The following is a 71,382-nucleotide window of genomic DNA, read 5'->3' as shown; positions in this document are numbered from 1 at the left end:
CCAACTGGATATCACCAATTATCATTTACATTATATCCCAAAGACACTATCATTTCATAATGCTCTACTATATATATGTAAGCTAAGTCGCGTAACGAGAGAGACACATCATATATTTTCTAATCAAAACATATAGAGCATCGAAGGTTCATGAGTTTTCCAATGGGATTTCTTCATCGTGCATATAATTAAGTTAACGTTAGAAATTTGGTTGAAGACTAATGTGGTTTGATCAATGGCCGTGGAATAAATCGAAACCCTAACATATAATACTAACACCAAAGACGTGTCTGTTAACTAACATAATCTTTTGGTTAATAATTTTATTTCTTAATTTATTTTATTAATTCGTTTAATTTTTAGTTAAATGCTAGATGACATGGCACAATCATTGGCTAAAATCAAAGGAGGTGAATACTTGGGTTCACCCTAGGGGTGAATCCTTTTATTCACTCCTTTTATTTTAACTAATCAGAATTCGCTAAATAAGAATTAAACTCATTTAATTATTAAATCTAATCCCTAACCACTTTTTTATAAACTCAAACCGATATATAATCTTGCTTAATTACAAAATCTAAACCCTAATTCTCCATTGTAAACCCAAACCGCCATTTAAACTCATTTAATAGTAAAAAATTATAAATCCTAATCGTACATTTTAAACCCAAACCAATATTTAACCTCGTTTAGTTGTAAAATCTAAATCCGTTTATAAGTCCAAACCGATATTGAACCTCGTTTAATCATGAAATCTAAACCCTAATCGTACTTTCTAAATTCAAACCGACATTTAACCTCGTTTAATTGTAAAATCGAAATCTGTTTATAAATCCAAACCATCTAAACTTTAACCCTTTCTAATATATCCAAACCGATACTTAATTTCGTTTTAGTGACAAATTAGATTTTATAATTAAATAAAATTTTTATTATTATTATTAGATAGAAGATTCTGATTGGCTGAAATAAAGAGGGTGAATATAAGGGTTCACCCCTATTTTTCTTTTATAAATGCACGATACAAAGACAATAATCGGGGAACTATTTTCTTTTCAAATACATTGAAATTGTGATACTTAGGGCTTTAATGTTTGTGCCTTATGATGGAGCACCACCAATCAGTGTGACAAAGAGTAATGAGGAAGTGATAACCGAAGTGACGCTTCGCGCCATTGCGGAATAAAACCAAGAGAATGTCATTGTATTTTATGAATGCTCTACACTTCGAAATTTAGTATTGTGTGTTTGTTGTGCACGTGTAACGCCCCGACCTTCCCTACCAGTAGCTCGAGAGAGGACGTAGGACCCACTGGTAGGGACGGTCGTGGCGTTACAAGTGATATCAGAGCCGAACCCAGTCGAGTGTGGAGCCAAGAGGGCTCACACCGTTGGGGGTTACGGTTTTGGTACGCAACGAGGACGTTGCGATCTGTTAGTGGGGGTGAATTGTAACACCCTGGTTTCAGAAATATGGTGGTACATGAGGAGACGTTTATAAGAAATGATTTGGCCACCTATATCACCAAAGTGCATTTATCTTTTCGGTCAAACGTCCTGGGAGAACTCCACAGTTAAGCGTGCTTGAGCTGGAGCAATTTCAGGATGGGTGACCTTCCGGGAAGTGATTGCCGGAATTGTGTGAGTGAGGACAAAACACAGGGAAAGATTATGTGGTGATTTGTAGGGTCGGTAAACAAGATTTTATGCCGGATCATCGCCCGGACGTAGCGGACCGGCCGTCGGAAGATAGTAGGCCCACGGGCCGAGAGAAGACGTGGAGCCCATTAAGAGAGATGGCGGTCGGGGCGTTACAGCACGTCTCGACGAAATCCGGTTTACTGGTTATTTGACACACTGGCTCAAATTCTGGGCCAGAGATCTGTCTTCCCCGTCTCCAAAGTCGAAACTCTATCTAGTTGAAACATTACAGCGCGCACACTTGTTTCAGATTCCTATTTAGGGTCAAATAGACAATGGAAAGTGCACTTCATTCCTAGTTTCTTTTGACCTTTGTATGCTTTATTTATCCGAGCTTGCTTCTCCACTTAGCAGTCACCAAGATATGTGATTTCCGTTTTCATATTACATTTCCGCTTTATCTACATTTGTACCGGTGTTATATTTTTGTTACATAGAGAAATTTAATAGAATAGTTTAGGTTTGTAATCAAAATAGTGGTTTGAAAACTGTAAACTAGGGATGAACAATTGACATAGAATAAGTAAACATTAAGAGTAAACTTATGATGATGGGTTTCCAGGCTAAATATCAAGAGTTTTATCATAATCAAGTTACTTGTTTCACATGCTTTTCTATCGTGTACGTGTTGGTATGGTATGCAGATATAAAACTGAGTTAATTCGAAGATAGGATTCTTTCAACAGAACCTAGATAAGATTATTCATTTTATTTAAGTACTAGTTAGTAAACGAAGAATAAAAGCATGTTTTTTAGGAAACCAATGGTGATTTATAAAACCAATGATGATTTATAATTTTTTTTTAAAAAAATCTAAATATAATTAGTTTCGTTTATTAATAGAGAGTATAATATATATTTCGACCTATTTTATAAATGTACCATCCATATATCTATATTAATAATTTTGAGTATATTAATTGTGTTTTAGGTTTAAATAGTATATCTATATATACACTTAAACGACATTTGGCTTTCTTCTTCTTCTTGCCTCAGTTTAGGAGAAAGATTTTTCTTGCGGTACACCGCAAAGCTATTATTTTTTTTTAAAAAAATTTCTCCTTAAACTTCCAAATCTAGATTTTACCCCGCGGTACACCGCGGGTCGATTTTTTTATAAATAAAAAATTATTTTGCAAAATTTTAAGTTGTATTTGTTTTGTTAATATTGTTTATTTTGTTTAGTGTTTCTGATTTTATAATTAAATTTTGATTTTTAATTCTAGGATTTCATCCATAGTATATTGTTTAATATTAATATTGATCTAAACCCGTTGCACCATATAACCCCGTCCCGTAAAATTAAACATCATTTGTTATTTTTTTTGAATAATAGTTTTATCCACTACGGGTTGCAGGTTCATGCGGATAAGCCCGTAGAGAGTTGCGGGTTTGCGGGTCGACCCGCCAAAAGAGAAGCTATCTTTTGAAACCCTTTGTTTTGTTTAGAGGTTTTAAGAAAATATTCCTAAAAAATAATTTTCATTATATGAAAAAAAAGAAGTAGAAGAAATTGTAGTATCAACATTCCCGATTTTTACATCACTCGTTACAATTAATTTTTTTTTTGCAGATAAAAACCAGAAGTTAACTAAGTCGAGATTTTTAAAAAGATTGTGTAGAGATTTTTGGTAAATTGTTGAGAACTTATTTGATTTCAAAATCTTTACTTAAATAGATAAGGAAAGATTTTGTAGAGAGTTTTGCTAAATATATGAGAAATGAATTTCAATTAAAAATATTTACTTAAATAAAACATATCTAAATAATTAAAGCTAGTGACATGTCATTGTAAATACTTCTCAACTTCAGGATTTATTTGCTAATTGTGATCCAAAAATGTATATATAGATTACAAAAATAACGTGTTGTTATATTTTAAACATACTTTCTAACAAGGCTAAACAAACAGTATTGATTAAACGGCATATACTGTATTTAGATGTTTGACGGAGTTATAGACGGAATAATTTTTTCAATCACAATATTATATTTATGAGTTATATTTAAGAGAAAATTATTACAGATTTATGGTAACATTATAAAAATCTGTCATAACATATAACAAATCTGCTACCATTAGAGGTCAATCTAGTTATTAATTTTTAGTCAGCAAATTTGTTACAACATGACAGTTTTCTTTCCGAAAATAATAAATCTGCCGCTTCTTACAAATTAAATCAGCCAGACATTACAATAAGTCTGTCACAAATTGTTAAAGTCTGTGATTGAATGAAAAATAATCTGTCAAGAAAAAAAAATCTGCTAAAATTCTGTAAGTCTCTCCTTAGCAGATTTTTCTAAAATTGCTGGAATTTTTTTATGAAGGATATTTTTGGATTTTTTTTTTTTTACACATGAGACAAGGGTATTTTAGGCATGAAAATAACTCATTTAACCCAAATTATTTGTGAGTCAATCTAGTAATTAAACTCAAAATTTGGGTTTATCTAGTAACTCTCCTTTTATTAATAATTTAGTTGATGTGTTAAAAACAGATACTTGAAGGTTTCTTAGATTAATATATTTTAGTTAAGAAAAATATTTGGTTAATAATTTAGTGAAATATTTAAGTTAAACCTCACATCGAGTTTGCGTACAACATAAGATAAGACAAATGAAGTCTTTTATTAATAACCGAAACAGAGAACATAATCACACCATAAAATTATATAGAAATACAAACAAATAGAGGATTGATATATGAATTTGAAACGAACATCATGCATTTTGGAGATCAGCCATATTAACTCGTGAAAGAGTTAAAAATCAAGCTTAACCGGGTACTTGGCAACACAATGTTCCCAAGGACTGTTAACCGAGGGCTTGACATTGCGTAGAGCCACCCAAACGGCACTGTTACACTTAAACCCTGAACCTAAAGCAATCTGCCAAGCTTTGTTCCCTTTCTTCATCCTACCTTTGGCCTCTGTATAAGCTAACTCATACCAAATAGAGCTCGAAGAAGTGTTACCAAACCTATGCAAAGTTGATCTTGACGGCTCCACATCTATCGGCAATAGCCCCAAGTTCTTCTCTAGCTCATCGATCAGAGCTCTCCCACCCGCGTGGATACAGAAATGATCAATGGCTTGCTTGAAGTCAGGGACATAATGCTTTATCTTGTTGTTAAAGAACTTCTTGTGGATATAAGTCATTAGAAAGAGAATCTTTTCGCTTACCGGAAGAACCAAAGGACCCAAAGTGGCGATGTTTTTGGTAATGGTTCTGGAAGCCACAGAGGTTATATCTTTGGTCAGCGAGACTCCGGTTTTGCCCGTCTCATCATCTTCTTGCTGCACACATCTAAAAGATTTGTCATCAGCTCCAGTATGTGTCCTGACCGTGTGAAGTAGCTTGTACTTGGAACGTCTTCGGTCTCCTGACTTGTTAGAGAGCAAGATCGCGGCTCCACCAACACGGAACAAGCAGTTGGAGACAACCATAGATCTGTTATTACCAATGTACATGCTGCGGCTGAGATTCTCTGTGCTCACCACAAGAGCATAAGTGTTCTTATGAACTTGCAACAAGTCCTTAGCAAGATCGATGGCTATGACACCAGCGCTGCAACCCATACCGCCAAGATTGAAGCTTTTGATGTTGCTCCTAAGCTTGTACTTGTTCACTACCATCGCTGAGAGCGAAGGAGTCGGATTAAACATGCTCGAGTTCACGATGATTATACCGATATCGCGTGTGTTGACTTTGGTGTTGGCTAAGAGGTTGTCAATGGCATCGAAGATGACTTGTTCTGTCTCCTCACGTGCAGCCGCCATGGTCTGAAGAGGTGGGATATTTAAAAGTGCATCTGGTACGTAAGTCTCTTCCCCGAGACCGGAACGTTCTAGAATCCTAAAAAAGAAGTCCAAAGAGTGCTCCTCAGCCACTATTAATCTCTTAGACAGTTCTCGAATCTTGTTGATATTATCTACGATCTTTTGGACAGTGACCTTTTGATGTGGAGGCGGGAGATGGCACGAGTAGTCGACGAGGTAAACGGGTCTAGGTCGGGTCACGAAGTAGATGGCTGACCCGAAAGTGAGAACCGCAGAGAGAATGGTTAGGGTTACGATGTTGTGTTGGAGATAGAACCAAATATTTTGGATATCTTCATGGTTTAGGCTTGACGCTTTAATGGCTACAAGTGCTAGTAACGGGACTAACCAGAGCTTGAAAAAGTGGGTAATGAGGTAATGATAAAGAAGCTTTACGTTAGCCATTAGAGAGTAGTGAGGAAAACAGGATAGATATATAGATACTCTCTGCTCTTCGCTCTTCCACATGCACATATTTATAGAGATGTTTATCCCCATGCAAATAGTTTTTTTTTTTTTTTTGAAATCTTGGAATACTATTTACTCTTTCATAAACGTAATTAAGGATGCACACATGACTTCTTAAAAACATATCAATATATTATCATTTTTTAAAGCCAGTGATTAATCACGTACGTGGTTTTATTCTTTGTAAAACTCTACAATATTAATAATAAAATGTAAGAAACGAAAAACCATAAAAGAAGCATACTCTGTTGAGAGTTTTACACTCCATTTCACATGTTTCTACGCTGTTTATTCTTGCATGGAAAGTTCCCAATAACACTCTAACGTCATAAAATTGATCTTTAACAACATATATTTCTTATCTTATTTGTCAAGAATTTGGGTTTAGACTCAACCAATTTTGTTTTACTACTTCCTAGAAGTTATGTCTTCGATTTTCTAAATCTAATTTTATTTCCTTTGTTTTCGGTTAAACAAATTTCGTTTGATGTCCTCAAGTTGTGTCCTCATCACTAAACTTCCGTCATTCGCAACCCATAACAATATCTATACTAGCTATGAAAACAGGTCATGATCTAGTTTTAATTAATATCCATGTATAAAACAATTTTATAATTAATTCTCTACTATCTATATAACCAAACACAATTAAAAATTTTACATTAATCATAAAATTTACATAAAATCTTCCACAATTAATAATATAGATACTTTGATGATTTCAGGGCCGGCCCGCAGGACAGGCCACCCAAGCGGTGGCTTGGGGCACCACAAATTTTTTTTTTTTTTAAGGTTTTTTTTTTTTGGTAAAAAGGCCCATAAAATGAAAATATTTAGTAAAAACTAAAGTTTTTTTCAAAAAAAATAAATAAAATAGGGCCCAAACAATTAAATTTGAATGTAATAATATTCAAAATATCATTATTTTTGTATAATTTACTAAAAATAGGTCAAAAAAAAAAATTTAGCCCTAAAACTTATAAATATATTGGGCATTATTTTATTTTTCGTGTAGGGCCTCACAAATGCTCGGACCAGCACTGGATGATTTTGTTAAGATGTAAAATTATTTTTCTCCTATCATTTTTGGTTGATTTTGTTTTCTAAATATTTTGAATAATCATATAATACATAAAATTAATAAAATCTATTTTTTTCCTTCGTATACTATGATTCGCATTTTAGAAAACGGACATATACTACTCAATTAATGAAAAATTAAACAATTCAATGTCTCACACCAGCTAAAATATTTACACATATAAAAAGTTTGAAATAACATGTCCCTTGTTATATATGGCAGAATGGATATGAATCAACATTAATTAAAAATTTAAAATATCATTAACCAGACGCTTCAATGTAGGTTAAATCCTCATTTTATTATTTTATTAACAGCACCAATATTATTAGACATTTAGACATGTAGAATTAGATTACTTCAATTAAATTTATATGAAACAAAAGTTGTTCCGCCGTATACCGCAGATTAAATCCTATTAAGATGATTAAATGATTAGTACAATGATTGACATTTTAAACGAACCCAAACTGATCAAATCCATGCACAAACTATTCCATTAAAAAATTGCCCATCCCGTACGGTCTGGTCCAGTTTTACACTACGTTGCATGGAAACGGGAGCGGATACGCGGAAGCGGAAGCGGATTTTTTATAAAATATGGGAAGCGGGTACGTGTTGGAAGCGTATATACATACATATATGTATACATACATATATGTATGTATACATACATATATGTATGTATACATACATATATGTATGTATATTTTTGTTAAATGTTTAATTTACACTACTCTATAAATAATAGAAAAAAAAAATCAGAAGATTTTTAAACAAACGAAAACGTAACACACACATATGATTAATGATATAGTATACAAATAATTAAAGAGTTGATTTAGTCGGCAAAAGTCAAAGAGATTGGGCAAAGAGGTTCAAAGCCCAAATTGAAAGACAGATTAAAAGCCCAGTTAAGCTTCCTCTCCCGATGAAATCACCGATTAGATCTGAAAGCAAATCCACCGGAACTTGAATAGTTGAAACGAGATGATTCATGGCCATTTGATATTTTACTCTGAAGCTTGAGAGAATTTCGAACAGATGATCCAAAAGAGACAAGAAACCATATCCACACACCAATAGAAAACCAGGAGGCAATATAAGCATCAAAAGAAAATTATTGCGCTTCCGTTTTTACATCACTACGCTTCCAAATACGAATCGATCGCTCCCTAGCCGCTTCCAATAACTGATTTTTCGGAACCGCGATTCCATCACGCTTCCAGGTGCTTCCGGACGCTTCCGCTCCCGTTTCCGATTCCGGAGCGGGAATCGGACGTTGAGTGACGCTTCCGTGCTTCCTAGGTTTTACACCTTAACCAAACTAGTAATCTAGTATGTTTTATTTTAGGAAATATGCATTAACTAACCATAAAACTAAAAAGAATGAAGAAACTAACCATTGATGAATAGTAAGGATATGTAAATTATATGTACAATCTTTACCAATTCTTTTTCCATTCCTCTCTCCTCATTCTCACTTTACTCCTAGTCCCTCTTCTGACGCCACTCTCTTCACCTCCAACTTCTTCGCCTCGACAATGCTGGTATCCATAATCAAATATTTCTCAACGAAATTAAAAGCTCTCTCGCTCTTTTTTGCTCAATTAAAAGTTTCACTACCACCAACAACGTCATTTCAGCCGAATCACATCACGTTCATCTGTTTCACAATGCCACTGTTGAATCATAATTTCTAAATCTTATCCATTGTTTCGAAATCCCAGATTTTTTGTGTCTTTATAGACCTCTGATATTTCTTAATTACCTCCTCATGCTATTTTTTATGAACACGTTATATTTTCTGAAATGTTTATTTTTTAAATGACATGACGTATTTTTCAACAAAAGATAATATCACATAGTATTTCTATTTACTTCAAGCAATCATACTATGAACGTTATGTTTTCATAATAAAAAACCAAATGAGTAATACCAAATGAAATAAAACATATTTCTGTTATAAATAATTACTTTATTTTATGGTGTATATAAATATAAATAATGGAGAAAGAATTTATACCCGCAGAAGGATCGGGATACTGAAAATAAAGAGATGAGAGGGAGAGATATTATTACTTCTCTTGTATTGAAGTAATGAATTGTGATTTTACATCGAACGAATTTGTTCTTTTATATAGGCATAAAAAAGTAAATTACTATGCATGCATAGTGACGGTGGGCTCCACATAAATTAATAAACAACGAAACGGTTAACCCATGTGCGCATCTTTTTGCGACTTTACGATTCCTCCTTTTCACGACTTTTATAACACTCCCCCTTGGAGACCAGTGTCACTATGTCTCTTGCGTAATGTCTTTTGTTGCCTCGTTAAAAACCTTTCTAGGAAAACCCGGTGGGAAAAACCATAGTAGGTAAAAAGAGTGCAACCGCGCAAGCTCCCCCTCGAATGATCAGGATCATAATTTACAAGTCTTGTTGACGACGCATTCCAATGTTATGAACATGTTTCCTGAACATAGAGGTGGGCAATGATTTTGTGAAGAGATCCGCAGAATTCTCGGATGATCGGACATATCTTACTTCAATGTCTTTATTCTTCACGAGCTCTTGGGTGTATGAAAAGAACTTTGGAGGGATATGTTTGGTTCTATCGCTTTTGATATATCCTTCCTTTGTCTGAGCAACACATGCAGCATTGTCTTCATACAAGATAGTTGGCTCCGTATTCAGACGAATTCCACTACTCGTTTGAATGTGTCGACTTATTGATCGTAGCCACACGCATTCTCTACTCGCTTCATGGAGTGCGATGATTTCAGCATGATTTGAAGAAGTAGCTACAATCGTCTGCTTCTGAGAACGCCATGATATAGTAGTACCTCCAATTGTGAATACGTATCCTGTTTGGGATCGAGCTTTGTGTGGATCTGATAAATATCCTGCATCTGCAAAACCAATCATTTGACCATTTATATTTTTAGGATAAAATAGCCCTAAATCAATAGTCCCTTGAAGATAACGAAAGACATGTTTAATCCCATTCCAATGTCTTCGTGTAGGAGATGAACTAAATCTAGCCAGAAGATTGACTGAAAATGATATATCAGGTCGGGTGCAATTTGCAAGATACATAAGGGCTCCAATTGCACTTAGATACGGTACTGCAGGGCCGAGTATCTCTTCATTCTCTTCAGGTGGTCTGAATGGATCACTCTCAACATTAAGTGATCTAATGACCATTGGAGTACTGAGAGGAGTTGCCTTATCCATATTAAAGCGTTTTAACACTCTTTTGGTGTATGTGGATTGATGTACAAATATACCCTTTTGAGTATGTTCAATTTGTACGCCAAGACAAAATTTTGTTTGTCCGAGATCTTTCATCTCAAATTCCCCTTTTAAATAGTTTGTTGTTTTCTGTATTTCTGCTTGAGTCCCGATTATGTTTAGATCATCAACATATACCGCGATTATCACAAATCCAGAATTTTCTTTATGAAAACACATGGACATATAGGATCGTTCACATATCCTTCTTTCGTTAAGTGCTCACTGAGACGATTATACCACATTCGTCCAGATTGCTTTAACCCATATAATGATCTCTGCAATTTTAATGCACACAACTCTTTGGGTTTAGATTTTAATGCTTTTGGCATATTAAACCCATCGGGAACTCTCATATAGATATCTGTATCTAATGATCCATATAAATATGCTGTAACGACATCCATGAGACGCATCTCTAGATTTTCGCCAGCTGCTAGACTCATCAGAAATTTAAACGTTATAGCATTCATAACAGGGGAATATGTTTCCTCATAATCAACCCCGGGTCTTTGAGAAAATCCTTGAGCTATGAGACGAGCCTTGTATCTCGTAATTTCATTTTTCTCATTTCGTTTTCTAACAAAAACCCATTTGTATCCAACCGGTCTCACATCTTCAGGTGTGAGTACAATAGATCCGAATACATTTCGCTTATTGAGCGAATCAAGTTCGACTTGTATTGCATCTTTCCATTTTATCCAGTCATGTCTCTTTTGACATTCATATACAGACTTTGGTTCTGGATCCTCGTTTTCCTCATCAATTTCCTTTGACAAAAGGTATGAGAAAACGTCATTAACATCATCCATTTTATTTCGATCCCAGATCGTCCATTATGTATATAGTTGACAGAAATCTCATGATTTCCTTCAGGCTCATGATGCTCATCATTGTCATTAGACTCATGATTCGTTTCTTCCAAAATGCTTTCTGCTATTTTGAGAATATCATGCTTTTCAACTTCCTTTCGTTTTCTAGGATTTTTATCATTAGCACCAACTGGTCTACCACGTTTCAAACGTGTTTTAGACTCACGTGTATCATCTGCTCCTCCACGTTCTTGTGGTATTTCAATTCGAGCAGGAACATTTGCAGCTGGTATATATGATTTAGTTACCGTTTTGATTATCTGAGTTATAAATCTCGCAAATGCCAAATTTCGAGATGACAATAGACAAACATGTGACCATCTGCTAGATGCGTCAATCATTACCATAAAATAGTGGAATGGTCCACATGGTGGATATATCGGTCCACAAATATCGCCTTGAATTCGTTCAAGGAACTTTGGTGATTCTTTATCAATTTTGGTTGGCGATGGCCTTATGATCAACTTTCCAAGAGAACACGCTGCACATGTCATTTTATTTCCATGTTTCAACTCATAATTTTTCAATGAGTGACCATGTGAGCTCTCTATGATTTTTCGCATCATTGTGGTGCCTGGGTGACCAAGGCGATCATGCCATAGTACGAAATCTTCTGGATTTCTTTTGATCACAAGGTTTGACTCTATGGCATCTATATAGGTATGATGCAAACCAGAAGGAAGTTCTGGAAATCTTTCCAAGACATGTCTTTTTCCAGATTTATTAGAAGTTATATACATATACTTCTTTCCATCCTCAGTTACAGACTGAGTTTCATATCCTTGAAGGTATATGTCTTTGAAACTCAACAAATTCCTCTTAGAATTCGGAGAATATAAGGCATTATTTATGGAAAACTTTGTTGCATTAGGCAATTTAAAATTTGCTTTGCCACTTCCTTCAATCAAATCCGTAGGACCCGATATTGTATTGACAATAATTTTGTCGGTTTTAATTCAGAGAAAAATCTTTGATGTCTCAGAATAGTGTGTGTTTTTCCACTATCTGGTATACAAATTTCTTTGATATTTTCCCTTGCTATCGCTTTGTTTGAATCTTGATCCATTTTTTACAAGCATTTCAGTTATCCGCATGAGCGGTCTCGTCGACATCGTTTATAAAGTCGGAAGCTTCGAGGTACGATGTACCCTCAAAGTGCTCAGTAAGATTTACTTCCTTCCCTTTTCCCTTTTGGGACTCTTTGTACAACTTACAAAGATGTTCAGGGGTTCGACATACATGAGCCCAATGCCCTTTTGATCCACATCTGTAACAGATGCTTTCACGCTTTTGAGCGTTACGTCCTTGGAATTCTTTTCCTTTTGAACTTTGATCAGGTCGAACCCATGTATAAGACTTTCTGCTTTGTGGGTTAAAGGATCTTCCACGTCCACGATTGAATCGACGGCTACGACCTCGATAGGTTTGACTTCCTCTCTCCGGATTTTTTACATCCGTTGCATTGACCTCAGGAAATGCTTTGGCCCCCGTAGGCCTAGAGTTGTGGTTCTTAAGAAGAAGTTCATTATTCTTCTCCGCCAGTATGAGAGTCACAATTAACTCAGAGAACCTTTTGTATCCGCAATTTCTATACATCTCTTGCAGGACACGGTGTTCTTTATGAAAAGTAAGGTAAGTCTTCTCGAGCATTTCAGCTTCAGTAATAGGCTTACCACAATACTTTAATTGTGATACTATCCTCAGCATAGCGGAATTATATTCCTCCACTTTCTCAAAGTCCTGGAACCTCAAGTTTTTCCAGTCCTCTAACGCATGAGGGAGAGTTATTTCTCTCTGGTTGTCAAACCGTGCTTTTAAAGCTTGCCACAGCTCTGCTGGGTCTTTTATGTGAGCATAGTCATGCGTCACATTTTCATCGAGATGCTTTCTCAAAAATATTATCGCTTTTGCCTTATCTTTTGGAGGCGATAAATTTTCCGATTTTAAGGTCTCGGATAATTCTTGCGACCCAAAATATAGTTCCACATCAGTGGTCCATGCTATGTAGTTTGCGCCAGTAATTTTGAGAGCCGGAAATTTAAGCTTCTCAATGTTTGCCATTTGTTATCCAAAATAAAATCACAAAGAACTTTATTAGAAATTTAATTTATTTCATTTTAGAGCATGGGATGTGCTTATATAAGTAATGCGATTACAAGAAATACAATTACATAAAAAAGTAAAATAATAACCATCAAAATTTCTTCGGGAGAAAATTCTTCAAAGAGTAAACCGTAAATTGCAATAATTATAAAGCCTATTACAAAAACTAAAAACGGATGAGTCATTTTCCAAAATGAAAACTTAAACAAATTTCTTAGAAAAATATATGAGGAGAGATATGATTTTTGAGTGAATGAATGAGTGAAAATGAGTGTATTTATAGATTCAAAATTACTGTTCATAGCCGTTTGAAAAGTGATAAAATTTTTTAAAATTTTTCTTCATGACCGTTGGTGAAAAGAATTAAACAGAAAATCAATGTGTAAATTTTAATAGCTAATCAGTTAAATTTACCAAATTCAGATAATAGGTTTTTATACAGGTGGCCGAGCCTCCTTATATATTAACCAAAATATAAGTATAACAGAAATAAATTTTAACGGAAATATTGTGGTGACAGAGTCATCCACGTTATAGGCGGCTTAGCCGTCCATTGCTATGGTTTATAAAACATCCATTATAACGATTACTTATAGGGGCGACATTCTTCCCACTATAGTAACGAGTAAATAACGGTGTCCGAACAGCCACTAGAAAATAATATACATATACATATATCTATATAAATATTTTTATTCTTTTTTTTTTCTTTTCTTTTTCTTTTCTTTGCTTTTCTTTTTCTTTTACTCATATTTTTTTCTTTTTAACGAGGCGACATACCGCCCGGTATAATACCGTATTTTTTTTCAGCGAACATAGAGTGATCGTGCTGATAACGTGTTATAAATAATTACTTTATTTTATGGTGTATATAAATATAAATAATGGAAAAAGAATTTATACCCGCAGAAGGATCGGGATACTGAAAATAAAAAGATGAGAGGGAGAGAGATTATTACTTCTCTTGTAATTGAAGTAATGAATTGTGATTTTACATCGAACGAATTTGTTTGTTTATATAGACGTAAAAATGTAAATTACTATGCATGTATAGTGACAGTGGGCTCCACATAAATTAATAAACAACGAAACGTTTAACCCATGTGCACTATCTTTTTGCGACTTTACGATTCCTTCTTTTCACGACTTTTATAACAATTTCTTCATTATCCTTAACTTTTAATTCTTCATTTTAAGTACTGATCTTTACGTTTGAATCTAACGATGGCAGATTGGTCCCTGCTTCCGAATGACATACTCGAACTAATTGTTAGTCATTTTGAGACATCTTTCGAGATCGTCCTCTTCCGATCCGTCTGCAGCTCATAGCGGTCCGTTATACCTCCACTAGATCATCATTCCCGCTGTTTAGGTATCAAAACTCATGATATACCGTTCAATGCCGGCTTTTCGTTACACGGCCAACCTCCGTTTAATAGCGGTGATAAATGCACACTAAAACAGATCTCTGTTTATCTCGTGAGATTCCAGACTCCATTTGGTGATGATTATCTATTGGCAGAGATGCGTGAGAGAGAGTTTGAGGAACCCATGTTAATGTTGTCGCCCTTGTCATCTAATGGTATCATATATGGATTTGGAATATATAAAGTGTTGTTCAACTCTCTTACCTCACCAATTATCCCATTTGGACATTACTACGAGGTTGTTGTTTAAAAGCCCATATTATTTTTTAAGCAAAATTTTGATCTTTTGTTTTTTGTGATTTTTGCCACTTAAATAGTCATTTAACCACCCCTTCTTAGTTAGTAGGGTGCATTGTTGAGCAAAAAAAAAAAAATGTTACTTATTTCATTGTCTAACTGATTTTGGAATTCTGTGGTATTAATCACGATTCGGTAAAGAAATATATACAAGTCACACTATTCATAACTAAGATAGGATCGAAACTGGAGTTGATGATATCAAAGTATCAAACCCATGGTATCATATCAACTATGTAATCTTATCGCTAATAAATTCTCCCTAACCTAGCTAAAAATAAAGTTGGTCCAGTTATTATTATTATTATTTTCCTTGTGCCTTCGACTAAGCCGCATAATCTTCAATGCAGATAACCTACTTCGAGATGCAACACATTCATTACCGCTATGGATTACCCTATCATTTATGGGATGGAGTAGATTGGGTGGAGACTTCCGAGAGAGTTGCATTTCTTAAACTGCATAGTGAAGATCGCAGAGATTTTGCGGTGCTTCTTGATGGAGGAACGACCAATTTGGTGATGTATAGAAGCCGTAACATGAGTTGGACTCAAGTTGTGGACCATCCTGAAACGTGTTCATATCAAGATATGGTTGCATTCAAAGGAAAGTTTTATGTTGTTGATTCAAGTGGATGGGGACGGGTCTTTGTTGTCGAACTTTCTTTGGAAGTTACGGAGATCCCCTCAGTCAGAGGATCGCAAGAGTCTTCTAAAGAAAGTCTAGTGCTGTCAGGCGAGGAGTTGTTGCTAGTGCAACGGTTCACACCAGGGTGGCGTCATGGTGAATATATATATATACATGGTTCAGAGTGTTTAGACTTGATGAAGAAGGAGGGAGGGTAAAGTGGGTTCAAGTTAATGACTTGAACGACCGAGTGATCTTTCTTGGATTTCACACGAATTTTTGCTGCTCGGTACATAAGCTCCCGGGTGCAAAGGAGAATTGCGTTGTGTTTATTGATTCGGATGATGATTACATCTATGACAATGACGCAATCCTTATGTTTGACTTAAGAACCAGAAGAATTAGTACTGCGTTAATGAATGCAAAGGCTACATGGGTGTGTTCGGTGCAAATCTTGAATCTTTGGTGTCTTGTGGACTTGTGAGTTGTGACCATGCCAGACCCAACGAGAAGCTTTGATTTCTGTTATGGATATTAGTCTTTTTATTGCTTTATTACTTTTGGTTTCTAGATACTAGTATACTAATAAATATGTAAGTGTGATGAAAAAGACAAAAAAAAAATTTGTAATTTTTCTGATATCATTGAGTATACTAATAAATGGGCTAGAATCACAGCTAATGTGTTAGGTTACAAATGAAAAGTTAATGTGTCAAGTATGGAATGGATAGTCTTGAAAAGGAATAACTTTATTAATCCATGGAAAGATTCTATAGTTAGACCACCCAAGGCGTTGTAGGTAAAAGTTTGGTGGCATAATCGATTTATTTTGCAGGAGTGTAGCTTTTAATTTAGCTTAGTGTGAGACAAATATAGCTTCTCTTAGTACATATATATAGAGGAAATATAATATATAGCTTCATATTTCTCTCTGAACTATAAAATTAATTGATGATTTGTGTTCTTTCATCTAAATCAAACAAAAAAATTTTAAGTTGATGTGCGATGATTTTTAGGGATTTTCTAACGTTTTATAGCTGTGTCCAAGTTTCCGTTGATCTTTTAGCTTTGCACAAGGATATCGCACACACCATTGTGATCCTCTACAATTCATGTGCTTTGTCTCATACATTACATCCGCCTCATATCCTATTAATATATTACTTAAAATGTAACATTTTTTAAAGTTCATAAACTTAACAAATTTAGTTAAAAACTTGAATGTAATGCAAAGAAGAAAGGAATCATAACCTAAAAAACTTTTAAAATAATCGTCCACTTTATTAAATTAATCAAACGACATTATCTAGAAAACAAAACCAAACCGGGCCTTGTGGCCTAGTGGTAAAGGGGTCACAGCTGTGACTTCCGCCACCAGGGTTCAAGGCACGGCCACTGGCAGGTTTACATAGGGGAATTGCCAGCCTCGTGGGATTAGTCTTTGGGCCTAAGAAGCTTTTGGGAGACCCGCGGTTATTCAAAAAAAAAAAAAAAAAAACCAAAGAAAAAAAAAGATGAGCCGAAAGAAATCATATTACTTCGTAAAGTTACAATTAAATTTAATTAATTTTCTGTTAATATTTTTACAATCTCATATAATTGAATATTTAAGTTTTGATTATTTTTTTAATAACTAAATTTGAATTATTTATTTTTATGTTTGTCATTAATATCATGTCATATGGCAAGCTAGAGGGAAATCCCTCCAAATTATATATAAGATTTGTTAACCATCTTATTCAGTTCTTCTGTGTCTGTGTATAATTTTTTTCTTCCTTACAAAGTATATTTCAATATTTTTTTAAGATAAACATTACAAAGTTTTTTTCTTCCTTACAAAGTTTTTCTGTTGGTGTACTCTACTTTTCCAATATACTGAATGTGTACATGTAAAGAAAGATTAGAAAATTGTATTCTTTCTGACATCCTTGAGTGTCTTGATTCACTGAATTAAAACAAAGACTTTATTGTTTTGGTTAAGAGCATAAACAAAGACTTATTCCAAATCTTCATCTTCCTTGAATCTACACTCTTCAAAGTATTTGTGTAGGGAGTCTAACTATGGCTGACTGGTCGCTGCTTCCCAAAGACATACTGGAACTAATTGCTGGTCGTTTCAAGACATGTTTTGAGATAGTCCACTTACGATCTGTCTGTAGCTCGTGGTGGTGTGCTCTGCCTCCGAAGATTTCTCTCGGAAGCTTAGGCAAAAGAAGCCTTCTTCCCATTTTCAATGACAACCCTCGGTTCGAAGGCGATGAGCATTGCATACTAAAAAAGATTCCAGTTTTTCTCTTGAGATTTGAGACCCCTTTTGGGAATGACTATTTGTTGGCAGCGATGAGCGAGAAAAAATCCGGTAAACAAAGGTTGTTGTCACCATTAGAAAATACTTATAAGTATAAATATGGAGTCACTCTCAACACTCTAAGTTCCCAAATCATCCCCTTGGGTCAGTACTACAAGGTTGTTTTACTTTACTTTTACCTTTCTTTTTATAATTCTGTTTCATTGTCAATTTGTTTAAACAATCTTTTTGATATAGGTACAATTCTATGCTATAACGACGAGACGCTATAGAACACGACGTGAATGTTATTCCAAAAGAGTTGCGTTTCTTCCAATGGATAGTGAAGACGGTAGAGATTTTGCAGTTGTAGCGGGAGTGTTAGGGGATTTAATGATGTACCGAAGCTGTGACAAGAAGTGGACTCTAATCCAAGGTCGGTTTAAATCATATCGAGATATAGTTTCATTCAAAGGCAAGTTTTATGTTGTAGATACGAGTGGACGTGGCCATGTCTTTGTTATCGAACCCTCATTCAAAGTTACCGAGATCAGTTCAGTCACACAATCTCACGAGACTTTTGATGAGAGACTGGTTGTATCAGGAGACGAGTTGTTACTTGTGCAGCGGTTTACGCCAGGAAAGTATGGTGATGAACATATGCATACGTGGTTCAGATTGTTTAGACTCGAAGAGGAAGGCCAAAGGAGATGGGTTCGGGTTAATGACTTAGAGGATCAATTCGTGTTTCTTGGAATTGACTGGAATCTATGTTATTCATCAAAGGAGCTTTCGGGTATGAAAAGGAACTGCATTGTGGTCATTGACCCAAAAACCGTCTTTGAGAGAAACCGTGTTTTTGACTTAGGAACCAGAAAGACCAGTAAGGCGGTTACCGAATGCAGAGGCTATATGGGTGCGTTTGGCGAAAATCAAGAATCCTTGGCGTCTTGCGGAATTATGATAATGCCAAATCCAAAAGTTGGCACCTATGACACATCAATTGAATCTGAATAAGTTCCTCAATCATGTCTTCAAGTTTATTTGTTTTTTGTTTGGTTGATTGTTTTAGATCAAGGAAACTTCGTTGGAAATTTTAACTCAATTTTACTACACGTTAGTAGATTTCTTGATTAAAAAGAAACATCACATGTCATTCTACCAAACCCGGTTTATTCAACAACAAAAGTCACTTCAAGTTATGGGTTAACCATGTCATTTTGCTCCTTAAGCATCCTTACAATTTCTATGATATTGTTAACATTTATGTTCGGTCAATTCAATAATGCAAGTACGACGTCTCATGATTAAGAGGGTTCTGAGCGGCTCATGTTGTCGCTTTGCTAGACATATACCACAGAACAATTATGTTCGAAGGCATAAATATTGTGATCTAATGAGAGAGGTCTCTTGTAGCTTGTTTCTATTAAGTAAAGCTGATAGTATAAGGATAATGGTCTGTAAGTTCGTGTATTATACTCGATGAACATATAACTTACAAGACCTTTTGACCTCTTTCGGTAGCTACACAACCTTATATGGTCATCTCTAAATTACATTATTAGACAATCTTCAATCGTTGGCTGTATTTGTTGCTCTAAATTTGGAGTGCTATAAAAATAGAGCAGAAGTTTGCTCCAATAGTTGCCTATATTTTTTGCTATAAAATAAATATTCTCTTTTAATATTTTGCTACCTACCAGATTATTAAATCACTTGTTTATGGTGTGTTAAGTTTTTTTTAACGACAAGTTAATCTTTTTATGTACTTTTAGTTTATCATTTGTGATGACATTATTTTCTAATTTAATATATGTTATTGTTATATTTTAAATTTCAATTAATTTAGTATTTATGATTTTTAATATAAAATTATGTATGTATGTAATTTAATTATATAATTTTGTTTAGGTATAAAATGATAGTATATTAAAATTAAGGGAGTACTTTGTAAATAAAAAAGTTGTGCTCTAAAAATAGAGATATGAATAGTGTTGTTTCATATGATAGTATATTAAAATTGAGGGAGTACTTTGTAAATAAAAAAGTTGTCCTCTAAAAATAGAGATATGAATAGTATTGCTCCAGATTTGGAGCAACACTATTCATATCTCTATTTTTATAGCAAAATGTAGAGCACCATTGGAGTGATTTTACTCCAAATATAGAGTTTGGAGCAAGATATAGAGCACCATTGTAGATGCCTTTATAGAACTTATCCCAAAACTATTTTTCTAATTAATAAAGGGATATTTATTAGCATTGCTTTTAAAAAAGTGGGTTTTTTCATCAAAAGATTTTTTGGAGCCACAAGTTTTGTGCTTGATATGCTTTGTAGCATGTCACTTTTTATATTGTCACCATATAACTATATCATATAAGTAATTCACCTTAATAATAAAATTTGTTTGTTACTTTATTTTTGTTTTCGATATATTAATTATAGAAATTTCAACGAGTCTAAAAAAGTAAGGTTTTTTTTCAGGTCCGGCCCTTCACACAAACCCAAGATACATTGGTATTGGACCCTCAATTTTTGAAACAAATTTTGTAGAAAAAAATCTATTTTAAAAACCCCAAAAATCAAACAATTATCTTTTAAAGGTCTCAAAAGTCTTCCTACAAAAAAAAAAAAAAGCCTCAAAAGTAGGCCGGGGCAAAAAAATCGTACCCGAGTACCCGAACCGAAACCGACCCGAAAAAACCGGTTCGGGGCGGGTACGGGTATTAGCTATTTACCCTATTAGGTCTTGTATTGCCGTACCCGTGGATATAGGGTAAAACCCGATCCGAACCCGATACCCGAACGGGTACCCGATTACCCGAAATTACATATACTTATACATATAAAACTTTTTATATATGTAATATTTGAGCTAAATACATTTATATCTAAATATCCGATAATAGTTACCAAAAATTAAATGCACTTATATTTAAATATTTAAGACAAAATATATTTATACGCGAGATGCTTGTAAATTTTTTAAATATTTGGAAAAAATTCCGGTTATTCGGATAAATTTTCGGGTGAAACTCGGATATTAGAGTAAAATTGCGGATAAAATTCGGATATTAGGATAAAATTTCGGATAAAATTCGGGTATTTGGTAAAATTTTGGGTATTTGGGTATAAAATACCCGAACCCGATGGGTACCCGATTTTTTGGGTATTTAGCGGTTCTAAAAATCTAAACCCGAACCGACCCGAACCCGATTAGATCCGAACCGAAACCGAACCGATATTTTAGATTTACCCTATTGGGTCCTAAACTCCTCTACCCGAAAAACCCGTACCCGATCGGGTTTTACCCGAATCCGACCCGCATACCCGAATGCCCAGCCCTACTCAAAAGTCTAAATATTATATTTTTAGAGGCCCCAAAAATCTAATAATCCATATGTGATTTTTTTTTGGGTTTCTTGGGAATATAGTACGTTTTAGAAACATAATAGGCAAACTAGTACGGGTACTATTTACAATTGTTCGTGAGAGAAAGAGTGTGAGAGAGAAAGAGTGTGAGAGAGGGTGTGAGACGTTTGAGAGTGTGAGTGTGAGAGATAGAGTGTGAGAGAGAAAGTGTCAGTGAGAGTGTAATTTTTTTTTTTAATTTCTTTTTTCTTGAAAAAAAAGTGTGTGCGAGAGTGTGGTCAGAATTTTATTTTTTTAAATTTCTTTTTCTTTTTTTATTATATTTCATTTCCTCATAGTTTAATAACTAAAATGCTTGTTTGTAAATTTTATTTTTCTAAAATTGATTATATACATAAAAATCTATGTTTTTTTCTCTATCATTTGATATGTATTTTGTTTTATAAATTTTAAAATTTATATTAACAAACACTGTACAAATAATATATAAAGAGATATAAATCATTGTACAGATGTAGACCACTGTACAGAAAACAACTGTACAGCAGAATGACTGTACAGATGTAGACCACTGTACAACAGAAGACAACTGTACAGCAGAATGACTGTACAGCCGAATGACTGTGCAGATGTAGACCACTGTACAGCAGAAGACAACTGTACAGCAGAATGACTGTACAGATGTAGACCACTGTACAGCAGAAGACAACTGTACAGCAGAAGACAACTGTACAGCAGAATACCTGTACAGATGTAGACCACTGTACAGCAGAGGACAACTGTACAGCAGAATGACTGTATAGCCACCATAGATGTGAACAGAATACTATTTGTACATCAACCTGGATGTACGATATGTAATCTGTACAGAAGCCATTCACATATGAACTAATTTGCTGGAGAACCCATGTCCGAATAGTTTTTCCCTACCTTCTCTTTGCAGCATATTTCTTTTCCTTCTCTCTTCTCCTTCGAAACTGTACATCTTCCTCTTTCTCCTCATTTGTTTTCCTTTCTTCTTCTCTTCTCTTTCTCTAAAAATCATTCTTCTAAAAAAAAAAAGAGCTTTGTCGTAAACACAAACATAGCCAAGAAAAATTAGAGAACTGAATCTGAAATAAAGCTAGAGGTTTCTAATTTCGGATGCATCTACGTCATATTGATATGTGTGCACTAAATCGGTCATAAATCTTGAACGACTGCTCTAATTTACTATTCAAAATTGGAGAATTAGTCAGTTTGTACTGTACAAAATTGGTGGCAACACCATTTTTGTTAGAGGATCCGATCAATTGTAGAGAAAAGTTAAAAGGCTAAATAAATTAGAAAACACAGAGAATTCTATATGAACATTTTAAAAAGAGAATGTTGTGATATCAAAACCATACTCCTTCGTTCATCTCTAAAATCGGACTAAAAATATGATTTCGATTTTACACTTTCCATTTAACGTGATGACTATGACTCACGATAACTTAAAAAAGATTCGAAGAAACAAAATACTATCCACTTATTTAAAAAGAACGTTTCATTCAAAACATTGACTTGTGAAGCACAACTACTAAAAATGTAACAAATTTTCAGAAGAATCGGAACAACCGAAACAAATTTACAAGAAAAGTCACTAAATCGGAAAACTGCAAAGCATAATACGAATTCTAAGTCTATCATTATTATCATAAGAAAATAGTTCCGTAATTGTGGAAAAAAAACGATATGATCAAACCAAATGAGATTTGCATGAAGATGCCATATGTCAGACCAACACAATGAGCTGTTGTGTCGATGAACTCACCATATGCCAATATTCGCTATTACAGACAACATATTTGTATAGTCAAATTTCATTAATTAACATCCACATATCCAACAACTGAAAAATAAAATAAATATCATAAGTAGAATGTAAATTAGAAATACTTGTACTTATAATTTTTGGCTTATGCTCTTAATCATTTATTACACTAGACTCGACGAAACTCAACACTAACATGATTACAAAAAAAAAAAATTACAATTCTAATTTCCATTTTCAAACTTTTTAAAAACACAAAGATTTTTTTTTAAAAAAAAACATTACAAAACAAAATTAAGACTAGACATCAATAAAAAGAAAAGAAGAAAAAAAAAAAAGACTAGACATCAACTTGTCCATTAGGAGATGGATTAAATCTCAACCACACATCACACCTTGCATAAAATCCATACCGTCCAGTCTTAATCGCACCAGCTTTCCATCGGAGCCTCCCTAAAATCACCACTCTCATCAAAACGACACCGTAAGCTTCATCATTCTTCAAACCGTTAGCTACTTCCGGCGAAACTGGTATACCGTTGCCTCCAATCACCAGAGCTATCACCACCGTAGATTTGCGTGATAAATTAAAGCAAGTCCATACAAAAATCACTCTCCAAGGGAAACTACTTGCATAAACCATGTCCTCATTAGAAATCATGTGATCTAAACGTTTCAATTCTTTAAAAAGGTTCCAATCCAATCTCAGAGAAGGTGAGATCTCAAAATGGCACTACCTTTTAGACATGGTAGGAAAGGTTTTAAACGCTTGAATCAAAACACGATCGGAATTGGAGTTCCAATTCTGCCACCTCCCGAGAGAAGAAGACAAGAAATCACCGGAGGAACCATTGGACTAAGCGATAACAATGGTTAGATCACTATCGGCGAGAAGCGGATTGGTTGGATAACCGACACGATTGGGATCACTGTTGAAAGATTCATTAGCGAAGGTACGCCACTTAGAGGTCTCATCAATGGAGATTAGAAAATGAACGATGGAGAAGATGAGGAGAGAAAGAAGGAAAAGAAAAACTATTTTTATATTCTTTTTTAGAGTGTAAATATGTCAATGGCACTGTCGTAAATATAAAGAATATGTGAGGGTCACAATGTCTTCGAAACAGTTGGAGCACAGTGAAAAGTGGGGTTTTCCCAATTGTGAATAGCACACGTACTACTTTCCCAATTATTTTTCAGAAACGTACTATTTTCCCAAATATCTCTTTTTTTTTTCTGTATTGGGCCCCAAAAAATACTGGGCCCGCACTGGTATTTTTGAAAAAAATAGCTTTTTTCTTCAATAGATTTTTGGAGCCACAAGTTTGTGCTTGATATGCTTTGTACAAGGGCCCAACACTTTTTATATGGTCACCATGACACTCTATCATCCAACTAATTCACCTTAGTAATAATATTTGTTTGTTTCGTCAAAAGATTTTAGATTTCAACGAGTCTAAAAAGTAAGGTTTTGTTTAGAAATTCTCATACTAGTTGTGTTTTTACTTTTTAGTAGGGAACCTGACAGTAATATGATGATCATCATAATAATAATCACCAACGAGGTGATAGGGACAACAATAAATTTGGATCTCGAGGTTGCCAGCAACGAATCAACTGTCTAGTTGTTTTGGATATGTCGGGATTTTATTGTAAGATTCCCATTGCTTGGATACAAATCAAGTCCTAATGACATGTGTTTTTGCCCAATCTAGGGTCAATGTTCTTGAAGCCAGCTAGCAAATATACAACTTGCAGCGGACCAAGTTCATAAATTCTGATTCTGGTTCCTAATTTCCTTGGCAAATGGAAGTGGACATATCTAAACAAACCAAACAAAAACTTGTGGCCACTCAAAATATTTAACATGTGAATGTAGTGTGCTTTTCAACTTCTTTTTTTTTGTCTGGAAAAAGTAAATCACAAAGTATAAATATCAAACCCGAATATAAACAAAAGAGTTAAATGCAACACGAATAAAAACAAACACTTTAATATATTTGACCAATAGTTTAAAAATGCTCAAATGCTAAAGTGTCATCTTACAAAATTGAAATCCCCCTTAGTCTAAATCGAAAAACTGATTTATCGATGATCACTATAGTCTCGCGCATACTAAACAATATTCATCATTTCCATTACTAAGGAAAGCATGAGTAGTGACATATCTAGAAAGGAGTGTTTTTTTTTTTGCCAAGTTGCTAACACGATAACGAACAAACATTTCCAACTAACCAATTCGACTAAATTATACAGTTTCATGTTTAAAGCATCTAAACCATTCACACAACCTCATATTCATGCGCGCAAAACCAATCACGTATTTCTGTACTCATTCTCTTGTACTCATATGCACCGACCCTCTACTCATATAACAAGTACCTCTATTCACGATCATCCGACCCTCGATCACTATGCTCGACATCTCTCAGTGTGTCTTAACCTTTTTTGTGTGTGTGTTATTCACGAGTCACAAAAACGAAGGGTGAATGTGTGATTTTGGAGGTTACAGTTAAAGAAGGCTAGCATTTGGTTAGGGTGTCAAGTCGAAGTTGGGTTTGGGAAATGTTAGTAAATGGTGTCAAAACGACTTACCACACTGAAACTTTACTAAAACTTTATGTGACTTTAATTTTGGTGGAGCAGTCTTGTATGGACCACGGTTCTATAATGGCCAATCATAATTTGTACCATGTGAGTGTGCATTTTAAACCATTTTTCTTTTTTTATTGGAAAGTGTACGTAACTATTTTCACATAAATTTTTGGAAAAGTTACTTCGATGTCATAAAAATTAGGTGAAATGAGCAGAAACATACAGATTTTTTTTTTTATTACTATTATATTTTGGGTATATTTTCTATATCTAGTGTGCTCTTGTTACACGTTATAAAAAAAACGTAATTACAAGAATGCCATTACTTTTTAATGCCACATCAGAAAAACCGCGTCGCCACGTCAGAAATTGCTGACGTGTATTAATGAACTCAGCCGTAAAGCGATACAGCAGCAATGACGGCTGAGTTACGGTATGTGGCGGCTGATTTAAGGAAAACGGCTGAGTTATGAGAAAATGGCTGACTTACGAGTATAACCCAGCTTGGAGTTACAGCTGACTTAATGAAATCTGTCTGAGTTATGAGAAAATGACTGACTTTAGAGCATAACCCAGCCGTAAGTTATGGCTGAGTTTTTACATGATGGTTGATTTGTCAAAAATTTGGCTGAGTTATTGCTTCAACACGGCTGAATTAACTTTCTCCGGCTGGCTGAGTTATCAAAGACGGCTTACTTATGGAATGTCGTTACGGCCGATTTATGTTCAAGTATCATAAATCAGCCGTAATGAGCTGGATTATCGGAAAACTCGGCCTAATTACGGCTGACTTAGTAGCGAAAGATTAATTACCAGAATAGCATGCAATTACGGCCGACTTATTAAATGATACGGCTGAGTTAAAAATTTTCAGTTGAGTTACGACATTAAACGGCTGAATTGGGCAGCCGTTTTTTCATTAACCTTTCTATAACATCTGAGTAAATATTTCTAAATTTTTAATATATTTATAACTTTTTTTTTGTTACAAATCTCAGTATAAAAAAATAAAAACTAGTTTCATTTGATATTTAATAGTTATATTTTATACCATGAAAACCAATAATATGAAAAAATTTCATACTCATAAGTTTAACATTTTTGTACTTCATGTTGGTTTAATTTATGGGCAATTGACAAAAATAGCACCAAAAAATAATTTCTTCCAAAATTAGCACAACATTTCTAAAATTCCACAAATAGCACTCTAAACTTTAACTAAATAGAAAATGAGAGAAAACACTAACCTAATATTAAATTAAATCATTTTTTTAAGTAGAAATATATACCATAAATTGGAAATAGGGAACCCAAATATAATACCACAAACTAATATTAAAATGAATCAAAATTTCTTTTAAATGGTGGAAATATATACCCTACATTAGAAATAATGAACCCAAACATAATAACACAAATTTAATATTAACATAAATCAATATCTCTTTTAAATGGTGAAAATATATACCCTAAATTAGAAATAGAGAATCCAAATATAATATTTAGAATTTATTTTGGTTGAATAATTTCTATATAAAAATTGTGGTATTATTGGAAAAAATAAACTAGTGATAATACTATTGAAACAAAAAAATTAATAGTGAGTCAACTAATGCTATTTTTGGAAGTTTATTGAATGTTTGCTATAAATGTCCATAAAACTTGTTTTAGTGCTATTTTGGGGAATTTCTCTTAATTTATTTCGCTTAAAACTATATTATATTTTTTCTTCCTGAGACATTATTTCATGTTGGATTTGTTCTTTCTTTGGGAGGAAGGGTAGTGGGAGAGTATATGCCACTATCTTGTATGAAAAGTTCTTTGGGGTCGGTAACGCAACCTAGTTACTGGGAAGTCGATGTCTGACACTTTATAGAACGTTCAGGGAAATTTAAAGGATGTGTCACAGGGGCGTATCTAAGTGACGAGTAATGGGGGCTGTTGCACCCATTAATATTACAAAAATCTATTTAATTACTATAATCTTCATTCACTGCCCCCAGTCAAATTTATTGTTTCCCCACAGTTCTTTGTTCGTTTCCAATCTTTCCAAAACTTTATTTCCTTTTCCTCTTTTAATTGTTTGAAATCAAAAAAGCAATCTAGAGTCATTGATAGTATAATCAATAATCTTCATTAATGAAAAAAAATACAAAAGTAAAACATGTAATATATGATAGACTTATACTACTATTTTCTCTTATAACTCATACAAACACATTACTAGTAAGCACTCGTTTAGTCATGGGTTATATACTCGTGTCATGGATGAACACGGAGGCATATAGTAGCTAATTATTAGAAATACAAATTCAATCATAACTTGTATAGTATACTTATAAATGTTATACTTTCTGTAAAATAAAAAAATTTATTTGTGATTTTATATTTATTGGAGATACAATCCAAGTCCCACATCGGAAGTTTGATGGGACAATCAATAATATATAAAGGGTTAGGGCCAATCCACTAATTGCCAATTGATTTTTAGTTGGAAGCCCAGAATTAGCCCAAATTTAACAATATTTATATTAGATACTTGATAAATATTCTGCTCCCGCTAAATTTTTTTTTAAAATCCACCACTGGGATGTGAATTATATTCTTCAAAAGAGGGATGTGAAAAAATAGTCTTGGAAAGATTGAGTGCAAGATCAACTCTATTGTGAACAAGTTGATTTGAAGAGACACGTTAGTGGAAAATTGTGTCTGTAATAATGTTATGCTTGGATTTCGTAGAACTTATAACGTTTTATCTCAAATCTTGAAATTGTTTTTTTTGTTTTGCTAAACTGGTAAATATCATTGAAAAATTAGGTAAAACAAAACTTTACCTAAAGATAAAGTAACCTTGGCAAAAAAAAATAAAAAACAAGGTTACAATAAGAAGTTTGTCTGATAAATTTGGGTTAACGGATCCAGAGAAGCATGAGAGGTTTCCAATGTTTCTGATGACGCCTTCCCGAAATAATGTTGCGAATTTCCTTGTCAATATTCTTAAAGATTGTCGCCGGAGGAATGCGCAGATTGTTGTGTAGCACCATGCCCGGCTCTAAGGGTGTGCCAACAGTGCTAAAGCACATGGTCCTTTTTCATAATTTTTAGGGTCCTAATTTACATGAATTTTATTTTTCTAGAAAAAACTACATAAGAAATGGTTACAAAGTTCTGCAAATATTATGTCTAGAAGAAGAAGACAGTAAATACTGCCACGTGAGCTGATTTTTTTGGGTTAAAAGGCTTAAAGGAGATATTTTTGTTTGTAGCACAGAGCCCAATAAAATATTGAGCCGGCCTGTGTAGCACATTGTTGCGCTGACGCCAAATATGATACACATAAGCTTGAGCAGCAACCTTGCGTAGGATCGATGGAGCTTGCACATAAGAGAGACTGGACCAGGATAGTAGTTCAGCCCAGGTGAAGAGCAGGCGATGAGATGGAGTTAACCTGCTGAAGACACAGTTCCAAATTGAAGATGCGAAATCACATGTAAGAAGCAGATGGTCGCGCGATTCTGTCGATGTAGAGCATAAACAACAAAGATCAGACGGGGAAACTCCCCAAACAGCCAACCTCTACCTTGTTGGCAATCTGTTTAAAGTACTCACCCTGAAGGCGTGCCTTGGAACAACGCCTTTGAACCAAACAGAGGATGCCTAATTTTTCTCCGTATCTCTTGGTCTCAAAGCATCCCAAGTTTTTGATGATGAGAAGCCGTTGCAGTCAGAATTTTCAACAACCCAGGAGAACATGTCCTGCTCATTGACGTGACTAGGCAGCGCAATAGTGGTCAGATGAGTGTGGAGCAGTAGAGCATTGTTTGACCTAGGGGAAGGAAGAGTCCAGCCAACATGATTGCACGCGTCACTAACTTTAGCATCGCAGGGTAAACGCAGCAATCTAGGTCCATCAGGGCCAAGAAACTTGATTAAAGGACCAAATGGGTATATGATGTTAATTAGCCTATATGAGTATATGATGTTAAACAGGTCGGCCCACATTCATTTAGATGATGACTCAAGAGATTTTATGTTTGGATCATATCATAATCGACAACGAGGAGATAAGGACACCCAAAACACATTTGGATCCAAGATTGCCAGCAAAGAAACTGTCTTTTTTCAGAAATTTAAGATTCCCTTTGCTTGGATACAAATCAAATCCTAATAATATGTGTTTGAGATTGAGATCAGTCTACGGTTGTCAAAGAATCATTTAATATGGATAAAGTTCTACGCAACTGTAAGGGCATATGCATCCATGTAACTTTGAAGATTGATCTTAGGTGTAAAATAATCTTAAAACATTCTAAGAGAGAGAAGAAAAAAAAAAGAAGGAAGAGAGGAAATTATGGAACCAATAATTTTCAGACACGTGGCTCATAACTTGTATTAGAACAGATCTTGCAGAAGATCGCAATTCAGGTTCGTCTTCTACTGTTTGAATTTTTTCAAATTTTTAATACCTAAGAACACTACTTGTGTTGCTGCGATACTTAGACCACCATTAACAAGGGTATCTTAAAGAGTTTTTAAGTAAGAAATGTGGCTTAGCTAAGACCCAAAACTAAGAAAAGTGGCTTAGCTAAGACCCAAAACTAACCTTAAGAACCAACCACATGTCATATTATTACTTTAATACTTCTAAGAACCATTTTTAAGATATCATTGTTAATCATGCTCTAATGGTCTAACGTGAGAGTAATAATCAAGAAGCGTAATAATCAAGAAGCGCAATAATCAAGAAGCATCACCTTACGAGTACAAGAACTTAACCAGAAAAAAAAAAAGGAACATAAAAACAATAAACAAGGCTGAGTCTAGTAAGACTAGGACTAACCAAATTGACACCAAACAAATGGTTTTTGATTAAATCAGAAGTCGAGCTTAACCGGATATCGGTCGATGCAGTGTTCCCATGGACTACTAACCGAAGGCTTGACATTGTGCAGAGCCACCCAAACCGCGCTGTTACACTTAAACCCACTTCCAAAAGCAATCTGCCAAACCCGGTTTCCTTTCTTCATTCTACCTTTAGCCTCTATGTAAGCCAGTTCATACCAAATAGAGCTCGATGATGTGTTTCCAAACCTGTGCAGCGTCATTCTCGATGCCTCGACATGTGTCTGAGAAAGCTGCAGATTCTTCTCTAGCTCATCAATCACAGCTCTACCACCAGCATGGATACAGAAATGATCAAACGCAAGCTTGAAATCCGGGATATACGGCTTCAGCTTAGCGTTAAACAATTTCTTCGTAACCAAAGTCATGAAAAACAGAATCTGCTCGCTTATAGGAAGAACCAAAGGACCCAAAGTAGTGATATTCGCCTTAAGAGCTTCCCCAGCTATAGCCATAAGATCTTTCGACAACGAAACCCCGGTCTTCCCATAATCGTCCTGTTCTTGGTAAACACAATTGAAAGCCTTCTCAACAGCTCCTTTATGAGTCCTAACCGTATGAACCAACTTATACTTAGACCGTCTACGATCCTTACCCTTATTCGACAACAAAATCGCCGAACCACCAACCCGAAACAAACAATTCGGAATCAACATAGCCTTCTTATTCCCAAAATACCAATTCTGAGTAATATTCTCAGTACTAACCACAACAGCATAAGTATTCCTATGAACTTGCAACATATCTTTCGCTAAATCGATAGCGATAACACCCGCACTACACCCCATTCCACCAAGATTAAAACTCTTAACATTCCCTCTAAGCTTATACTTGTTAACAATCATAGCAGATAACGAAGGTGTAGGATTAAACAAGCTACAATTCACAACCAACACACCAATATCCCTAGGGTTAATCTCGGTGTTCTCGAAAAGCTTATCGAGAGCACCGAACATTACCTGCTCAGCTTCCTCCCGCGCCGCCATCATCGTCGGACGCGGAGGGATACAATGTAAAGCTTCAGGGAGATAAGTCTCTTCTCCTAAACCAGAACGTTCAAGAATCTTCCTCTGAAACTCTAAAGAAGACTCATTGAAATCTTCAATTAACTTAGAATGATCCATAAACTTCTGATACTTAACCTGAAGACTCTCTGGAGGAAGATAACAAGAGTAATCAACGAGATAAACGGATCTGGGACGACTCATGATATAAACGGTGGAGCCAAAAATGGCTAAAGCAGAGAGAAAGATGAAAGCAACGAGATTGTATTGAAGATGAAGCCAAATCTGGTAAAGATCGTCAGTGGTTAATCGAGAGATCTCTGTGACTAAAACCGCCATTAATGGAACCAAACAGAGCTTGAAGAGATGAGTTATGAGATAATGATAACCTAGCTTGACGTATTTCATGTTGACGCTTTGTAAGAAATTAGGAAGCTTTCGTCTTTCGTTCTCTGTTCGGATCTGTACGGATCCGCCATTAACAGGCTCGTTAGCAGCTTCCATGGCTTCCGAGAAAAATGGAATAAAAATGAAAACTTTCTGTGTGCAACGAGTATTTGTGCATATGAGAAGAAATGGGTAAGTGAGTTTGATAGGAATAGAATCAGTGAAGTGACGCCATTGAAGAACACGTCATGAAGAAAACAGTTGATCTGTCGAAAACTTGTGTTTTTATGATTTAGAGAGAAGAAGAAGAGTTTTTGTTTTGTATTATTTGGAATCTTTTTTGTTTCTTTGACCTTTAATATGTGTGTGTGTGTATAAATAGCAGCCAAAAAGGTATATAGAGTATTTATTTAGGGTAAAATAAAATGTGTGGTTTTTGGGAGGTTACAATTTAAGGAGATAAAGCTGGCATTTGGTTAGGAGGTCAAGTCCAAGTAGGAAGTAGGAAAATGTTACTAATAAATTTGCCAACGAAAGATGTACAAAACGATTTAACATATTTCTGTATTTGTACTCAAAAACTTTAATGTGAGTGTTGTTGCCTGTTGGTGTGGAATAGTCTTTTAAAGACTGCGTTTCTATAATGGCCAATCATTTTTTCGTTCATGTTCTTTTCAACCACATATTTTTCTGAAGAAAAAAGTACATGTGATGTTGTGAACACATAAAAGATAAAATATCAATCAATTAATCATATAAATATCTATATATATATATATATATTAATTAATTTATCTATAATAAAAATATATTTTATTGAAAAATATATCTATTTATATTTAATCAAAATATAATATTTATATTTGACCAAGAAAATAAAATAAGAATATAATATTTGCGACCTAAAACAAAATCTACATGAATAAAAGTAAAAATTGGAAGCGACCACAAGAAGATTTCTCTTTTTCTTCTTAATATGTGATCCCGACGTAGTTTTTAGAGCATCTCCATCCATCAGACATTGTGTGGGACTGTGAGTGTCTCAAAAAAACTATTTTAATCAATTTATAATAAATAAGTTATTTATTTAAATTATAAATTATAAAAAAAAAGAATTTAGCCAATAATAAAAGAACAAGTGGAGACACAGTTTCTCAAAGTTTCTCAAACCAGAAACCGTGTCTACACTCTCTCCTACTTTTTATATTATTTTCTATTTTTTTAATCTTGAGACATTCCTCCAAACATTACTGGTTGGAGATGCTCTTAGATATTTCAAAAAAGTAAAATGCAACTTGAATAATAACTCAAACTTTAATAAAATTTGACAAAAAAGGCTTAAATGCTAAAAGGCCATCTTATCAAAGTTGAAATCTCCTGAATCAGAATTGAAACAATTCATATGTCGATAATCGTTATAGTTTCTTGTGCACTAAATATTATTCCTCACTTGCATTACAAAAGAAAACATGAGTAACGACATTCGGACCGAATGAAGAGTCACTCCCGTCACGTCAAAATATAACACGATAACCAACAAACGTTTTCCAATTAACCGATACAATTAGATTACATAGTTCAATTAACGGTATTTATGAGCACAAAACCAATTATGCATTTCAATAGCCATGCTCATGTACCCATATGTTACTCCATTCGCGATTATCCTGGTCTCATGCTCGACTCGACATTGCGTTGTAAATGTATGATTTTTGAGGTCACAACTAAAGAAGATAAAGCTGGTATTTGGTGGGGAGTCAAGTCGAAGAAGGAAGTTGGAAAATGTTAATAAATGGTATTGAAAAGACTTGACACACTGAATTTATTAAAACTTTATGTGACTTTTAGTGGAATAGTCTTGCAAGGATTAATCGGCAGCAGTGGTCATAGGGGTCATATATATAAATAAATATATTTAATTAATTTTTATAAAATTAATATATTAATATTGGAGAGATTGATTAGTTTTTGTGTTTATATTCATAACCTTTAGAAAATATATATTTTTAAAAAATATAGAATGTAGGGAAAAAACAGGATATATGTCTAAATGGAAGAAAAAAATTGATATGTAAATGAGTATTATAGATCTTTTTATAATAAAAGATATTATAGATTTTTGGAGATACAAAAATAGAAATGACAATAAGGTTAAGTGACAAAATAAATATTCATGGGGTCAAAAACAAGAATTGATCATATGACATAGGGGTCATTATGAATATTTTAAACCAAAATATCTAATTATCTAAGGAAACTTACCCTATAATTAAAAAATTTATAAATTTTATGGGGGTCAACTGACCCCCTCCTTGAACGTTGCCTCCGCCACTGATCGGCAGTACGATACCTCAAACCAAACTAATTTAAACAATTTGTCGATGCAAGTGGAGTCGAGACTGATTCGACTTGGATCCGGAGAAGAGCACCCCAAAACAAACATATCTCGCCAAAATATGGATGTTAGTACCAGTGGAGGAAACTTCTAAATAGCCGAGACATACTTTAACGGGAAAAATGTCGAAAAATACGCCAACTTTCAAATTTGGGATGATTAAAGCATGAACTCTCAAAATATCACTTTAATCACAAAATTTCTGTTGACTCTCTATAAATAGTAAAGTTTTCGTTGACATGGCCAAATTAGGCATCGCGTTAAGTCCCGGTTAGAATGACGCTGACGCTGTTAACTTGCCGTTTACAGTCACTGTTTAACCAAAACGACGACTTTTTTCTAAAACAAAAACGTCGTTGTTTTAGTCATAGAAGAATGTCAAAACCCCCAAATCGATTTCATTCCTTTATCGATCCCTAACCCTAGAAAAAAAAAACTCAAATTCTATCGTCGTCTTGCTTATTGATCCCGATAGTGAAGACGCATGAAGGAAATTGGAATTTTCGTCGGTCGCGGAGGCTGCTGGCTTTGGTAGAGGAAGAATGCAAAGCAAACGATTGAGAACCTGAGACGATTGAGATCCCAGAAGAATCAGAGACAATTCAAAACCCATCGGAGAGTGAGGAAGTGTCGATACCATCGGAGATTGAAGCGGCGTTGATACCATCAGAGAAGAGCCCAGCAGAAGCAGAGACAATTCAGTCTCTGAAGAAAATGTCATCGTTTTAGTTAAACGGTTAAGTTAACAGCGTCATCATCGTTCTAACAGAGACTTAATGCGATGTCTAATTTGGCCAGGTCAACGAAAACTTAGTTATTTATGGAAAAGTCAACAAAAACTATGTGATTAAAGTGACACTAGATTTGTGACCCGCGCATTGAGCGGGATTTTACTTATAAACTATTAACAATATAAGCCGTGAATATAAATATATATATTGAATTTTAAAAGATAAATCTAGAATGACATAAACCTATTTATGAAATGATATATAACATAGATTTTATTGAGAATAATGTTTCTCTTGAAAAAAACAACAAATTTTTAGGTAACACGTGGTAAAAAATTAGTTGAAAAAATTCAGAGAAATATAATACAATCTCGACTATGTCATGTTCATACATCTTTTTGAATTTAGTCAATTTCTCTTGAAATTATTTCGCTGTCATTTTATTCGTCATATTCTAATATGCAGTCGTCCACCTCGCGACATTTTACCTCTTTTCACGTTCTTTTCGTTAAAATAATTGATTAAATTTTTGATTCATTATAAACTTATATTAAAATTATATTCTCTTTATCTATTTCATTTTTATATTTTATTTTTTCTTGTCTATTATAAAATGTTCTTTTTCCTACATATTAAATTTTATATTTGGATTCTTCCTATTCTCATACATTGCATTTTCCATGAAACATTTAGATTTTTACAATTAAATATGGTTTAATGATTGTTTCGTTTTTTTTTTTTTAAAGTGATTAGGAATTAGATTTTAAAATTAAATGAGTTTAATTTTTTTTTAATTAGGTGGCGATTGGTTATACTCAAGAATTGTGCAAAAAAAAAATTAAGTATAATAAACCCTTTTTTACTTAGTCACCCACCAGGCTGAAATCCACTTTAATTCAATTATTATTATTATTTTTTTGTCGTATTTTAATTCAATTAATTTATCGAATGAATGATGACAAAAAAAAATAATTTATCGAATGAATTATGTCTAAAAGCTTATTCATGAGAATTGGATTAGAGAAGTGATCTTACAATTTTGAAACAACCTTTTAATATTCGTCCCAACGGTCGAAAATATACAGTAGCCGTCATTTAAAATCCTCTGATCTATCTTTCCAAAAATTACAACTAGCCGTTACAATTTCTCTTCTCTCTCTCTCTCTTTCAAACTCTCTACATCTTCAGGGCTTTTCTTGATCTACCAATTTCTTGGTTCATTGTTTCCTTTAACGAACAAAAAGATCTCAGATTTATTACCAAATTCAACAATTCCCAACAATTTTAATCACTCATGGCTTCTCCTACCAACAAAACCCCCTCCTTTTCTCCTCCAATCCCTAACAGACCAAACCCTAAACCCAGAAACTCAGAAGCCGGTGACCCTTTACGGCGGAGCTTTGGTGGCAACCCTTTTCCGGGGAATACAAAAATCAACATTCCCTCAGGTTAGAGTCTTTCTCAATTCCTAAAAGTTTTAATTTTTAGATTAGGGTTTTAACTTAGAACTTAGATTAGGGTTGATATGTTCTTGATGATTGAGGTGTTTGTGTTCTTTAGATTATTCTAGAAGGAACTCTTTTGGTGGAGATAAAGAGAACGAGACCAAACCTGTTCTAACTCCAAAAAGTTCCAAGAACTTTATGTCGCCAACAATTTCAGCGGTTTCTAAAATCAATCCATCTCCAAGGAAGAGAGTGTTGTCTGATAAAAACGAAATGTCTCGATCCTTCTCTGATGTTAAAGGTCTAATTTTGGAGGATGATAGCAAAAGAAATCATCACCGAGCTAAGTCTTGTGTTTCATTTTCGGATGTCTTACACACTATTTGTGTCGATGAGAAGAAGAAGTTTGTGGAATCTCATGACATGACTGTGACTGATTTTGATGAGAAGGAAGTTTATGAGAACAAGGGGATTACATATTCTGATCCAAGATTTAGGATTAGTCCTCGTCCTTCTGTTCCATATACATCTCCTGAATTTGCAGCTTGTGAAGTTGATACATTGTTGCCTCCTTATGATCCGAAGAAGAATTTTCTGTCGCCGAGGCCTCAGTTTCTTCATTATAAGCCGAATCCAAGAATCGAGAAGCGTTTTGATGAGTGCAAGCAGCTTGAGGAACTTTTCATCTCTGAAAGCTCTTCTTCGGAGACTGAATTGTCTGTAGAAGAATCTGAGGAACAAGAGAATGATGGAGCTGAGGTGGTAGTAGAAGATGAAACCAAAGATGTGGAGCAATCCGAAGCAGAGAGTGATGAAGAGATGGTTTGTGAGAGCGTTAAAGAAACAACAAGTCCTGTTCCAAAGCAGTCTGGTTTCAGGAAGTTCAAGTTCCTTGGTTGGTTTTTGGCTTTGGCCATGGCGTATTTGTTGGTTTCAGCAACCTTTTCTCCACCGATGAAATCAAGTTTCAACCAGTTCCATATCCCAAGAGAGATCACAGAGTTTGCAAAAGCTAATAACTTGGACAAGTTGAGTGAAAAGCTCTATACTTTGACAGAGTCATCACTTGTGTACATGGATAAGCTGATCTCAAGTCTTGGAGGAGGTAATGAGGTATATGGTCAGCTGCAATTTCATAACTTGACATATACTCTGGAAGATAATACTGTTTTCCAGTCAACAAGTGTTGAAATCAATGAAGAACCATTACAAGAGAAGAGCAAAGTTGAAACCAATCTTGAAGATGTCTACATAGAAGATGGCTCTGTCAATGAATTTGAGGAGGAGAGTGGAACAGAGGAAAACTCTGAAGTGGTTAGTGATGCAGAAACTAATGGATTTGATGAACAGGCTGAGGTGAAACTGAGCACAGATATAGAATCCAATGACGGTGAAGGAAACTTGAAAGCTCTTTTCGAAGATGGCTTAGAGTTGACCATTGAAAAACTGAGAGAGTCTGAGATGAGTCCTGAAGAAAACAATGATGCAAGAGGTAGTGAACCTGAAGAAAAACTTGAAACTGGATCAACCAAAAAGAAGTTGGAAGAAACTGAATCTGAAGCTATCTACATAAACCAGCAAAAAGAGAGTGAGGTAGCTGGTGCTGAAAGTGGATCAAAAGAAGCTTTTGAGGAAACTGCAGCAGAAACTAGTGATGATCTTCATCCTAAAGTAAGGTCTTCTAATAAGACTGATAATGATTCCACAAAGGCGGTGATAGTATTGTCCTCGACAGTGCTGGTTCTACTCGCAGTGGCTTCTTTCTTATTTGCTAAGAAGACAAAACCCGTAGCTCCTAAACCATACCCTGAGACCACCATGGAGCTAAACTTGGGTCATGTGCCAGTTGAGAAGCCCTTTTCACTGAATTTCGAGGAAGAAGTTGATGACAGAATGAGTAACAGTTTCCATCAAAGTGAAGGAGGCAAGAAGAATAACAAGAATAGCAGTAGCAGCAAGTTGAGGAGAGAATCAATGGCATCTTCAGCATCAGAATACTCTGTTGGCTCCTTCTCTTACGGAAGTTTCACAACGTACGAGAAAATACCCATCAAAAGTGTGAGTACCATCAATCTACTACTATCACATAAGTAAAGGTTTTTACAAGTTTTGCATCGTTATAACACTAGTTTTATACTCACAGGGTGATAGAGAAGAAGAGATGATTACACCAGTGAGACGTTCAAGCCGGATTAGGAACAAACCATCTGGTGGACTATGAATAAAGAGACAAGACTTTTCATTTCTTTCATTGCACGACTCAGCAATCTTTAGTTTCCTATGAATTAGAATTAGCTTTTTTTTTTTTTCACTTCTATGAACTTCCTGATTTGTTGTACCAAACTTGAGCCAATCTTGAATTGATCCAATCCAAAGTTTGTTCCTTTGTTGAAGAACAAAAAGCCTCTGGCATTTATTTACATATTGAAAAGTAAAACAGAGTTCTCCAGCTTCCTCCGTCAGATCGGCCTCTTGACCATCGGCAACAGCCAACAGATCAGACTCAATTTTGTTATGTTGTGTTTCACTCTTCAAGGGTTTTCTGTTGTTGGGCTTGATTATCATTTTCAGGCCTCATAAGATATAATGACCCATGTTTTTGTGGGTTTTCTCGTAACCAAACCTTGTATGGTTTAAGACTTTCATTAATAAAAAAATGGCCAAAAAGCCTTCCAAATAATTTTTTTTTTCCGACTAAAAATTTCATTCCATTAGAGCATAATTATTGGTGTATCTTAGCAACATATTAACACATATCTTAGCATTAAAAGCAAATATATTTAATCAAACCAACAAATATTTGTTAAGATATGTATCTTAGTTAAGATGTTTTTCTTAAGTTTAGAAGCGCACACGTGTCACGATTTGAGTGGTGGAAAGAAAAAACAAAACCAAATAGAGTAAAAATTTGTATGTCCTTAAGAATTCCTTACTTCTTAACCAATGGAATAAAAATTTGTTAAGATATGTATAACTTTTCTTAACTTACAAATAGTAAATTTTTTATGTTAAAATAAGGTTAAGATCTAACATTCTAACATCCAATTAGAATGTTAAACTCATACAAGACTACAAAACGTAAATTATTACAAAAGGAGCTGTGTGCGACATCTTCTAAAAAGTACAAAAAATAAGATTCACTATGTGTTCTGGTCGAAACGCCTTATTCGCTAACGAAAACACATATTCGTAATATTGTTCGATCTTTTTGCTCCAATACGATTCTTTTGCTTTTGTTTTTCTTGAAGCTGTTCGATAATCGTATTAGTAAATTTGTTGTTGATGCTCTGAAAATCAATGCCAAATTATATTTGGGCTAAGAAGAAAAATATCACTCTAGGTTGTTTAGTTTCATTTCTTTTGAGAAGATTAAAAAAAATGGTTTTGTGGGTTTAGTTTGTGTGGAATTGAGAAGTTTGTTTTTTTTTAATACATACAAAGTTCGTACATTCATCTTATACGATAAGTGAAAAAAGTTTGACTATAAAATTCAAAGTTCGTACCTGCAAATCGGGTAGGTTGAAACTCAATCAAGACATTTTTGTCACCTTGACAACACAAACATCTACCAATAGATACAATTAGATAGAAGCAAAACCATACGACAATCGGTTGCAAAGTACCTGATGCGTTGTTCCGCTAAGAGCACATTTGAGCACATTTGGGGACATTAACAACACCTACAACCGCAAAAAAAGATTCACGACTCAGATTTATAAGAAATTTCATCATGTTGACATCGGTCTAATAGGATTTGATAGCTAGACATTGAAACGGTCGATTATTTTTTCCTCAAGACAAGGAACCTCGCTTGCTCGACAATGCCCGATAACTTTTGCAAGTGAGCTCACTACAACCACACTTCTACCATGAACAACCTCCCTCCAGTTTCCAGCTTTTGGATCTGCGTCGACTACGTCTCGGACAACATCACATCGCTGTAGTTCTTGGCAAACTCTTCTTCTTCAACCACCAGAGGCGAACCGGTCAATTTCTCTAAAGACATCGTGGCTTGTGTTTCTTTTTTTTTTGTCTGAAACCCTAGCTTTTGTCAAATTCTAAGATCTTGCTGTTTTTTTTTTTTTTTTTGGTAAACAAAGGGGGACAAGTCCCTTATGATTTATTAAAACTGAAATAAAAGAGTTACACTCGAACAAAACGTGGGTACGCAGACCCATTCACGTCTTCAAAAACAATAGAATTGACCACATCCGGTCTAGACTCAAACATATGAAACCCTAAAGGCAAAGTAAACATATAGTTTGCTAACCCGTCAGCTAGACGGTTAGCCTCCCTATACACATGCGAAATACGGACTATCCAGTCCCTCGATAAAAAGCCATAACACAAACGTACTAGGAACGATAGCGGGTGAGAGTCACTAATCCCGTGTTTTAGGAAACTCACCACTATCTCGCTGTTATCAAATATACTCAATTGCTCTTGTTATAACCCTAGCTTTTAATTCATTATATTCTTCATTTTTATTTCATGCAAAAGTTTTGATTTATTATGTTAATTTGCATAAATTCTTTCCTAAATCCAAATTTTACAAACCCGAATTTCACAATAACACTTTTAGACAACCAATTTTTAAATAAACAGTACAATTTTTTTCTTTTAACCGGTTCATGTTCTACCAGTAAAAAATTGATGTAGTAATAGTTTTAAAAATTTGTACGTCCATATAGCCCTGCAAGTTCGGTTTATCAAATCGGTTATTTCAGAATTGGAATTTATACCGAAAGTAACCAAAATCAATTACAGTTTAGAATTCTGTTATTATTGGTTTTAGACATTTTATCGAATTAACCGATAACTTACAGTAAAATTTGGTTATAAGATAAGTGAAGAAAATTTGACTATAAAATTCAAATTTTCATATGTTTGTTTGACCATATGTATATTAGAAGATTTATAGCGCCGTATAGCGGCTGTATTGAGCTGTATAGCGGCCGTATTGACCTGTATAGCGCCGTATAAACGGTCGTATTGAGCCCAACCATATTTGTTAAACACATAACTTAAAAACAGTACAGTAATCTGCCGTATACCGTATAGCTACCGTATATATGGTCGCCTAGGGCGTATTTTAGAACACTGAAAATTATACAATATATATGTATTATATGTAAGAAAGTATAGTAAAATATAACTTTTGTGGCTTTTTTTTTCCTTTTTAGTATTAATTTTTGTTAGAGTATTTATTTCTAATATCTTTACTACATCCAAAATATTTGATTTTGTCTTTTAAATATAATAACTGATTTTAATTAGTTTTAGAAAATATTAATTATAACAAAAAATGTATTCTCTACAAAAAAAAAATAGCCAAATTTATATATAAATTAAAATTTAATAATAAAATATTTTAGTCGCATCATAAATAATTTATAGAGTCTTTGTTGTAACACAACCTCAAACTTTCTACTATTGTATTTTTTTTATTATATAGTATATATTTACGTATATGATAATTTGTGTTATAGTGATTCTGTATAATAGTTTTAGAATTAGTTGAAGATTTTAGCAAGAGAATAAAAAAAGATTCCCTCAATCGGCCAAGAATGGTGAAATATAGGACGAGAGATATATTACTCTTTAAATATCCAAAACATTAAATTTAGAGATAATAAAAAACGGAAAAAAAGAAAGAAAAAAAAGGAACTTTTGTTCCCAACCTTTTATAGGAATAGTAATTGCGGCAACAGCTTAGCTGGCTTATGGCGGGATTATCGGGAAAGTCAAACCAAACATTAAAACGACGTCACTTTACCCCACACTTTGTTTTAATTTAATTTTAATCTAATTTCAAAATTATTAAGTAATCAGATTTGTATTAATAAAAAAATTAATTTCGAAGTTTCTCACTTTCTTGCAAAGACGAGAAAGGAGTGTCACAGTCTACAGTTGTTTTCTCAACAATCTCGATCTTCTTCTCTCTCTCTAAAGATTTTTTCACACAACAATCACTTTTTGACTGTGTTTTGTCTGATTTTAAGGATTAGTGAAAATTTTCTACTTTTCTTCTCATAAATTAGGATTTAGAGAGAGAAAGGGAGAGAGAGAGAGAAAGAGAGGTGCTTTAATGTCTGTGAAGGTAGGAGCTGTAATTGGATCCAGAAACAGAGCAAACCCAGTTCGATATCTGTCTCTTTCTTCTTCTCTAGAGATCGAAAGACGTGATTTTTATTAGGGTTGTTGAATTGGGTATCTGCTTAAATCCTGAAAAATTGTGTCTTTCTTTCTCTGGGTTTGGGTTTGTGTTAGTGAGTGATGAGTGTTGATGGGTCGTCGTTGGATTGAGTTTGATAAGCAATGGTTGATCAAAGAAGAAGCGCATTGGGTTTTGTCTTGTTGATGTTGTGTTTGGTACTGTTCGACGGTGTTGTTGTTGGTCAAACACAGACTCGATTCAGTGAGAAACTCATTTTGCTTAATCTCAGGTCTTCTTTAGGGTTAAGAGGAACAGATTGGCCAATTAAAGGTGACCCTTGTGTTGTTTGGAGAGGTATACAATGTGAGAATGGTAGTATCATTGGGATCAATATTTCTGGGTTTAGGAGAACAAGAATTGGTAAGCAAAACCCACAATTCGCTGTTGATCCTCTTCGTAATCTAACTCGTTTGTCGTATTTTAACGCGTCCGGGTTAGCATTACCGGGGACTATACCTGAGTGGTTTGGTGTTAGTTTGTTGGCATTGCAAGTGTTGGATCTTAGTTCTTGCTCTGTTAGTGGTGTTATTCCTTTTACTCTTGGTAATCTCACTAGTTTAAGGACTTTGAATCTGTCTCAGAACAGTCTTACAAGTTTAGTTCCTAGTAGTTTAGGACAGTTGTTGAATTTATCAGAGCTTGATCTCTCTAGGAATTCACTCACTGGAATTCTTCCTCAATCTTTTAGCTCTCTGAAGAATCTGTTGACTCTTGATGTTTCTTCCAATTACCTTACTGGACCTATCCCTCCTGGTTTAGGAACGTTATCGAAGCTTCTTCATTTGAATTTTTCAAGCAATAGTTTCTCGTCTCCGATTCCTCCAGAGCTCGGTGATCTTGTCAATTTAGTTGACTTTGATCTCAGCATCAATTCATTGTCTGGTTCAGTTCCTCAGGAGTTGAGAAAGTTAAGGAATTTGCAGCTAATGGCGATTGGCGATAACCTTTTGAGTGGTACTTTACCAGTAGATTTGTTTAGTGCTGAGAGCCAACTGCAAACTTTAGTTTTGAGGGAAAACGGTTTCTCCGGTAGTCTACCTGATGTGTGTTGGTCATTGCCGAAATTGCGGATTCTTGACATTGCTAAGAACAACTTCACAGGAATGCTGCCAAATTCTAGTTCTTATCCAGACCAGTTAGCTGAAATGGTTGATATCTCATCGAACACATTCTATGGAGAGCTCACACCGATTCTTAGAAGGTTCAGGGAAGTGGACCTCTCTGGTAACTATTTCGAGGGTAAGGTTCCGGATTATGTGACCGGGGAAAATGTGTCTGTTACTAGCAATTGTCTTCAGAATGAGAGGAGACAGAAGCCGTCAGCAATTTGTTCAGCATTCTATAAATCTAGAGGATTACATTTTGATGATTTCGGACGTCCTAATTCTACACAACCGACATCGAAAAATGCTTCTTCAGGGATAAGCCACAGGACAGTAATTATATTGGCAGTGGCTGGTGGAGTTGGTTTTATTCTGATTTTTGTTATCTTGCCAATTATTCTGGTTCTATGCATACGCCATAGACGCAGAGCAGCTCAAAGAGGAAATAACGACAGGCCTAAGCCTGCCGGGGAAGCTTCACAACAACCACCTAAAGGAGCACAGACCTTTGATTTGTCACGTCTTGGAAATGCATTTTCATATGAGCAGCTTCTCCAAGCAACAGAGGAATTCAATGATGCTAATCTGATAAAACATGGCCATTCTGGGAATTTTTTTCGTGGTTTCTTGGAAAATGGTATACCCGTTGTTATAAAAAAGATCGATGTGCGGGAAAGTAAAAGTGAAGGATATATATCAGAACTTGAGTTGTTTAGTAAGGCTGGACACCAGAGGCTGGTTCCATTTCTGGGACACTGCTTGGAGAATGAGAGCCAAAAGTTCCTGGTCTACAAGTTTATGAGACACGGTGATTTGGCTAGCTCTTTGTTCAGGAAATCCGAAAACGAAGGTGATGGATTGAAGTCTTTGGATTGGATAACAAGGTTGAAAATTGCTCTTGGTGCAGCAGAGGGACTATCTTATTTTCATCACGAGTGTTCGCCACCTCTAGTTCATAGGTACTAATCTCCTGCTCAGCTTTTCGTAAGAAACTCTTGATACTCTTTAAAGCACTAAGTTACAATCCTCGAAGGATGTAGTTTGTTGATTCTGTTTCTAGTATCAAATAATCTATTCACAGAATTTTAGTGTTCAGTTTCCTAGATGGAGAAGCCCATTGATATTACCTGCTCCTAAATTACTTGTTGCTATATTTCCTAGTAAGCACAAAAGTATTCATGTGTGTGTGTTCAATGTTATATAGGGATGTACAAGCAAGTAGCATACTTCTTGATGATAAATTTGAGGTACGGCTAGGAAGCCTAAGCGAGGTATATGCTCAAGGTGATGCTTACCAAAGCAGGATTTCTCGTTTACTTCGGTTACCACAGTAAGTGCTTATGACATTAACAAATCTTCTGGTCCTTTTGTGTTTTAATTTGATTTCCTAACAAGACTCTATGTTGTCTTGGTACTACATTATATAAAGCACTTTCGAGTTCTTACTAATGCTTCTCCCTCTTCTTTTCCGACTCTTGCAGATCGACTGAACCTTCCTCTTCAGGTATGTATGCTTCGGATCATAAAACCTTCCATTACGATATAAACTTTAGTTTAAATCTTCTACATTTTGGAGTGTAACAGTTCAATTGCTTCTTACCTAATAGAACTTTAAGTTAATAGGCTCTAGTAACAACGTAGCATGTGTATCAAAGGAGCCGGTTTGTGGATTTAGTATCTGAATGAACGGAACATAATCTATTGCTTTGTAAGATGATCCGAATAGGTTTGGGGATTTTTGAAGACATCTGATTGTTTTCCTCTCTTCAGGTGCAACAAATGCAACATGTTCCTATGATGTCTACTGCTTTGGCAAAGTGTTACTTGAGCTAGTAACGGGGAAACTCGGGATCAGTTCGCCAGACAACGCACTTGCAAAAGAGTACATGGAAGAAGCTTTGCCATACATCAGCACAAATGAGAAGGAACTAGTAACAAAGATCTTAGACCCGTCCTTAATGGTGGACGAGGACCTTCTAGAAGAAGTATGGGCAATGGCTATCATTGCAAAATCATGCCTAAACCCAAAACCAACAAGAAGACCATTAATGAGACACATTGTAAACGCACTTGAGAACCCACTGAAAGTAGTAAGAGAAGATACCAACTCGGGTTCTGGCTCTTCCCGGTTGAGAACAAACTCGTCGAGAGGGTCTTGGAACGCCGCTATATTTGGGAGCTGGAGGCAGAGCGCATCGGATGTAACAGCGGTTCAAGCGGGAGCAACAACAAGTGGTGGTGGTGGTAACGGTTTGAGGAACTCGGGGTCATCGTCAAGCGGAAGAAACAATAACAACAACGGGAATTCATCGTCAAGAAGACGGCAATCTAGTGAGATTGTACCGGAACCTGCTGCTTATGGAGTAGTAGAGGATAATTTATGATTCGTTTCATCGATTCTTTTGTGTCGATAATAACAGAGGCAAATAAAGTCCTCAAGGTAGCATAATGTTAGAAGGGAGGTTTTGCTTTTTCTTTTGTTTTTGGGTTTAGGATTGGTGGGAGTTAGAAATTGTTAGTTCACTCTTTGTTGTTTTTTTTTGTTCTTAATATTGGGTGTTTTTTTTTTGGTTCAAACGTGGATGTTGTAAATTGTAATTCTTGGAAATTGGGTTTTGTTTTCGGTTTCTTTCTTATTGAAAGACCAGAAAACAAAAAAAAGTTGGGTTCGTTTACATTTGTTTCTTCAGTTCCACTTTTACTTCTTCTTTTTGTTGGATCTGATTTCGTACGTGTTAATAAATGTTGACTATTTCATTCGCACGTGGGAAGCTTTTGATCCACATTAGGACAAAAAGTAAAAGGAAAGATCAATATTAAAAAGAAAGGTTCTACCGAGAATTGAACTCGGGTTACTGGATTCAGAGTCCAATGTCCTAACCGCTAGACCATAGAACCATTTTGGTTACAAATATCAAATTATATTTATGTACACTTGTGAACCAAGCCAACATTTTATGAACTTACAGGATTTTAGTCTGAGCTATAACTATATTTAATTATTTCACACACTGATTTTCATGGCTTAATTTGAAAATCTATCATGGTTACAGTGATTAGATAGCTAAATATAAATTTTTGGGTTATCTTTGTCATCTCTCCTAGATTAATATGTTAAATAGTTAAATATAATTAAACTATCCCGCATAATGTTAAAACGGACAATTTGATAAAAAAAAATGTTAGAGAATTTTTGTTATTTATTTCGTTTGTAAACAATCTTCCTCCGGTGTGGCTTACTTGAGCCAACCAAATAATACATCGTTGTTTTTTTTTTTGCTAAAGAATAATACATTGTTGTTAACAAAAACAAAAAACAAAAGATATAATTTTTTTTTAGTTAGTTTTGCCAAATCCCCTAAATTTAATATGTTGGTTAATTGGCTATTTGACTTTATGCCATACCAAACATGAAACACCAAATAAAATTTGAAAGAAATCTCTAAATATATGATTATGGTAAGAAATGGGGAAACCTATGCAAACAAGTAAGCAAGTGGGATATAGTAAAATCAGCACATGTGAGCTTTGGGATTCTGTAACAACTTCAGTCCACTAACTATTTAATTATACCACATTTCTTCTAACCCTTACAGTAACTTAGCCTTCATATCCTTATTACTCTTTTACATCTCTAATCTCACTTCCTCCACATTCCTCTGTTTCCATGGCTCTCTCCATCTTCTTCCATCTTCTCTTCATTCTCTTCTCTGTTTCGCCGTCAAATGCACAGTCGTTTATCGGAGTAAACTACGGCTTACTAGCCGACAACCTCCCACCACCGTCCGAAACGGCCAAACTCCTTCAATCTACCTCCATCGAGAAAGTGAGGCTATACAATGCCGATCCCTCCATCATCAAATCCTTGGCAGGCACCGACATCGGCATTGTTATCGGAGTAGCCAATGGCGATCTCCCGTCTATCGCCTCCGATTTTAATGTCGCCTCTCAGTGGATAAATTCCAACGTACTTCCTTTCTATCCTGCCTCCAACATCATTCTCATCAATGTCGGCAACGAGGTGATTCCTTCTCTCAATCCAACAACTTTTACGGATTTTCTCGAAAAAGTTTCTAAATCTTTCATGGATTTAGCCTGTTTCTAGTTTTTGTCGATGTTATTTTTGTAAACTCTTTTCCTCCAGAACTTATTTAAAATGTATAGTTGACATAAAGAAAAAGAAAAATCCCTAAATCACTTTCCATTGTTGCAGGTGTTGTTGTCTAATGACCTGAATCTAGTGAACCAACTTCTCCCGGCGATGCAAAATGTTCAAAAGGCCCTCGAGGCGGTTTCACTAGGCAGAAAAATCAAGGTGTCTACGGTCCATGCAATGACGGTGCTAGGCAACTCCGAACCGCCATCAGCTGGTTCATTTGCTCCTAGTTATCAGGCTGGTTTAAAGGGCATTCTACAGTTCCTTAGCGATACTGAGTCGCCTTTTGCCATCAACCCGTACCCGTTCTTTGCGTACCAGAGCGACCCGAGACCCGAAACGCTGGCGTTTTGTCTTTTCCAGCCTAACCCTGGACGGGTAGACTCAAACACTGGAATCAAGTACATGAACATGTTCGATGCTCAGGTAATTAATTACTCTTGTACTTGTAAATTGTAATATATAAACCCTCACGGGTCGTTTATGTACTAATTAATCTAGCATCATTAGACTATTAATTAACGCGATATTACTACAACGTTATAGTTTGAATTGGCTATAAACATTTTCGTGAACTTGCTTTTCAGATGAAAAAAAGAAACTTGCTTTTCAAACTCTAAAGTAGCCAAGTAGGTTAGTAAGTATTCTTTGGTTTTGGATTTGGTGGACTTTTATATCTCACATTCCAGCTCAATATTCATATAAATTGCATTTGTTTATTTTTATTTGGTCTCAATCTCATGGTATGGTTCACTTACAATAATTTATTGTTGCACCGAGCTCTTCAATTATTTATTGTAATTATTTAATACTCCCTCCGTTTTACAAAGATTGTCATTTTAAGGTTTTAATTTTGTTTCACAAAGAATGTCGTTTTATGTTTTCAATGCAGTTTTTAAGATTAATTCTCTTTTTTATCTCTATTATTTGAGCTTATTAATTATAGAGAGGGTATTATCTAGTGTATTAATAAGGGGTAAAAATGACATTTGTTTAGTTTTCTTAATTTGTGTGAAAAATGGTAGAATGACACTTTTTGTGAAACAGAGGGAGTAATTGTAAATCATGCGAAAAGTCTGTAGTTGAACGTTGGAAGGAACTTGCTCTCTTTCTTTCTCTACGTTTCTACTTAGAAAGAAATCAAATAATCTCATTATCGTAAGATAAAAGAAACATTTGTTTCTTGCCACAAACGTTATACTGATCCAAATAGGGGGTTTTCCCTAGGTTGATGCAGTACACTCAGCTTTGAAATCGATGGGATTCGAGAAAGTAGAAGTGTTGGTAGCCGAAACAGGTTGGCCATCTACCGGTGACAACAACGAGGTAGGTCCAAGTGTTGAGAATGCTAAGGCTTACAATGGAAATCTCATTGCTCACTTAAGGTCCATGGTTGGCACTCCGCTCATGCCCGGCAAATCCATCGACACTTACATTTTCGCTCTCTTTGACGAGAATCTCAAGCCTGGTCCTTCCTTTGAGCGATCTTTTGGCCTTTTCAAGCCTGATCTTTCCATGGCCTACGACATTGGACTCACTAAAACTACTAGTAGTCAGGTACTAAGATACCATAACCAATATGTGGATTATGTATCTCTTTTTATATATAACCGGGGGATCGTGGACAGACATCCACACTAATCCCTCGCAGCGTGTGAAAAGGCCGCTATTCTTGCTATTTAAGGCAACCATAGTTGAAAATGTAACGGGAATCCTTCAACTACTAGACCCCATGAATTGCTTATTTTCGAGATAACCGTTTCTAATGAATTTTTTTGTGATGATAGTAGACTTCACAATCTCCACAGTTGGGAAAAGCAACATCCATGGGATGGTGTGTGCCAAAGGAGGATGCGACTCAAGAGCAGTTGCAAGATAGTCTAGATTGGGTTTGTGGGCAGGGAATCGATTGTGGCCCAATAATGCCAGGAGGGGTTTGTTTCGAGCCTAACAATCTTGTCTCTCATACAGCATATGCCATGAATCTTTATTTCCAAAAATCTCCTGAAAACCCTATGGATTGCGATTTCTCTAAAGCCGCGAGGATCACTTCTGAGAACCCTAGTAAGTTATTTTCCTCTTCATATTTCATATAAAATCATGAGTTGGTAAGTTTGCATTTGGTTGAAACAAATCTTATAACTAAGACATTGTGACAGTCAATATCTTCTTTCTATGGTTCAAGAAAAAAACATAATTTCTAATCCGATATTAGATATTCATGAGTTCATTAGATTCTTGGGTCATGCTAATGCTATATGTGATACGCTACAAGAACAAATAATTTAAAGCTATAACCCCAATAATTAATCCTATAATAGATCACGCCGAATCAAACCAAATACCACCTTTCATGAGTGATAGGTTTATTGGCATGTTTGATTATTGTGTATTTCATGATTTCATCTTATTTTTCCTTTATACATTTTGCTCGACAAACTAATAAACTTCTTTAGGAATATGATAGAAATTAATTTGATACTTTGATACTCTTTTTCTAAAATTTTCATGTTACACATCCGCAATAATATATAGTGTGAATTAAGATGCTACACATCTCCAATTTCTAACTTTAAAATGTATTTCAAGACTATAAAAACAAGTCTCTTGCATTTTTTTTTCTAATCACGCACTAATGTTGTTGGCTTTCCTGTTTAGGTTATGACAGTTGTGTCTATCCAAGAGCAGGAGATGGAACCATAAATGGAGAGACGAATAAATATGTGACTTCAGACAAATCAACGGAGAAGAACGGATCCAAATGCTCATGTTCCCTCTCATTGCCACTCTTTATCATCTTTATCTCTTTTTTCTTCAATTTTCCCAACTTGAGAATTATGTAGCAGTTGTCTCATTTAGTCTCAGTTCCTACCATTTTATTCAATTCATCTAATCATTTTGTTGTTCTCCCATTATTATAAATAATATTATTAAATCTAATCCATTAATGTTGTTTTTAATGGGGTCATCTCAAACTTTTCCATCAATGTTGTTCCCTCATCGGTGCAATCACCATCACCGTTCAACTTTTAGTGTCACGTGCAACCACCTCCTCCGAGATCTGAAGCACCGTTGCATCCACCTTTGCTCAACCAAGTCGTGGTCATGTTAGGCAGCAGCGCACCCAAATTAAGCAATGGACCCAAAGGCACCAAATCTATTGATGAATATGTTCGAGGTCACACCACCACACGTATGGATGAATTAGCTCTTCTTGGGCAACCTTTTCAACATGAAGAAATATATGAGGCTATTTTTGAAGGCCTCCTAGAGGAATACAAACCAGTCGTTGATCAGATTGAATGAAAAGACACACCACCGTCTATTCCTTACATTCATGAGCGTTTATGTAATCACGAAGCCAAACTTCTTTCTGTAACTCAAGCGGCTACCACTTCTCCGTTTCCAGCCTCTGCTCATGTTGGTCGACACAACAACAATTCCAACAACCAATCCAAACTCGCAGGAGATGCAATAATATGTTGTGTTTTTATCGGTTATGTGTATTTAGTTTCTTTCTTAGATCATATCTTTTATAGAGTCAAAGTGTGTATTTAGAGTATTTTACTCCTTCATCAAGTCTCTACAGTTTTTAGGTTGCTTCAGAGGAAAACGAATTGTTTTGGGATATAAACACACATTTGGATATGCTGATTTGTTTAGATGTATCAGACGTTTGATCTCATATGGAGGACTTTCCACTGTTAGATCTTTATGACTATTTTAGAAACGCTTGATAAAGCTGTTAGCTTCATTTTCCAAGTGATACTAAGGAAATCTAACGGTGCATTCAAGAGTTATGTCTGAATTAGTGAAGACATGTCATTCTGGCGAGTATTTGAAACAGTTGCAGAGTTTGACACCAGAAACGCCAGATCAATCGGTCTACTTGTGGATTGATCCATCGAACCCCTCTGACAGACGAGAATCAGTTTGACGTGGGATCGATCGGTCCATTCATACTAATCAAACCAATAGACCAAAAGTTAAACCCGAATTAAACCAACATGTCATCATCTTTTTGTTGTTATGTTGTTCCATGGAATTGAACTCCTTTTACATCCAAATTGAATTTACTTCCAATCATATGCCAAATGATACAAATTTATGACCGTAGTCAATACATCAAGATAATGATTTAATTCATAATTCTATCAGTTGTTAATAGTAATAATTATATTGATCACATTATTTTCATTATTGTGCAATGTATTAATTTGTATTGTTTTACAAAAATAAATTAAAAATAAAATCACAAAACAAAAATATTAAAATAAACAAAATTTGTATGCTTTTAATTAAACAAGGTTAATTATATGTCGATTTGGGTTTATAAATGTGAATTAGGGTTTAGATTTTATAACTAAACGAAATTATATGTCGGTTTGGGTTTATAAGAAAGTAATTAGGGGTTAAGTGTATAATTACACAAATTTATATGTTGGTTTGGGTTTACAAATATGGATTAGGGTTTAGCTTTTACAATTAAACCAAATTATATGTCGGTTTGGGTTTATAAAAGAGTGATTAGGGTTTAGATTTTACAATTAAACAAAATTATATATCGATTTGGGTTTATAAATGAGTTTTAGGGTTTAGATTTTATAATTAAGCAAAACTATATGTCGCTTCAGGTTTATATAAGAGTGGTTAAGGTTTGGATTTTACAATTAAATAAAATTATATACCAGTTTGGGTTTATAAAAGAGTGGTTAGGGTTTAGATTTTACAATTAAAGGAACTTATATATCAGTTTGGGTTTATAAAAGAATGATTATAATTTAAATTTTACAATTAATTCAATTTAGGGAGTTTTATTAATTTATTTGTTTTTTAATTTGTTTAATTAGATGATATAGCAAACCCAAGAATTGGTCATTCCAATATAAGAATCGTTTAATATACTTTATTACAGTAAACCTCTATAAATTAATAATGTTGGGACCATGATATTTTATTAATTTATAGTGATATCAATTTATCTATAAATTAATACTTATTAATTTATAGTGTAAATTAATTCTTATTAATTTATAGAAAGTTTTTTTCAATTGTGAAAACTTTTTAAAAAATACTAGGTAAAGCAATGTGATCTAAATAGAATTAATGTTTTGAATGTTATAAATTTTATAGTTTTAACCTTAAATACTTAATATTTCGAAGAGAAATAATTTATTTTGATAAAAATAACAACGATTATAGAATTCACATATACAAACGATATACATAAATTAAAATTCACAAATATTGACATCCATTGTTGTATTTTAGAAACATATAAGACCATTAAAATAAAAATTATGCATATTCAAAATTAGAAAAATTACAACAACGTTTGGCTATTTTTATGAAAACACTAATATTATTATTATTATTATTATTATTATTATTATTATTATTATTATTATTATTATTATTATTATTATTATTATTATTATTATTATTATTATTATTATTATTATTACTATTATTATTATTATTATTATTATTATTATTATTATTATTATTATTATTATTATTATTATTATTATTATTATTATTATTATTATTATTATTATTATTATTATTATTATTATTATATATATGTGCAAATTTACATGATTATTAATTTATGATATTATTGGGACTATATTTTGACATCGGGATTTTAAAAAACTTATTATCTTATTATCTTATCGAATTTGGTTAATTTTTTACATTGTCCCGATTCGGAACAGGCCAAATTTATTAATTAATCGTGTTTATTATTTTATTGAGTATTAATTTATAGAAGTTCTAGTAGTAAAACCTCTTTAAATTAATAATGTTAGGACCATGATATTTTATTAATTTATAGTGATATTAATTTATAGCGTAAATTAATACTTATTAATTTATAGAAAGTTTTGTGCCAATTGAGAAAACGTTTTTTTAAAATACAAGGTAAAGAAATGTGATCTAAATAAAATTAATGTGTTGGATGTTATGAATTTTACAGTTTTAGCCTTTAAACTTAATATTTCGAAGAGAAAATAATTTATTTTGACAATAAATAACAACGATTATAGAATTCACATATACAAACGATATACATAAATTCAATTTCACAGATATTGACATCCATTATTGTATTTTAAAAACATATACGACTATTAAAATAAAAATTATGCATATTCAAAATTAGAAAACTTACAACAAATTTTGGCTATTTTTATGAAAAACACTAAAATTATTATATATATATATTTGCAAATTTACATGATTATTAATTTATGATATTATTGGGACTATATTTTTACATAGAGATTTCAAAAAACTTATTATCTTATCGAATTTGGTTAATTTTTACACAGTCCCGGCACGGGACCGGCCAAATTTATTAATTTATCGTGTTTATTAATTTATCGAGTATTAATTTATAAAGGTTCTACTGTATATTATTTAATTTTAATAAATGATATTATTTTCGTGGGACATCATCTAGTAGTTTCAGAAAAGGTTAATATATACATGACATTCTATGAAAAATCCATCAAAATATTTTATTAGAATATTTAATTAATGATTGATACAATTTTTATATCTACTAACTTTATAAATCTATCAACTTTCAGTATCAAAAAATTCTACAAATATCCATCTACCAATAGACAATTAAAGAAAAAAAAGGAAGGAATGGTAATTTTTTGAAATAGTCAAAATATTGAAATTTGGTAATTTATTAAAAATATTCCAGATACTGGAAATGGTATGAGATATGTAAAAATGGAGGATTATATATATACACACACATTATGTATTTACAAATTACAAACAAGAACCACAACAAGGTCAATTGAAACATCCAAACCATGAAATCATCACATATACTTCTAATATGCATAGTCATGTTCTCTCTCTTCGCTCTACATGAGTGTATGTATAGTTTTTCCAATATATATATCAAATGATCACTTATTTTTTCCCACTCGTCAAATTTTGGTTTGTGTGTTTTAAATAAATGGGTGGCGAGATACATAGATCAATGCTCAATATTACAATACCACCGTGTATCAAAACCTTTTGCAAGATATCATTCAAAAAGGATCGTTGGTGTTGTTTCGGACCAAGAGCTAAGAAGGAACGTTGTTGGAAAGAAGAAGATTATCCTAATGCCAAAGAGCTATGCTACGCCAGATGTATAATAGAATAATAATGTATGTTGCTTATTCAAATTCAGGCATTTTTAAAGTATTTTAATCATCTATATATTTTAATTTATGTTATATCTCTTATGGTGATGATATTTGATTTTCTACATGTGTGTCACATCATACTTTCCATTTAATTTTTACAATTAAAACATGGGTAATATTATTGAATAGCCAAATAAAATACTGAAATTAAGAAAATAGCATACAGAAAGTTTTTTTATTGCAAAATAGTCATGGATCCACGTTGTCAAATGAAGTGAAATACCAAAACTATCTTTTGTTTGTTGCGATATCAACGATATGCAAGACAGTTTCGTGAGATTTTTCAAAATATCATGTAACATTTAAATTTCACACGTTATATTTAACTAAAATACATTGATATTTCAAAAAACATAGTCAACTTTTAAAAAAAAAACATTGTTACGTAGTGGTTTTTTAAGAAAAAAATATTGTTACGGAAAATTTAATCTTGTGGATGTCGGATTCACACACTCAAGTATTTTGTTAAGTAGGAAGGATTATTCTTGAGGGACAAAAATGAATATGTAAAAACTTATAAAATTGCTACGAAAATTGCTATATTATTTCTTGCTTGAGAGGAAGATCACCTTTTCATGGCCATTGGCCTCTATATTTATACATAGAGAAACGACATTAAAATGAATAATTAAGTACAATTATTCCTTCTTAAATGTGTCCGTTTTGATTCTTCGACTTTAATGCTCAACGTTTGAATTTGAGTTGACTCTGATCTTCATGAGCCTCGCCTTTTTTGGCCCAAGTTTCCTTGAACCGACTTACCCGTGTCTTCTACACCGAACTCGTGTCACAGTGCAGTCACTTCGGATTATTGAAATGGTGACCACCACTTCGACCGTCCCTTCGGCTCACGGGTCCAATGGGCTTCATCCTTTATGGGCCATTATCTTGACTACGTGGCAATCTTTGGTTGGTCGCGGACTTCTGGTGCGGGATCCGACACCAACAATTAGCCCCCCAAGTTCTTCGAAGTGCTATTCCAATTCGGAGGACTTTAAATGCTCAAGTGGCCAAAGATTGCGCTCGAGAATCTTTCTGATTTCCCGCCGGAAATCTCATCACTCCTTTAATTTCGGCACTAGCCATTTTTAACCAAATGACATTTGTCATCATTATGACCGCATATTGATTAATTACTATTAAAACGGGAAAAACCTTCCCACTTCCCACACAACTTCTGAGGCGGTTTCATCATTAGCTTGAGGTAACTTCTTTTCACCATTACTCTCTTCTTTTACTTTTGTACTTTAATCAAAAACTCTCTCTTCTTCTCTTCACAAAAAACCTCTCTTCGCCGGATCTTTTAATCTTTTCCCAATGACTTCTGATTCCGATAGACCCGAGTTTCCGTCTTTCGATGAGAGGCGTTCTAGCAACGACGAGTGCACCCGCTCTGATGATATTGCCGGTCCGCACTATAGATCCACTTGTACTCTTCAATCCCTTGAGCGGTTGAGAGAGCTTTGCCGGATTCCGCCGGAAATTATGGCGGAAGCACAAATAGCTTCCCCCACAGAATCCCCAGAGAACCATCGCGATGGTTACTTCTGTGTGTACGAGATTTATTTCAAGGGTTGCGGATTAACCTTCCCGCTTCCCGAAGCCCTAGTTCTATACCTAGCGGCTCTTGAAATCGCTCTTCCTCAATTAACCCCCAACCTTCTCCGTACCATTCTTGGAATTATTACAATCGCGGCGGAGGCCGGTTATGTCGTCGGAGTTACTGAACTAAATGAGCTTCTAAGCGTGAGAAGCTCATCGAAGAAAACGGGGTATTTCTCAGCATATCCTAACGCCAACAGGAACATCATTTCGCATCTTCCAAACAAGGATGAAAATTGGCATCATCCTTGGTTTCTGATTAAGAAAACTCCCGCTTCGATTGGAAATCTTGCAGATTTCCTCCCTTCGAAGTGGTCGGCGAAACCTGGTAGAGATTAGGTCGCCCGTATCTTTCCCGGTTGTTTCTTTATCTTTATTAACTAACACCGTTGTTTCATTTCGCAGCTTTCGTCGCTTCCGCTCTCCCATCTGAAGAGTTCATTGAATTCTTCAAAATAATTCTTGAAGGGGAAACCCTTTGGAATTCTTTCACTCTTGAGCGATTCCTAGAAGCTAACCACAGACTCAGGTTGAGTCCGCCTGGTCATCTTCATCAAATCCCTCCCCCTCCCTCAACTCAAGGAATGTCATCTCGGGCCCTTGCGGCCAAACGTAAGTTGCTTTCCAAGCCGATGGCTGAGGCTTGCGAGGAGAAGAAAAAGTTTCTCGCGACTTCTATAGACAAGAAGGACTACAGTAGGACCTTGCTGGTTGATGATGGCAGCACCGAGGGAGCCCGATCTGTTGCTTCCTTCAGACTAACTCCTCGTCGCGATCGCCGCGACTCACGTTCTCCTCGGAGGGATCAATCTCCTCGCCGTGATTCACCTCGTCCTCCCCGAGATGATTTTAGTAACGAACCAATTAAGAACTTGGTTCGCCGGAAGAGAGACAAGTCCTCTCGCAGTGATTCTTCCCCGCAGAGGGAAAAGTCAAGGGCCCGGACTGACCGCTCACCTCGGTCATCCCCTCCTTCTGAACCAATGGGTCATCCACGACCGGTTGATATGTCTTCCTCTTCCCAGCCTGATAGTGGAAAGACTGCCCGGAGCGCGTCTCCAAAAAAGGGAGATTCTGAATCTCGAGATGCTTCCTCGAGGTTAAAGCCTGCTCTTGTCCCTCAAGTCAAATCGCTTTCAGGTTTGGTGATTCATACAGTCTTCAACGTTTTTTTATTTCCATTAAGATTCCGATTTTTACAACTCTTCTTTCTTCGCAGCTATGGAGAAAGAGGGCAGCGTCTTCCGATGCTTCAAGACCCGATCGGGTTCAATCTTGCCAGACTTCGACAAATGGCGCCCTGCGATTCGTGAACGCTATTTGCTTCACGCGCATCACTCATCTCGGGTTAGTTCCGTTTTCTTTTATATGTTTTTTATTGTATTGCCATTCTGCGAACTGACTCGCCATCCCGGGTTCATGTGTAATGCCAGGCTCATAGCGAATTTAACGACATGATCGAACATTACGAAGGGTTGGTCATTGGACGGGAGAAGGAGATTGACATGTGGAAAAAGAAACTCTCTGCCCTTGAGGCTGAACTCAGTTCTTCTGCCGGCTCCAAGCACGATCTGGAGGACAAAGTCGACAATTTAACATCCGAGCTTGCGCAGATAAAGGGGGAGCTGCAGGGTCAGTACGACCAGAACTTCAAGCTCCAGGAAGAGTTTTCTGGTGTTCAAGGTAGGCTTCAAGAGTCCGAATCAAACGCTGATTCCCTGAACAACCAACTCATCGAGCTCAACGCGAAGTACAAGGCGATTGCCAAATTGCGTGACTCCGAGTTGGCGAGGTCGGCATCAAAAGCCAGAAAAGAGGTTAAGGAACGCGGGATGGAGTTGATCCAAGGGGCCATCCGATTCATGCAGAATGAGAAGGCTAGGTCTGACTTGGAATCAGACATCAAGGAGCACGAGAGCAACCTGATCCTGCTGGATCAAATCCATGATACAGATTTCTCCGAGGATCAAGAGAGAACCGAACTGTCGGCTAATCTTTCTGAAAAGCGGAGTCGCTTGGCAGCTCTTCCTACTTCGACCTTCAACCCTCAGGACTTCGAGGAATTCTTCACTGAATCGCCTCCTATAAGCGAATCAGGTCTAGACTGGGCAGGTAATGCTTGGCTCCTGATATTTATTACCTTTCCTTTTCTTGTACCTTTGATTGACTGGAATTATTATTCCTAGGCTCAAGTGAGACGGAAGGCGTTGTCCCGCCCGTAGCTCCTATGGTACCGGAGGTCACTCCGGAGGTTGGTTGTACCGCGGAAGGTGGTCAGGGAGCTTCATCTGATCAAGCAGCTGCCAAGGAGAAGAATGCAGCTTCGACTGTTGAGCCGGATTCCGAGGTGGCTGCTGCTCCGTAGTGGCTGTGTCCACTTTAAATTGGGGATTGTCCCTTTATTTTTAAGACTTAATTTCAAACTTATTTTTGCCTAAGGAGGCTTTATTATTTTCTTTTGAACAAGATATTTGCCTGAGGAGGCTTTTAAACCTTTCTAGGTTGTGACCCAAGGGGGTTTGGTTAAAATTATATGCGGGTTTGCAAAGTCCGCTTTTAACCTTTTGTGGCCTTGTGGCTATGCTTTTGAGATTTTTAGGCTGATCAGACCTTTCTCTTTAGAATGCGAGAACTGAGCTCGGCTTAGAGCGAGTTCCCCACTTCGGGTTTAGTCAACTCGATAAACTTATTGGGCTTGGGCCTTAGAAACTTTTGTAGTTAATGCGACGGTTGCGCTTTCCCTTCTTATAAGTAAGGAAAACGGCTCGTCTTTAATGCAAAAAGTGCTTTTTCTCGATTTCCAAAAATGGTTTAAACCACTCGGACACACTACCATTATTGGGTTTATGGTTCCAAGACAAACCCTAAATCATTATAAATAAAGGCTTACCTACTTCTAAGCTTTATTTAAGCATGACTTTAGAATCTTACTTGAGAAATATTTTAAGAATGGAAAACGAAACAGTAGCCCCCGTTGATCCCGGCAGCCCACTCTTCTTGTCCGGCGACGGCTTTGAACCGGCCGGCGTTCTCTTCCCTCACGCCGTCTTTCACTTTCCTCCGAAGGAGAAGAAAGAGGCTTGCGATTTTATTGACAAGGTAAATATTAAAGTTTTTGATTTAAAACTTCTTGTTTCGTCTTATTCACTCATTTTTATGCTAGGTCGCCGACAAGCACCGTCGCTTGTGTGAAGAGAGGCAGCGGCTGGGACTCAAAAGGCAGACGCTCAAGGCTCGCATCGCTCGGGTGGAAAGGAAGATACGGGCCTTGGAGAGTGATCCCTTTCAATGGGAGTGGCGGAACTTCGACTCCGTTGCTGAGATCCCGAAGATGCTTCGGATGTATCTCCGCGCTAGAGGAGTCCCGGGTCCCATGAACGCCCCTGTCTGCGCCGTTCCATCCGACAGTGAAGAGGAAGAGGACCTGGAGGAGGAGGCCAGCAACTGCCGGAAACGCGTTCGGGATCGTTCCGAAGTGGATGCCAAGAACAAGGCGTCCACTTCGAAGACTAAACCGGCGATGAAGGAGCCTGTTCCTGAGCCTCTCCCATAAATGTTCTTTAACTTCTTCACTTCTTTCTTTTTTTTTTTTTAAAACTCGTAATGGGCTTCGGCCCCTTTTTATTTATGGAAATATTTGCAACTTTCCTTTCTTTCCAAATATTCTTGGAGATGCGCCTTTTTAATGCAGGATCTGTTCGAGGGCATAAATCTCTCCGCGAATCACTCCATTCCTTGGATAGAATCCGCAGCTTGTTAGGGATGTGTCGTTCCTATAAATTGTAGTCTCAATTTCCCTTTACTCCTCACCATTCTTTTCATTTTAGTAGGTATGGAGTTCAATCTTCGCTGTTCAGAATCCATGCCCGACTTCTCCAGAATCGGAATGATAAACGAAGATGTTCCAAATGAGCCAAACAGGCAGCCTCCTCCACTTCGCGGCATCTTGAGATCTCAGATCCGAGCCCCATGTGCTTTGATCAGGGATCTCCCAATCAGGGACCAAGGAACAGCGACGGCGTTCATAGAGGCACTCGAGCTTCAACACCTGAAGCTTATGTCGGAAAAGAGGAGACTTCGGAAGAGGATTAACCGGATGCAACGCAGGCTTACTACGGTGTCAAGAGATCTTCACATCCTTGAATCTCACCCCGGAGAGTGGATTGAGCTTGGAATTTCAGACTTTGCTCGAATTCCAGACTGTATGATGCCAATCCTCGATCTTGCTGGTCAAGGAGTTGAAGTGTTCTGCTCGTCAACAAGATTTCCATAGTCCGAAGTGTACGATGAGGGACATTCCGTCTTCTAAATAATGCTTTATTTCCAATTCCTTGTATGTTCGCTTAGCCGAACCTTCTATTTGCTTCACTTGTTCGCACAGTCGAACCTTTCTCCTTTAATAAAGAAATAAAACAAACTTTTATTAATAGCTGAACTCGTTTTCGAGCTGCCTACGTACCCATCTCGGGATCAAGCCACACCGTAGTTCATGTACATAAACAATGCATGTAGCTTTAAACATAAAATTTCTTTAGGTTGATCACATTCCAAGGTCGCTTGACTGGATTGTCTTCTAAGTCTTTCAACCTATAAACACCGTTCCGAACCACTTCGGTAATAATGTAAGGTCCTTCCCAATTAATACCGAGTTTACCGGCACCTTCTTCTTTTCTATTGTCAAAGACGCGCCTTAATACATAATCTCCCACGAATAACGGCCTACTTTTAACCTTAGAATTGTAATACCGGGCTGCTGCCTGTTGGTAATTCTGGATCCGAATTAGAGCTTGATCACGCCTTTCATTTATGGTATCTAGTGAATCATTAAGCATTGCTGAATTTTCTTCCTCATTTAACGGCGCTTCTGTTCGACGAAGTCCGGGCACATTGAGTTCAGCTGGTACTACCGCCTCCATGCCATAAACCAAAGAGAATGGAGTTTCTCCTGTAGGTCGCCTAGGGGTTGTACGATAGGCCCACAGGACGGGTTGGAGTTCTTCATACCATCCTCCCTTTAGATGACTTAAGCGTTTCTTGAGATTGCTTAATATTGTCTTGTTCGCGGCTTCAGCTTGTCCGTTTCCTTGTGGATATCGTGGAGTAGAATAACTAACTTTGATTCCCCAGTCCGCACAAAAGGCATCAAACTCGTGTGAAATGAATTGTGGCCCATTATCAGTGACTATTTCGTATGGAACTCCATGTCGACATATAATGTTTTTCCAAATAAAGGTCTTAACCGCCGAATCCTTGATACCGACATACGCCTCAGCTTCAATCCATTTTGAAAAGTAGTCCGTAAGGACTAAAAGGTACTGTACACCTCGAGTTGATTTGTGCAATGGCCCAATGATGTCCATTGACCACCTCATAAACGGGTATGGGGCGGAAATGGAGGAGAATAATTCCGACGGTTGATGGATCAATGGTGCATGGAGTTGGCAGCGCTTACATCTTTGGGCAAACTTAACACAATCTGTGATCATAGTGGGCCAAAAATACCCCATTCTTTTAACTTTAAAAGCCATAGCTCTTCCTGATGAATGACTCCCACATAATCCTTCATGCACCTCGCTCATGACGATTTCGACTTCGGGCCCAAAAATGCATAATAGGTAAGGGTCACTGACACCTCGTCTATACAACGCATCCTTTGACAGACAAAATTTCGCGCTAACGACTTTCATTTTCCTGGCCTGCCATTTATTCTTTGGGAGCTCACCTGTCGTGATGTAGTGCTTTATTGGCTCCCTCCAGTCAGCCCCCCAGTCTTTAGCCGGAATTTGGTCAACTTTGTGAAATATTCGCGGCTCTGGTTCGGGATGCTCGTTCGGTTCAAGAATATCCTCCTCGATTAATGGCTCGGTTTCTAACATCGTTTCTGGAACCACTTCTTCAGCTAAGACAACGGGTTCCTTGTTAGATGTGTTTGATCCCTTTGATTTCCTGCGTTTGCTGGGTGGCGGTTCGATCTCTGGTTCGCCACGGTCGCGTGCCGCTGCTCGAGACCTTGTGACGACGAGGGTTTCCTTGCTGTCTTGAATGCTTCGCTCCGAGATGCATTCCACTGGAATAACTCTCTTTAACTCAGGATCTGATGTTGACGCCAGTGCGGCAAGTGCGTCCGCAGTTGTATTCTCTCCCCGAGGTATGCGGATTAATTCGAATTTCGAGAAATTCCTAGATAAATCCTTTACCACTTCAAGGTATGCTTCCATTCTTGAATCTTTGGCTTCATAGTCTCCATTAAATTGGTTAACCACTAATTGCGAATCGCAATAAGCCAATATTTCCTTAGCTCCAACTCCTTGTGCTAGTCGAAGTCCGGCAATCAGGGCTTCGTATTCTGCCTCGTTGTTGGAGGCATTGAATAACAATCGGAATGATTGTTCCAGAACTTCTGATGTTGGAGATTCCAACCTGATTCCCACTCCGGATCCTTGTTTTGTTGAAGACCCGTCTACGTGTAATTTCCAAGTTTGGTTCTCAGGTTGCTCTATCGTTCCAGGTATTGGTAGTTCGGTCAGGAAGTCTGCTAAGACCTGAGCCTTCATACTGATCCGGCTTTTGAACTCTATGTCGTACTCGCTTAATTCCACCACCCATTTCGCCAAACGTCCGGATTGACTTGGACTATGAAGTATTGTTCTGAGTGGTTGGTTAGTTAATACTTCGACCGGATGGGATTGAAAATATGGACGTAGTTTCCGAGCCGAAGTTACCACCGCGAGTGCGAGTTTTTCCATCATTGTGTATCTGGTTTCCGGATCCGTCATTGACTTGCTCACGTAGTAAATTGGTTTCTGCTCCCCACGGTCTTCCCGAACCAAGACTCCACTAACCGCGTGGTTTGAAACTGATACGTACAAGTAAAGTTTTTCATCGACTTCCGGTTTGGACAGTATAGGTGGAGTGGTTAAGTATGCCTTAAGCTGCCCAAAAGCTTCTTCACACTTCTCACCCCAAAGGAATCCTTTGTTCCCTTTTAGAATTTGGTAGAAAGGCAACGACTTATCTGTTGATCTCGAGATAAAACGATTCAAAGCCGCAATCCGCCCAGTCAACCGTTGTACTTCTTTGAAGTTTCTTGGAGATGGCATGTTTAGAAAGGCGTTAATTTGATTTGGATTGGCTTCAATCCCTCTTTCTGTCACGATATAGCCAAGAAATTCTCCGGATGGGACTCCAAATGTGCACTTCGCCGGGTTCAGCTTCATTTGGTATTTATTGAGAATATCAAAACATTCCTCCAAATGTTTAACATGATCTTTTTTCTTCAACGATTTAACCAACATATCATCTATGTAGACTTCCATAGTCTTCCCGAGGTGATTGTGAAACATTTTGTTCACCAACCGTTGATAAGTTGCTCCTGCATTTTTCAAACCAAAAGGCATTACCTTGTAACAGTAGATACCTCTATCTGTGATAAATGACGTCTTTTCTTGATCTTCGGGGTTCATCATTATCTGATTATAACCCGAGAAGGCGTCCATGAACGTTAACAGCTCATTTCCAGCGGTGGACTCTACAAGTCGATCTATATGCGGGAGCGGGAAACTATCTTTGGGACATGCTTTATTTAGGTCTGTAAAGTCGATGCAAACCCTATCTTTTCCATTCTTTTTCTTGACAACGACAGTGTTTGCTACCCATTCCGGATATTGCACTTCTCTTATGGACCCTATCTTCAAAAGTTTATCCACTTCGTCGTTTACTATTTTTACCCGCTCCACTCCAAGCTTTCTTCTTTTTTGTTTCACCGGTTTGAAGCTTGGATCCACGTTTAATTCATGACAAATTATACTCGGATTTATGCCGGGCATGTCCGCTGCTGACCATGCAAATGATGCTTTGTTTTTCCTTAAGAGTTCGATCAAAGCTTCTTTTATTTGGCCAGTCAATGTTGCTCCAATTCGAATTTTCCGATCTGGTTTGTCTTCTTCTAATGCCACTTCGACTACCACATCCTCTTTTTCCTGCCCACTAGGAAATTTTTGCCTTAGTCCTTCTTTTGCGGGCTTTGTTAATTGCTATTGGATCTTCAAACGGTGGCTAGCTAAGTAACACGTCCGTGAAGCTTCTTGATCTCCCCGAATTGTTCCCACCCCATTTGATGTTGGAAATTTTATACATTGATGGTATGTAGAGGGGACTGCTTTCATCCGATAAATCCAGGGAGTCCCGAGGATGATGTTGTAAGCTGCGGGCTTATCGAAGACGACGAAGTCCACGATCTTCGATACCTTCTTGGCAAGGACCGGTAGCTTGATTGTTCCGAGAGACATGGCTGACTCGCTTGTGAACGCAACTAACGGAGATGGGGGTCCTACTATGTCTCCTCGGCTGATTCCCATTTTTTCTAGAGTACTTAAAAAGATCAAGTCAACCGAACTGCCTGTATCTATAAGGATCCTTGATACTTCGAAGTTAGCGACATCAAGAGTAATGACTAGAGCATCATCATGCGGTCTTTCGAGATGCCGCGTTTCTTCTTCATTAAATGATATTGAGGCACCTTGAAAATCAATTTCTTCGCTCAAGCTTGCTTTGAGTAAGACATTTCGTCTATGCTTTTTGATGGAACTTATTGAATCTCCGCAAAATCTGGAACCTCCTAGAATCACATTGATCTTACCCTTAGAACTCCTTGGTTCTTCCTCGTTGGATAACCTTGGTCTTTTGGAATCTTGATCTTTGGAGTTTTCCTTTGCTTCGTGGTATTCCTTCACAAAATCTTTTATATCGAATTTAGGAAGATCGCCACTAGCCCAAAGCTCTGCGAGGTGCTTTTTAAGAACGCTGTAATCCTTGGTTAAGTGTCCGGTTACTTTATGAATGTCGCAATATAGACTTTCATCACGGACCCAAGTGTTTGATCTTCCTTTCCCTTGGAATTGCTTTCCAATGGTACTATTGAAGGGTTGCGACCCAAATTTCCTTGGTCCTTTGCTCTCCCTAGGCTCGAACTTCTTGGCAGGGAAGGTGATTGCTGGCTTTTCTTGCTTATTTCTTTTGGCAAAACTTTCTTTTTCGTCCTCTACCTCCATCCAATTGTTCGCGCGAAAGAGTGCATCCTGAATTGTGTCTGGTTTATGAAGTATTAAGTCTTCTTTAAACCTTGAATCATGTCGCAATCCTTTTCGTAGGGCAGATAAAGCTGATTGCTGCGAGATTCTTGGGAGTTTTGACAGCACTCCTTTGAACTTGGTGATGAAAACTCGAAGTGACTCACTTGACCCTTGTGATAAATTCCAAAGATCGGCATCCGAAACGCTTTTATCCATAAGGATGGAATATTGTTTTAAGAATACGGCTGATAGTTCGTCGAAATTGCTGATCGAACCCGGCTCTAATTGGGTGAACCACATTAGAGCTTGGCCACATAGATTCTCCGAAAACAGCTTGCAGTAGCCTGCGTCCTCATCAGCTTCATCCAATTCGACTCTTCCTGCAGCGATCAGAAAAGCTGCGAGATAGCTTTTTGGATCCTCCAATCCGCTGTAAGGGTCCAATTTGAGTTTCCGGGAATCTTTGATCCTCAAACTCGCAATTCGCGAGATGAAAGGTGTTCGCCTAGCTTCTTCAATGACTCGATTGATGTCTGGCTCTGAACTTGTAGCTTGATGAAATTTTGATTTCATTTCTTTTAATTCCTGGCTAACCTTCCTCATGGTCTCGAACTGGTCGAGGTTCTCCTGCTCGTACTGAGCTGCAAGTTGTTCTTCATCCCCGAGCTGCGTCTCTTCTTCCAACGTCTGAGCTACATTATTAGTAGCACCGGGAGTTGTTTGTCCGCTAGCTTCATTTCGTGCAGCGGAACTTGGCGAGTTGAATATCCCTCTTCGGATTCCCACCGGGTTTCCTGCACTTTGAGAGCGAACACGAGTTTGTATAGTATTGACGTTTTGACTAAGAGATACCTGGGATGTTTGCAACGTATCGACGGCCTTTTCCACATCCGAGAACTTTTGTGATATGTCCGCCATGGTTTGCTGCATAGCTTTGAGGGTTTCGGCCAATGATGTCTCAGCAGCGTCTCCTCCGGACATTGTTGCTTATCTCGGAAGTGTGATAAAGAAAAAATCTGACCACTCAAGAACCTAATCTCCCCACAGACGGCGCCAAAATGTGGATGTCGGATTCACACACTCAAGTATTTTGTTAAGTAGGAAGGATTATTCTTGAGGGACAAAAATGAATATGTAAAAACTTATAAAATTGCTACGAAAATTGCTATATTATTTCTTGCTTGAGAGGAAGATCCCCTTTTCATGGCCATTGGCCTCTATATTTATACATAGAGAAACAACATTAAAATGAATAATTAAGTACAATTATTCCTTCTTAAATGTGTCCGTTTTGATTCTTCGACTTTAATGCTCAACGTTTGAATTTGAGTTGACTCTGATCTTCATGAGCCTCGCCTTTTTTGGCCCAAGTTTCCTTGAACCGACTTACCCGTGTCTTCTACACCGAACTCGTGTCACAGTGCAGTCACTTCGGATTATTGAAATGGTGACCACCACTTCGACCGTCCCTTCGGCTCACGGGTCCAATGGGCTTCATCCTTTATGGGCCATTATCTTGACTACGTGGCAATCTTTGGTTGGTCGCGGACTTCTGGTGCGGGATCCGACACCAACAAATCTGAATAATTTTTTTTTAAAAGAAATCACATGTAATCTTAATAAAAATCGTGTATTACAAAAAAATAATCATCTTTTTTTAAAAGAAATCACATGTGATCTTAATAAAAAAGACGTGTATTATTACAAAATAACATGATAAAGAGAGATATTAAATGTTGCAAAAAAAAAAAGATATTAAACTAAATATAATGTTTTTTCCAAGAAATACCATGTGTTCTTTATAAATAACGTGTAATACGAGAAAAATATATGATAAAAAGAGATATATTATGTTATCACATGTAATACGAAAAAAACGTGTTACAAATGACATTTACGTAATTACACATGCATTCCGACATGTTACAGACATGATACTGTAGCTCATGGTTAATTTATATATTCTTTTTGAATTCATAGTTACTTTGTATATATTCCCTTCAAACATTCAATTTACATAAATTGCTAATTCACAAACTTATTAAATTATGACAAATTTTGGAAAGTCATCTTTGATATTCCAAAAAGAACAAATACATCAACTATATTATATTCAAATTATAGTATGTGTAATAATATTGGTCTTCTTCAAGTCATGGGAAGCTACTTTTTTTTTCTTAGATTTCCGCTTACTTAATCCTGGAAAATATTGGTTATCGATGTTATATGATTGGGTCATAGCTAGAGGGAGACATATCGTATTTTCGAGTTTAGCTTCGTATTTCTTTCAAGACGATGTGGATGGATCTATCATAAAGACTAAGGGCTTGATTGGTTCTCCCGCTAGCACCCGCCTAGCGGCTGTTAGCGGTTGGTTGCGGTTGTTAGCGGTTGGTACCAATCACAGAAATCACTTCACACCGCTTCGAACCGCTCGAAATCGCTGGATTTCAAAAGCTCTTTCCCGCAAGCGTTTGCAGTTGCGGGCGGTTTAAAAAATGAAAGAAACTAAAAAAAAAGAAAATAAATAAATTAAAATATATATTATCAAGTCATATATATTCACGTTAATTCTAAAAAAATAATAATTATCTAACTTTAATTTTAGAATATTAATAATTATTTTTGTTTTCAATATAAAATTTATTTGAATAATTATTTATAGTTTTTAATCATTAATCATGTTTAAAAAATTTATACTTTTTCATAATTATAGTTTTTGGTGTTTTATACTTTTTTACAATCATATATTAAATTTATTTTGGTAAATTTTGGTTTAACCGCTATCGTACCCGCTGATCAACCAGTCGTAAATCTTCCGCAAACGCACCCATTTACAACCGCTTAACCAGTCGGTCAAAACGCTAAATAACGCTTGAAATCGCAATCGCCCGCTTCCGCAAACTCCCACAACCGCAATCGCAACCGCTGCGTTTAAACCAGTCAAGCCCTAAGAATGTACGAAGAAGCGTCTCTCCATTACACGCAGAGTTGAAAGCACTTATATGGGTGATGCCATATATTATTGAGTACTAGCAAATGAAAATATAGCTCTTGCAACTTATTAATCCGAGTTGGTGTAGAAGATGACTATATAGCCAGCATTTTTCGACGCTTTTAGCTCTGTTTACAAGGATGAATGTTATTTTTTTCTATTTCGTATATTTCCCGAAAAATAAATTCTAACTCAGATATTCTAGCACATAGTATGTTAGATTAAACATAAGCTATATAAACTTTGTACCTCTTGTTTGGATTTCCAAACCGTTTTAGTTGAGTTATATCTATTGAAAAATTATAGATTAAACATATATATTAATAAAATGGAATTTGTTTGGTTTAATATTTGACAAATGCATGCATAAATAATTATGGGAATATACAACTGATTTTTCACTAAAAGATGTGAGAATTGTGATTTTTGGTTTTACATTGATTATTTATCAAAATCAAACCAATAGAACAAAATCAATGTATAAACCAAAAATCACAATTCTCACATCTTTATAATGAAAAATCAGTTGTTGTGGTTGCGTGATTAAATCGATATTGCGTGATTAATTTATATCGGAATCGTAATCGGTTTCGTCGTCGTTGCGGTGGTTTTATAAAACTTGATCCAAACGAAGAAGACGATTAATTCTTTAAACCAAAAAAAAAAAAAAAAGACGATGAATTCTCCTCCACGTGCGTTTTATAATTTTTTTATGATTTTTATTTGTTTTCTCTTGGGCCCAATTATGTTTGGTCATCGCAGCCCAATTGTGTTTCATGAAAGATTCAATTATGTTTTAAACACTTAATTTTCATACTTATTTTTCTTGAATACAAAATATAACTTTTTAATTTATATTTTAAAATCGTAAGACTTTAGTTTTTCCTTCTATTATAATTGTGATTCCACTCTTGTATAATGTAATTTAAATACTTCAAATTTTATATTTTAGACTAATATATTTTTTTTGTCATATATTTTAGACTAATATAAAAAATTAAAAATATGTTACTATATATAAAAATTGCACATCTACTTTTAAAGGTTTGAAAATAAAATATGTTTAATATTTTATAAATTGCAATAATTATTAAATTTTATGAAATAAAATACTTTAAAAAAAAATTTTCCTAAGAACCCTACTAAAGAAACTATCGGACTATGAAAAAAAAAACACACAAGTTCTCATCTAACAATTTTAAAATATTTATATTAAAATAGTTAGTTTCTTTTTTTAATTTGATCACAAAGTTCGAATCTTTTATATTTCTCTAGCAAAGATTTGATTCACTCTTCATCAAAGCAGTTACTTCAATCGATGTAGAACATGTTAGACCGATTGAAATTGTTCTGCTCCTATAATCGGATGGATTATGGACTATCGTGAGATTTGTATGATCTATGCTCTAGACAAAACACATGAACATTTAAGTAAGCTAAGAGATTCTTCCATGAGAAAAAAACTAAGATTTTTCTTGAAAAGTCTGAATCTAAAGCTAAGTTTTTTTTTTTCTCTAAATCGAAACTATGAAGTTATTTTGGGATTTTATCCAAAATTTCACTACAAGTGAAATGGAGCATTTTGTCATCCATTGGTTGTTTAACATTATTGATTTGAGGGTTAAATTTGCATTTATTTGAATAATTGAGTATTAATTTTTTTTTTTTTTTTTTTTTTGATAATATAATTGAGTATTGAGTATTAATTATCACCACTTTTTTGTTGCATTTTTTATATGAAACAAATTCTCTAGGATTTGTTTTTCACTATCAATACCACAGTTATAACTTTCTTTGAACTAACGATAAAGTTACTTTGTTGAAATAGAAAACCTATATTTTGATTCCAAAACGAATACGATGCATCAATTCATCAAAAGAATGATATACTTAAATATAAAAGTAAACAACATAACAAGATGATTGGGTTTTTAAGAAAAGATCGCGTGAAAATGGTGCATAAGAAAGAAGAATAGAAAAACAAGGAACTAATGTGTAGAAGATTATGCTACTAACAATACAAAAATATATGTAGACAAATTAAACTTATTTGAGATAGGAAGGAATAATATATGAAAAACTCATAGAATAATAACTAGGTTACCACTAAGATATTAGGTCTTTTCCCATCCAATACCAGGAAATTCTACCTTTATAATGTTTGCTTTAACAATAATATTTTGAAGCATCAATCAAACATTTTACTAGTGCAACAAAGTATTGTTACATAGTACCATAGTGTTTAGCTAACTTCAGATGAGATAAGGATTTATGATATGGGAGAGACCTTGAAGTTACAAAGACAACCACACATTTTGTAAAAACTGAAGAAAATAAACAAACTATTTGAATCGATGGATCATAGTCATAGTACGATTTTGACCTGAAAAGCAGGTAGGTCAAACTCATCTCGTACCGGG

General features: G+C 35.6%; 8 protein-coding genes, 1 long non-coding RNA gene and 1 other non-coding gene across 10 annotated transcripts; 6 read left to right on the top strand and 4 right to left on the bottom strand.

Annotated features, from left to right (window-relative positions):
- Positions 1-4,310: 4,310 nt before the first annotated feature.
- On the bottom strand, positions 4,311-6,421 carry LOC9320229 (3-ketoacyl-CoA synthase 18). The gene has a single exon (XM_002884117.2). The coding sequence runs from the start codon at positions 6,015-6,017 to the stop codon at positions 4,464-4,466; it is 1,554 nt and encodes a 517-aa protein (XP_002884163.2). The 5' UTR covers positions 6,018-6,421; the 3' UTR covers positions 4,311-4,463.
- Positions 6,422-14,563: 8,142 nt separating this feature from the next.
- On the top strand, positions 14,564-16,209 carry LOC9322282 (putative F-box protein At2g16290). The gene is given in 4 exon segments (XM_021032176.1): positions 14,564-15,004; positions 15,414-15,851; positions 15,854-16,100; positions 16,103-16,209. Coding segments are annotated over 4 exon segments (1,233 nt in total).
- A 1,382-nt stretch (positions 16,210-17,591) lies between these two features.
- On the top strand, positions 17,592-19,102 carry LOC9320228 (putative F-box protein At2g16290). The gene is made up of 2 exons (XM_002886169.2): positions 17,592-18,156; positions 18,236-19,102. Exons 1-2 carry the CDS (start codon positions 17,752-17,754, stop codon positions 18,992-18,994), a joined length of 1,164 nt encoding a protein of 387 aa, XP_002886215.1. The 5' UTR covers positions 17,592-17,751; the 3' UTR covers positions 18,995-19,102.
- A 4,414-nt stretch (positions 19,103-23,516) lies between these two features.
- Positions 23,517-24,357, bottom strand: LOC110230043. Its single transcript, XR_002333290.1, has 2 exons — positions 23,883-24,357; positions 23,517-23,771 (listed from the first exon to the last, which is right to left on the bottom strand). It is a non-coding gene; the product is annotated as an uncharacterized LOC110230043 (long non-coding RNA).
- Positions 24,358-30,445: 6,088 nt separating this feature from the next.
- On the bottom strand, positions 30,446-32,390 carry LOC9322281 (3-ketoacyl-CoA synthase 9). Its single transcript, XM_002884114.2, has one exon. The coding sequence runs from the start codon at positions 32,148-32,150 to the stop codon at positions 30,615-30,617; it is 1,536 nt and encodes a 511-aa protein (XP_002884160.1). The 5' UTR covers positions 32,151-32,390; the 3' UTR covers positions 30,446-30,614.
- Positions 32,391-36,239: 3,849 nt separating this feature from the next.
- LOC9320226 lies at positions 36,240-39,026 on the top strand. Its single transcript, XM_021033865.1, has 3 exons — positions 36,240-36,607; positions 36,720-38,662; positions 38,748-39,026. The coding sequence occupies exons 1-3, from the start codon at positions 36,454-36,456 to the stop codon at positions 38,823-38,825; spliced, it is 2,175 nt and encodes a 724-aa protein (XP_020889524.1). The 5' UTR covers positions 36,240-36,453; the 3' UTR covers positions 38,826-39,026.
- Positions 39,027-42,494: 3,468 nt separating this feature from the next.
- LOC9322279 (probable LRR receptor-like serine/threonine-protein kinase At2g16250) lies at positions 42,495-46,601 on the top strand. The gene is made up of 4 exons (XM_002886167.2): positions 42,495-44,883; positions 45,129-45,254; positions 45,406-45,428; positions 45,695-46,601. The coding sequence occupies exons 1-4, from the start codon at positions 42,923-42,925 to the stop codon at positions 46,306-46,308; spliced, it is 2,724 nt and encodes a 907-aa protein (XP_002886213.1). The 5' UTR covers positions 42,495-42,922; the 3' UTR covers positions 46,309-46,601.
- A 149-nt stretch (positions 46,602-46,750) lies between these two features.
- Positions 46,751-46,822, bottom strand: TRNAQ-CUG. The gene has a single exon. It is a non-coding gene; the product is annotated as a tRNA-Gln (tRNA).
- A 571-nt stretch (positions 46,823-47,393) lies between these two features.
- Positions 47,394-51,040, top strand: LOC9322278 (glucan endo-1,3-beta-glucosidase 7). Its single transcript, XM_002886166.2, has 5 exons — positions 47,394-47,945; positions 48,138-48,506; positions 49,308-49,637; positions 49,871-50,144; positions 50,739-51,040. The coding sequence occupies exons 1-5, from the start codon at positions 47,592-47,594 to the stop codon at positions 50,921-50,923; spliced, it is 1,512 nt and encodes a 503-aa protein (XP_002886212.2). The 5' UTR covers positions 47,394-47,591; the 3' UTR covers positions 50,924-51,040.
- Positions 51,041-56,611: 5,571 nt separating this feature from the next.
- Positions 56,612-59,261, top strand: LOC110230038 (meiosis-specific protein ASY2-like). The gene is made up of 5 exons (XM_021031759.1): positions 56,612-57,224; positions 57,302-58,036; positions 58,083-58,243; positions 58,330-59,008; positions 59,083-59,261. Exons 1-5 carry the CDS (start codon positions 56,612-56,614, stop codon positions 59,259-59,261), a joined length of 2,367 nt encoding a protein of 788 aa, XP_020887418.1.
- The last annotated feature ends 12,121 nt before the right edge of the window (positions 59,262-71,382 follow it).

Source organism: Arabidopsis lyrata (assembly GCF_000004255.2).
Source record: "Arabidopsis lyrata subsp. lyrata unplaced genomic scaffold ARALYscaffold_3, whole genome shotgun sequence".
In the NCBI taxonomy this organism is placed as follows: domain Eukaryota; kingdom Viridiplantae; phylum Streptophyta; class Magnoliopsida; order Brassicales; family Brassicaceae; genus Arabidopsis; species Arabidopsis lyrata.
Note: the sequence above shows the minus strand (reverse complement) of the source record. Positions and strands in the feature narration are given on the sequence as shown.

Coding starts and splice junctions, on each gene's coding strand:
- LOC9320229 (XM_002884117.2), bottom strand. CDS start 6,017: ATGGGGATAAACATCTCTATAAATATGTGCATGTGGAAGAGCGAAGAG.
- LOC9320228 (XM_002886169.2), top strand. CDS start 17,752: ATGGCTGACTGGTCGCTGCTTCCCAAAGACATACTGGAACTAATTGCT. Junction 18,157..18,235: donor CCTTGGGTCAGTACTACAAG/GTTGTTTTACTT, acceptor TTTTTGATATAG/GTACAATTCTATGCTATAAC.
- LOC9322281 (XM_002884114.2), bottom strand. CDS start 32,150: ATGGAAGCTGCTAACGAGCCTGTTAATGGCGGATCCGTACAGATCCGA.
- LOC9320226 (XM_021033865.1), top strand. CDS start 36,454: ATGGCTTCTCCTACCAACAAAACCCCCTCCTTTTCTCCTCCAATCCCT. Junction 36,608..36,719: donor AAAAATCAACATTCCCTCAG/GTTAGAGTCTTT, acceptor TGTGTTCTTTAG/ATTATTCTAGAAGGAACTCT. Junction 38,663..38,747: donor AGAAAATACCCATCAAAAGT/GTGAGTACCATC, acceptor TTATACTCACAG/GGTGATAGAGAAGAAGAGAT.
- LOC9322279 (XM_002886167.2), top strand. CDS start 42,923: ATGGTTGATCAAAGAAGAAGCGCATTGGGTTTTGTCTTGTTGATGTTG. Junction 44,884..45,128: donor TCGCCACCTCTAGTTCATAG/GTACTAATCTCC, acceptor AATGTTATATAG/GGATGTACAAGCAAGTAGCA. Junction 45,429..45,694: donor GACTGAACCTTCCTCTTCAG/GTATGTATGCTT, acceptor TCCTCTCTTCAG/GTGCAACAAATGCAACATGT.
- LOC9322278 (XM_002886166.2), top strand. CDS start 47,592: ATGGCTCTCTCCATCTTCTTCCATCTTCTCTTCATTCTCTTCTCTGTT. Junction 48,507..49,307: donor TGAACATGTTCGATGCTCAG/GTAATTAATTAC, acceptor GGTTTTCCCTAG/GTTGATGCAGTACACTCAGC. Junction 49,638..49,870: donor CTAAAACTACTAGTAGTCAG/GTACTAAGATAC, acceptor TGATGATAGTAG/ACTTCACAATCTCCACAGTT.
- LOC110230038 (XM_021031759.1), top strand. CDS start 56,612: ATGACTTCTGATTCCGATAGACCCGAGTTTCCGTCTTTCGATGAGAGG. Junction 58,037..58,082: donor TCAAGTCAAATCGCTTTCAG/GTTTGGTGATTC, acceptor ATTTCCATTAAG/ATTCCGATTTTTACAACTCT. Junction 59,009..59,082: donor ATCAGGTCTAGACTGGGCAG/GTAATGCTTGGC, acceptor TATTATTCCTAG/GCTCAAGTGAGACGGAAGGC.